Source organism: Triticum aestivum, chromosome 3A (assembly GCF_018294505.1).
Source record: "Triticum aestivum cultivar Chinese Spring chromosome 3A, IWGSC CS RefSeq v2.1, whole genome shotgun sequence".
NCBI classification, from domain to species: domain Eukaryota; kingdom Viridiplantae; phylum Streptophyta; class Magnoliopsida; order Poales; family Poaceae; genus Triticum; species Triticum aestivum.
Genome location: NC_057800.1, coordinates 523,609,493 through 523,681,257, shown reverse-complemented (window position 1 = coordinate 523,681,257; position 71,765 = coordinate 523,609,493). Strand labels below are relative to the sequence as shown.

General features: G+C 48.1%; 3 protein-coding genes, 1 long non-coding RNA gene and 1 pseudogene across 7 annotated transcripts; 3 read left to right on the top strand and 2 right to left on the bottom strand.

Moving 5' to 3' along the window:
• Window positions 1-25,548: 25,548 nt before the first annotated feature.
• LOC123058548 (uncharacterized) lies at window positions 25,549-29,608 on the bottom strand. Of its 3 annotated transcripts, none has more exons than XR_006427231.1 (5): window positions 29,361-29,608; window positions 27,454-27,512; window positions 26,499-26,802; window positions 26,200-26,396; window positions 25,549-26,007 (listed from the first exon to the last, which is right to left on the bottom strand). It is a non-coding gene; the product is annotated as an uncharacterized lncRNA (long non-coding RNA). The 3 variants fall into 3 exon arrangements; XR_006427229.1 differs by having other exon boundaries at window positions 25,598-26,007; window positions 26,204-26,396; XR_006427230.1 differs by having other exon boundaries at window positions 25,598-26,007; window positions 26,204-26,396; window positions 27,454-27,583; window positions 29,361-29,593.
• Window positions 29,609-30,604: 996 nt separating this feature from the next.
• LOC123062014 (uncharacterized) lies at window positions 30,605-36,483 on the top strand. Its single transcript, XM_044485315.1, has 5 exons — window positions 30,605-30,840; window positions 31,048-31,142; window positions 31,309-31,406; window positions 31,570-31,731; window positions 31,832-36,483. Exon 5 carries the CDS (start codon window positions 34,346-34,348, stop codon window positions 36,248-36,250), a length of 1,905 nt encoding a protein of 634 aa, XP_044341250.1. The 5' UTR covers window positions 30,605-30,840; window positions 31,048-31,142; window positions 31,309-31,406; window positions 31,570-31,731; window positions 31,832-34,345; the 3' UTR covers window positions 36,251-36,483.
• A 2,251-nt stretch (window positions 36,484-38,734) lies between these two features.
• LOC123056973 (subtilisin-like protease SBT5.6) lies at window positions 38,735-45,311 on the top strand (annotated as a pseudogene).
• A 3,236-nt stretch (window positions 45,312-48,547) lies between these two features.
• On the top strand, window positions 48,548-52,548 carry LOC123062011 (probable complex I intermediate-associated protein 30). Of its 2 annotated transcripts, XM_044485313.1 has the most exons (8): window positions 48,548-48,730; window positions 48,834-48,961; window positions 49,659-49,772; window positions 50,663-50,725; window positions 51,241-51,332; window positions 51,581-51,661; window positions 51,734-51,832; window positions 52,065-52,548. In XM_044485313.1, the coding sequence occupies exons 2-8, from the start codon at window positions 48,910-48,912 to the stop codon at window positions 52,251-52,253; spliced, it is 690 nt and encodes a 229-aa protein (XP_044341248.1). In that variant the 5' UTR covers window positions 48,548-48,730; window positions 48,834-48,909; the 3' UTR covers window positions 52,254-52,548. The 2 variants fall into 2 exon arrangements, with proteins under 2 accessions (XP_044341248.1, XP_044341246.1); XM_044485311.1 differs by having other exon boundaries at window positions 48,583-48,961.
• Window positions 52,549-52,863: 315 nt separating this feature from the next.
• On the bottom strand, window positions 52,864-53,645 carry LOC123062013 (uncharacterized). The gene has a single exon (XM_044485314.1). The coding sequence runs from the start codon at window positions 53,538-53,540 to the stop codon at window positions 53,169-53,171; it is 372 nt and encodes a 123-aa protein (XP_044341249.1). The 5' UTR covers window positions 53,541-53,645; the 3' UTR covers window positions 52,864-53,168.
• Window positions 53,646-71,765: the final 18,120 nt, after the last annotated feature.

The window sequence follows — 71,765 nt, the reverse complement described above, 5'->3', positions numbered from 1 at the left end:
TGGCCCGAAGGGCGGCACTAGCGTCGTAGGTAGCCTGACTGCTCTCGTGCACTATCTTCACTCGCTCCATCATCATATCAGCCTGTCGGATCGCTTCCGCGGCCACTTCTGACTGGTTGTCCGGGATGGGGTAGCTGGTGAAAAAATGTGCAGACGACCCAGGTGCGGCTGCTTGAGGCTCCATGGTGTGGAGTTGGATAGTTGAAGGAACCACAGGCGCGGTCGACCACGTGGGATGCCCACTCGGCAAGGGTGCAGCGAACGTCATAGTGGCCCTGCACGCGTCTTCAGCTTGACGGATGGGAGGCGTTGCAGTTGGTTCTTGCCAAGCCACCCTGCCAGCTGTTGCCTTCTTGCTCTTCCTAGGCTTAGGAGCCACATCTTCGTTGTTGTTCGGAAGATCAATGATGTTGGGTGGAGCTGCAAGATAGAACATTCGACCCCAAGTGAACCACTCGACCCTAAAAGGATCAAGAATCGAAATCGCAAGAGTTCATACCTGGGTTAGAGGTTACTGCATCCTCCATTTCCTCGTCTCGGTACTGGTATGACGAGGTCCCTGACGTAGCAGCACTGCAAATGCCCGTATGCAATCGGTTACACCCAGTTAATTGAATCCACACAACGGACAAGTCAGATGGTTACCCGAAGATATTAGGAATGGTCACTTTGATCCGGGGCAAAGCTTTGGGAGGTTTGGAAGAGATGGCTTTCGGCACTTTCGGCGCTGGAAGTGGCGCGACCTTGGATTGCTTTGGACGCTTCTCAGTCGGCGTCGGGGAAGATGTCCTGGGGCACTTCGAGGATTGCCCAATCGGCGCAGCCACCAAGTCTGGAGCGCGTGCCGGGTCATGAGTGTGCTTGGACCTCCTCTCCCTGCGAGGAGGCGAGTCGACTTCTTCCTCATCGGTCGATTCATCGCTCTCCTCGTCCTCCTCGGCTTCCGAATGCTCCTCGCCGCTCTCGCCCCTGCTCCCTTCTTCTTCAGCGCCTGGGTCCTGCACTCCGTTGGGCATCGAGTACATTTCAATGAGGGCCTAAAAGGATAACAATCAAAAAACATTCAGTCGACCACAAATGGGACATCACGTGGTGAATCGGAAAGATACTTGATAAAACATCAATATACCTGCTCCGGCTGGTGCGAGTTGTCGAATGGAATCACCCTCCTGGATCCCCGAGGGTTGTCTTTGTTGCCAGTGATTCCCCTCAACTAGTTCTCCAAGATATCCTCGCTAACCTCCTCCGGGTGGATCCGAGTGGTATCCTCGAGCCCAGAGTACATCCACATCAGATGATCGCGCGCCTGAAGAGGTTGGATGCATCGACCGAGAAAGACCTCTAGCAGATCCATCCCAGTCACTCCGTCGCGACCTGCGCCTTCTCTTCTGGAACTACCTTCAGGGGAGCAGGCTTCTCCACTTGAGCCAAGGAAAAAGGAGGAAGTCCAGTCGACTGGGCAGGGGTTGGCTGATCCTTCCAGTAAAACCAAGTCGATTGGCAGCCCCGGACCGAGTCAGGAAGGATCATGGCTGGGAAAGTACTCTTGCTCCTTATCTGGATCCCCAGACCACCGCACATCTAGATCACCCGCGTCCTCTCGTCACTCGACTTGGCCTTTTTGTCCGACTGGGAACGGCAAGTGAAGATGTGTTTGAAAAGCCCCCAGTGCGGTCGACAGCCCAAGAAGTTTTTGCACATGGACACGAAAGCGGCCAGATAGACTATGGTGTTCGGAGTGAAATGGTGGAGCTGAGCCCCAAAGAAGTTCAAAAAACCCTGGAAGAAAGGGTGGGGAGGCAGTGAGAATCTGCGATCTATGTGGGTTGCGAGGAGGACACACTCACCCTCTCTAGGCTGCGGCTCGGTTTCGTCTCCCGGGAGCCGAGCCGACTTGTGAGGGATCAATGCCCCCTCCACCAGGTCGTCGAGGTCGTCCTGCGTGATTGCCAAGCGGATCCAGTCGCCCTGGATCCAGCTCGCCGGCAGGCCGGACCTCGACGAGGATCCGCCCCGGATGGTCCGCTTGCCCTTCGCCTTCGCGGTCACCTTCTTCGCGCGTTCTAGCGCTGCCGTCTTATCCTTCCCCATGGTGGAAAATCGAGCTCAAGCGGAGGTCCGGCGATGAGGCGGAAGCGAGAGTGGCGGAGGGATCGGGAGAAAGAGAAGAGAGAATGGGAGCGTGCGGAGCAAAGGCCTGGCCCGAGACCTTTTATAAGGCCTTCCACCGAGTGGCTGACTAGTGGACCCAAGCGATCTAAACAAATCCCGCAACAGTCGCGCGCGCAGTACGTGGCGAAAAAAGTGGCGCGGGGATCGAGGAGACTTGCCTAATATGTCTCAATAACCTCGGTTCCTCCCATCTGGCGCACTTCCCAAAATTTGAATCCCGCGAGATCCGTGGAGAGCAGAACAACCTGTCAGACTGAAGACAAACACCCTCTACATCATCATTCGGAATTCTACTATGAAAGTTCACTCGACAACAACCAAGAATGGACCAACGCGATTGAGAAAGGAGTTGACGTCATCTCCTCGACTCACTGTTTCAGGACAAGGCATATTCATAGCGCAAAGAGTGGGTCGGAAGTGTTCTCAACCCCTTCCTCACTCAAACCCTGATCCATTCGGGGGCTAATTATGAAGCTATGTACCTAGGGTAGGGTCATGGACCTGTCCAGCATACCCTCCCCAAGGACATCGTTACAAAGAATCAGAAGCAGTCGAAGAGAAATCATCATCCACTCGACCGCGGAGATGCGCTCACTCGACCACCTTGAAGACACTCGACCACCAGAAGATGAGGAACCCTCCACTCTGCAATGGTTAGGAATTAAACCATAGCATTATGAGCATTTATGACATTTTACTGTAGACGTTACCAGTAACGTGTTTCCTTTATGAGCATTGAACCCTGAGTAACGGAGGGGAGCTGGGGTCCTGGTGCACTCTATATAAGCCACCCCCTCCTCTGGGACAAGGGTTCGCACTTTTGTAAACTTACACACACATATAATCCAGTCGACCGCCTCAGGGCACCGAGACGTAGGGCTGTTACTTCCTCCGAGAAGGGCCTGAACTCGTAAAACTCATGTGTACAACTACTCCATAGCTAGGATTTTGCCTGCTCATACCTACCCCCCCATTCTACTGCCAGTCTTAGATCCACGACAGGTTCTTCAGTAAATAAAGAATTGAGATCATATGTTTCTTCAACAGGCGGTATATTAAGACCATGTATTTCTTCAATAGGAGGTAAATTCTTAACATCTTCAGCTTTAATGCCTTTTTCTTTCATAGATGTCTTTGCCTCTTGCATATCTTCGGGACTGAGGAATAGAACACCTCTCTTCTTCGGAGTTGGTTTAGGAATAGACTCAGAAATTGGAGAAGGAGCTGGCTCAGGAGGTGCCCAATTATTTTCATTTGTCAACATATTATTCAATAGAATTTTAGCTTCATCCGGTGTTCTTTCCCTGAAAAGAGAACCAGCACAACTATCCAGGTAATCTCTGGAAGCATCGGTTAGTACATTATAAAAGATATCAAGTATTTCAGGTTTCTTAAGAGGATGATCAGGCAAAGCATTAAGTAACTTGAGAAGCCTCCCCCAAGCTTGTGGGAGACTCTCTTCTTTAATTTGCATGAAGTTGTATATTTCCCTCAAAGCAGCTTGTTTCTTATGAGCAGGGAAATATTTAGCAGAGAAGTAATAAATCATATCCTGGGGACTATGCACACAACCAGGATCAAGAGAATTAAACCATATCTTAACATCACCCTTTAATGAGAATGGAAATATTTTGAGTATATAAAAGTAATGCGATCTCCCATCATTAGTAAATAGGGTGGCTATATCATTTAACTTAGTAAGATGTGACACAACAGTTTCAGATTCATAGCCATAAAAGGATCAGATTCAACCAAAGTAATTATATCAGGATCAACAGAGAATTCATAATCCTTATCAGGAACACATATAGGTGAAGTAGCAAAAGCAGGGTCGGGTTTCATTTTATCTCTAAGTGATTCTTTGTTCCATTTAACTAATAACTTCTTAAGCTCATATCTATCCCTGCAAGCTAAAATAGCTAAAGAAGATTCTTTATCAAAAACATAACCCTCAGGAATAACAGGCATATTTTCATCATCACTATCATCATCGTATTCAGATGCAATAATTTCTTTTTCTCTAGCCCTAGCAATTTGTTCATCAAGAAATTCACCAAGGGGCACAGTAGTATCAGGCATAGAAGCAGTTTCATCATAAGTATCATGCATAGCAGAAGTGGCATCATCAATAACATGCGACATATCGGAACGAATAGCAGAAGCAGGTTTAGGTGTCGCTAGCTTACTCATAACAGAAGGTGAATCAAGTGCAGAGCTAGATGGCAGTTCCTTAACTCCCCTCGTAGTTGAGGGATAAATTGTTGTCTTAGCGTCTTTCAAGTTCTTCATAGTGTCCAGCAGATATAAATCCCAAGTGACTCAAAGAATAGAGCCATGGTCCCCGGCAACGGCGCCAGAAATTAGTCTTGATAACCCACAAGTATAGGGGATCGCAACAGCTTTCGAGGGCAGATTATTCAACCCAAATTTATTGATTCGACACAAGGGGAGCCAAAGAATATTCTCAAGTATTAGCAGCTGAGTTGTCAATTCAACCACACCTGGAAACTTAGTATCTGCAGCAAAGTGTTTAGTAGCACAGTAATATGATAGTGGTGGTAGCAGCAACAAAAGTAAAGACAGCAAAAGTAATGTTTTTGGTATTTTGTAGTGATTGTAATAGTAGCAGCGGGAAAGTAAATAAGCGTAAACCAGTATATGGAAAACTCGTAGGCACCGGATCAGTGATGGATAATTATGCCGGATGCGGTTCATCATGTAACAGTCATAACATAGGGTGACACAGAACTAGCTCCAATTCATCAATGTAATGTAGGCATGTATTCCGTATATAGTCATACGTGCTTATGGAAAAGAACTTGCATGACATCTTTTGTCCTACCCTCCCGTGGCAGCGGGGTCCTATCGGAAACTAAGGGATATTAAGGCCTCCTTTTAATAGAGAACCGGAACAAAGCATTAGCACATAGTGAATACATGAACTCCTCAAACTATGGTCATCACCGGGAGTGGTCCCGATTATTGTCACTTCGGGGTTGCCGGATCATAACACATAGTAGGTGACTATAGACTTGCAAGATAGGATCAAGAACTCGCATATATTCATGAAAACATAATAGGTTCAGATCTGAAATGATGGCACTCGGGCCCTAGTGACAAGCATTAAGCATAGCAAAGTCATAGCAACATCAATCTCAGAACATAGTGGATACTAGGGATCAAACCCTAACAAAACTAACTCGATTACATGATAAATCTCATCCAACCCATCACCGTCCAGCAAGCCTACGATGGAATTACTCACGCATGGCGGTGAGCATCATGAAATTGGTGATGGAGGATGGTTGATGATGACGACGGCAATGAATCCCCCTCTCCGGAGCCCCGAACGGACTCCAGATCAGCCCTCCCGAGAGGTTTTAGGGCTTGGCGGCGGCTCCATATCGTAAAACGTGATGATTTCTTCTCTCTGATTTTTTTCTCTTCGAAAGCAAATATATAGAGTTGGAGTTGGCGTCGGAGGGCATCCAGGGGGCCCACGAGGTAGGGGGTGCGCCCTAGAGGGGGGGCGCGCCCCCACCCTCGTGGATAGGGTGTGGGCCCCCTGGTCTTCATCTTTGGCGAGGATTTTTTATTATTTTTTCTAAGATGTTCCGTGGAGTTTCAGGTCATTCCGAGAATATTTGTTTTCTGCACATAAAACAACATCATGGCAATTCTGCTGAAAACAGCGTCAGTCCGGGTTAGTTCCATTCAAATCATACAAGTTAGAGTCCAAAACAAGGGCAAAAGTGTTTGGAAAAGTAGATACGACGGAGACGTATCAAAGCCCTGCGTACGCGTCAACTTAGTAGGCCCACAAGTCAGTCTCCCAACCGGTGCACCCCAGATGTCAGTGGGAGGAATCATTTTTTTTGCGTAATAAGGAGGCAGTTGATTGCGTGCGGCCAGGCCAGCGGAGGGAGTAGGGTGGGCGGGTGAAACCTGCGCGGCATCACAGAGGGCCACAAGAGGTGGGAGCATGCAGTCCCGTCGGCGCTAGTTTAGGCGGCTAGAGCAGGAAGATCAGAGATTGAAGAAGCACGTCAGTCGTTGGATGGACATCCAATAGTCATTGCTGCTAGAATCGTGTGTTGACTGACAAAGCCTTGCGTAAACAAGTCAGCCTCAAATTTTGTGTCATGTACAAGCCATTTGCTATTATTTTTATAATTTTTACTCATTTTCTAATTCATATGGAATTTATTGCAGCCCATTTTTGATTTTTAGAATTGCTGCCCATTTTCTGGTCAGTACCAGGGTTAAAAAATTGAACTAAATATGTGCGAAATTTTGAAAATTCACAAATTTTTGTTGGGGAACAAAATATTCTTAATCCAAAAATTAGTAGCCATACTAAAACAAATTTAAAACTAAATTAGTACTATGTCATGTTAAATCCAATGAAATATAAAATATCAGTGAAGAAAAAAACAAAAAAAGAAACTAATTTCCCATTTGCTTTTTTTTTAATTTTCAACCCCTTTGATATTACTTTTAACAAACACTAACCATAATCTTTGGCCAGGCCGGAATGCATCCCTCCTCGTCTTGAAAGATTTGCAACCCAGTAAGTCGGAGAAAACAAATAGGCCTAGCTTGGGTATTCTTCAAAAAGAAATATTGGGCTACCTATTTTCCCAAAGAAAAAACTGATGGGCTGGTTATGTTATTAGACAGGCCGCGAAGACCGCACAACCTAGTTTATAGTCTGCTGAGGGAGTCCTGGACTAAGGGGTCCTCGGGCGTCCGGCCTATTGGACATGGGCCGGACTGATGGGCTACGAAGATACAAGACCGAAGATTCTCACCCGTGTCCGGATGGGACTCTCCTTGGCGTGGATGGCAAGCTTGGCGTTTGGATATGTAGATTCCTTTCTCTGTAACCGACTTTGTATAACCATAGTCCCCTCCGATGTCTATATAAACCGGATGGCTTAGTCCGTAGGGACAATCATAATCAGTTAGGCTAGACTTCTAAGGTTTTAGCCATTACGATCTCGTGGTAGATCAACTCTTGTAACCCCCATACACATCAATATTAATCTAGTAGGACGTAGGGTTTTACCTCCATCGAGAGGGCCCGAACCTGGGTAAACATTGTGTTCCCTATCTCCTATTCCCATCAACCTCAAACGCACAGTCCGAGACCCCCTACCCGAGATCCATCGGTTTTGACACTGATATTGGTGCTTTCATTGAGAGTTCCGTTGTGTCGTCATCAAGAGGTTCGATGGCCCCGTCAATCATCTACAACAATGTTGTCCAGGGAGAAACCTTCCTCCCCGGATAGATCTTCATATTTGGTGGCTTCGCATTGTGGGCCAACTCGCGTGGCCATCTAGAGCAGATCGATAGCTACGCCCCTGGCCGTCAGGTCAGATTTGGAAGCTTGAACTATGTTGCGGATATCCGCGGAGACTTGATCTTCGACGGATTTGATACGACGGCAGCCGCTCCCTGTCGCCCCGATGAACATGACTTAAATCTGTGATCAGACCATGCCCAGGGGATAGCGCCTGTAACTGCTCCGACCCTAGATCCGAAGCAGATTGCGCCATCCGAGGATGGAAGGCTCAACCCCGCCATGGAAACCGTAGACCCAGCAGCGTCAGAGCCGCACACCGACCCAACCTCGAGTGGGATCCGTATCACCGGAACCTTGGGCCCGTTTTTGACTACAAGTTCTGAACCATGTGCGTCCGCGCACGGCGAGCTTGATCAGGCATCGATCGTCGAATTCAGCTCCGTGAACATCTTTCGGCACTCGCCTTTAGGCGACGTGCTAAAATCATTAAAGACACTCTCCTTAGCGGGGAACTCTCAGCCGAATTATATCCGGTTTGAAATAGAGGCTGACGACGGAGAATTTCGCTTCCCACCCCCACCCACTTAATAGCCACTATCGAAGACTTAACCAACATGCTCGATTACGGCTCCAAAGACATCGACGGTATGGACGATGACGCTGGAGAGGAGCAGGCTGAAGACCCACCGTTCACCGGATGATGGACGACCACCTCCTCATATGATGTATACATGGTAGATGCACCAAAAGAGAATAGTGGCGTTGACAAAGAAGATCCAGTTGAGGACAAACCTCCTGAGATACAAACAAAACGCCGGCATCAGCAGCGCTGCTCTAAATCACGCCGCAGCAAAGACAGCAACACCGACATAGGAGAAGATAACACTCTGGATGGTGCCAAAGACAATGAAGACCCCATTGAGACAACTTCCGAACAAGATGAACGGGAAGATAGGCGAGTCAGCCCTGATGGATAGGTCGCGCACGAAGACTCGGAGGACAGCAATTATCTTCCACTCTCCAAGGATGAGGTGAGCCTCGGCAATGAGGATTTTATCGTGCCTGAGGAACCTCTCAAGCAGGAGCGCTTCAAGCGCCGGCTAATAGCCACTGCGAGTCGCCTGAAAAAAGAAGCAGCAACAGCTTCAAGCTAATCAAGATCTACTCAATGACAAATGGACTAACGTCCTGGAAGCCGAGGAGTACGGCCTCAAGCGACCACTCAAAAGTTACCCGAAACGCAAATTACTACCTCAATTCGATGACGAGGCGCTGGAGCCCGTGCCATCAGTGCACAATGCGGTTGATCGACCACCATGTGGTCGGGACAAAGCGGCAACCCAAGCCGAACACTAGCCCGTACCACCTCACCGTAAAGACAGAGACAAAACTGCTCAGGGATACACATATGATCTCCGGCAGGGCCTAAAGAATAAGGCAGGTCCGGCCAGATCGATCTATGGATCACGGGGGCATGCCCCAACGCGTGACGACGGCTATCGAGCCGAACATGGCAAGCACGGTTATGTCCGAGCTGAAAATCGCAGATGGACTCCATCCGAAATATGTCACAACCTGGCCCGATATAGAGGCGCCGCACACCCCCTCTGCTTCACTTATGAAGTAATGGAACATGAATTCCCAGAAGGGTTGAAACCCATGAATATCGAATCATATGATGGAACCACAGATCCCGCGGTATGGATTGAAGACTTTGTCCTCCATATTCACATGGCACGCGACGATGATCTTCATGCCATCAAATACCTCCCCCTAAAACTCAAGGGGCCAGCCCGACTGAGGGAGTCCTAGATTAGGGGGTGTTCGGGTAGCTGGACTATACCTTCAGCCGGACTCCTGGACTATGAAGATACAAGATTGAAGACTTCGTCCCGTGTCCGGATGGGACTTTCCTTGGCGTGGAAGGCAAGCTTGGCAATGCGGATATTCAAGATCTCCTACCATTGTAACCGACTCTATGTAACCCTAACCCTATCCGGTGTCTATATAAACCAAAGGGTTGTAGTCCGAAGGCAATCAACTCCATATACAACAATCATACCATAGGCTAGCTTCTAGGGTTTAGCCTCCTTGATCTCGTGGTAGATCTACTCTTGTACTACCCATATCATCAATATTAATCAAGCAGGACGTAGGGTTTTACCTCCACCAAGAGGGCCCGAACCTGGGTAAAACATCGTGTTCCCTGCCTCCTGTTACCATCCGGCCTAGACACACAGTTCGGGACCCCCTACCCGAGATCCGCCGGTTTTGACACCGACATTGGTGCTTTCATTGAGAGTTCCTCTGTGTCGTCGCCATTAGGCCCGATGGCTCCTTTGATCATCAACAACGATGTCGTCCAGGGTAAGACTTTTCTCCCCGGACATATCTTCGTCTTCGGCGGCTTCGCTCTGTGGGCCAATTCGCTCGGCCACCTGGAGCAGATCGAAAGCTACGCCCCTGGCCATCAAGTCAGGTTTGGAAGCTTAAACTACATGGCTGACATCCGCGGAGACTTGATCTTCGACGGGCACGAGCCACGGCCAAGCGTGCCGCACTATCTCGAGGGGCATGATCTAGCTCTGCCCCCGGACAGTGTCCTGGAGGCCGCACACGCATCGGTTCCGACCCCTAACTCGGAGCCTATTACGCCAATCGAGGATGAGCGGTTGGACGTCACCTCAGGGGCTGTGATCCCAAAAGCGATCAAGCCGAACGCTAGCCCCGCACTCTGCACGACCCGTGACTCCGAGGATCCAGACTTCTTCCCGGACTCCGAACCCCCTGCGCCCCTACCAATCGAATCCGATTGGGCACCGATAATGGAGTTCACCGCCGCAGACATCTTTCAGCATTCGCCTTTTGGCGACATCCTGAATTCTCTTAAGTCTCTCTCTTTATCAGGAGAGCCCTGGCCAGACTACGGTCAGCGAGGGTGGGATACTGACGATGAGGAAATTCAAAACCCACCCACCACCCACTTTGTAGCCACTGTCGACGATCTAACCGACATGCTTGACTTCGGCTCCGAAGACATCGACGGCATGGACGACGATGTAGGAGACGAACAGGAACCAGCACCTGTAGGGCGCTGGAAGGCCACCTCGTCATATGACATATATATGGTGGATACTCCAAAAGATGGAGATGGCAATGGAATAGTGGGGGATGACGCCCCCAAGAAACAGCCAAAGCGCTGGCGTCAGCGGCGCCGCTCTAAATCCCGCCAAAGCAAAAACGGTGATTCCGGCACGGGAGATAATACTACCCCGGATAGCGCCAAAGAACACCCACCTCAGCAAGATTCGACATAGGAAGATGGAGAAGCCAGCCCTCATGAGAGAGCGGCAGACCGAGAGGTCGAGGATGATAACTATACGCCTCCCTCCGAAGACGAGGCAAGCCTCGATGACGACGAATTCGTCATACCATCAGACCCCGCCGAACAAGAGCATTTTAAACGCAGGCTTTTAGCCACGGCAAGCAGCCTCAAGAAAAAGCAGCAACAGCTTAGAGCTGCCCAAGATTTGCTAGCTGACAGATGGACTGAAGTCCTTGCGGCCGAAGAGATGAACTCGAACGCCCCTCCAAGAGTTACCCGAAGCGCAGGCCGCTACCCCGATCAGAGGAGGAAGCACCTACATCACCAGCGCATGACATGGCAGACCGGCCACCTCGCGGCCGCGACAGAGAGGCCTCTCGGCCCTCCACCCAAGCCATGCCCCGACGCTGCTCAACTAAGGCACGGGAAAATGCGCCCGACCTGCGAGACATACTGGAGGATAAGGCAAGACAAACAAGATCGATCTACGGATCGCGCAGGCGCCCTACAGCATGTTACAATGATCTTCACTCCGGATACAACAAATCCGGCCGGGCCGAACACAATAGACATAGCTCTTCCGAGCTGCATCGTGATATAGCCCAGTACAGAGGCGCCGCACGCCTGCTATGCTTCACGAATGAAGTAATGGATCATAAAGTCCCAGAGGGTTTCAAACCCGTAAACATCGAATCATACGATGCCACAACAGATTCGGCGGTATGGATCGAGGATTATCTCCTTCACATCCACATGGCACGCGGCGATGATCTACACGCCATCAAATACCTCCCGCTCAAACTTAAAGGACCGGCTCGGCATTGGCTTAACAGCTTGCCAGCAGACTCAATTGGTTCTTGGGAGGACCTGGAAGCCGCATTCCTCGACAACTTCCAGGGCACTTACGTGCGACCACCGGATGCCGACGACTTAAGCCACATAATTCAGCAGCCAGAGGAATCGGCCAGACAATTCTGGACACGGTTCCTAACAAAGAAAAACCAGATAGTCGACTGTCCGGATGCAGAGGCCCTAGCAGCCTTCAAGCATAACATCCGCGACGAGTGGCTTGCCCGGCACCTGGGACAGGAAAAGCCGAAATCCATGGCAGCCCTCACGATACTCATGACCCGCTTTTGCGCGGGAGAAGACAGCTGGCTAGCTCGTAGTAACAACTTATCAAAGAACCCTGGTAATTCGGATACCAAGGACAAAAGTGGCAGGACACGTCGGAATAAGCAAAAACGCCGCGTTAGCAGCGACAGCAATGAAGACACGGCAGTCAATGCCGGATTCAAAGGCTATAAATCCAGTCAGCGGAAAAAGCCATTCAAAAAGAATACTCAGGGCCCGTCCAGTTTGGACCGAATACTCGATCGCTTGTGCCAGATACATGGCACCCCCGAAAGGCCAGCCAATCACACTAACAGGGATTGTTGGGTGTTCAAGCAGGCAGGCAAGTTAAGGGCCGAAAACAGAGACAAGGGGCTGCACAGCGACGACGAGGAGCCCAAGCCGCCGAACAACAATGGACAGAAGGGCTTTCCCCCACAAGTGCGGACGGTGAACATGATATACGCAACCCACATTCCCAAGCGGGAGCGGAAGCGTGCGCTACGGGACGTATACGCGATGGAGCCAGTCGCCCCAAAGTTCAACCCATGGTCCTCCTACCCGATCACCTTTGATCGAAGGGACCATCCCACTAGCATCCGTCATGGCGGCTTCGCCGCATTGGTTCTCGACCCAATCATCGACGGATTTCATCTCACAAGAGTCCTCATGGACGGCGGCAGTAGCCTGAACCTGCTTTATCAGGATACAGTGCGGAAAATGGGCATAGATCCCTCAAGGATCAAGCCCACAGGAACGACCTTTAAAGGCGTTATACCAGGTGTAGAAGCCAACTGTACAGGCTCAGTAACACTTGACGTGGTCTTTGGATCCCCAGACAATTTCCGAAGCGAAGAGTTAATCTTTGATATAGTCCCATTTCGCAGTGGCTATCACGCCCTGCTCGGACGAACCGCATTCACAAAGTTCAATACGGTGCCGCACTACGCATATCTCAAGCTCAAGATGCCAGGCCCTTGAGGAGTAATTACGGTCAACGGGAAAACCGAACGCTCCCTTCGCACGGAGGAGCATATGGCGGCTCTCGCAGCGGAGGTACAAAGTAGCCTTCTCAGGCAACTCTCCAGTCCGGCCATTAAAAAGCCAGACACTGCCAAGCGCGCCCGGAGTAACCAACAGCAGGACCGCCTGGCACACTCTGAGCAAGCGTAGCAATGCGGCCCCAACCCCAGCTTTCGCGACATAGCGAAACCAGTACCTCGCGTACATAACTACGCCCTTGAAATACCATGGGCACAGGGGAAGGGGCACAATAACGGCACGCCCAAAATACGGCTTAAAACGTACCAGGGGCTGCCGGATTCTTTTTTTAATTTTTTCTTACTTTCAGGACTCCATACTTCGGACGACCTGTTCGGCAATTCGACTGCCGCACAAACGATGCAAGATCCAGGGAGGCAGACAAGCCATGCCGCATTATGGAACTCCCAGGTGGTCTCTGTTACGAGCGGTATACCTGTTTTAAATACAATTCCGCGGCCTGCCCCTGGTCAGGACATACTGAATAGTCCAATATCTTTTGCTTACCGCACTATTTGTATCGTTCGGCTTTGATAAATAGCCTCTCTATAAACAATGCTTAGCTTCTTGTCTATTTTTTGCATTATCTTCTTTTCACATTTATGTTTATTAAATGACATGATTGCACCCATACACCATGGTACGGCAAACACGCCAGGGGCTTCAGTACCCCTCATAATGGTGTGAGAAGTCCGTACACTTTCACAAGTGCGGCACCCCGAACTTATAGCACTATATGCATCGGCTCCGAATCATGATTTGGGTCAATAGTTGGGTTTGCCCGGCTCCTATGTTTTGGTGCCTTACGTTCCGCTCTATCGGCTAAGGTAGCACTAGGAGAACCACTGCGATTGTGCCCCGGTTCAGCTGGGTTAAGCACCTCAGTGGAGAAAGCTAAAACTGACTGTCATGATGTGGCGAGAGACCGGTCGCTGTTCGAGAGGTTTTTCGAGTCCCTAAAGGCTTATGCCGCTTCGAGCGAGGAGCTGGCTTTGTCCGGCCAAGGCGTGGATAGCGCCCCGAACTCGGTCTTCCGAACTAGGGGCTTCGCCGAAATTTAAAATTATAGAGTTCTATGGCTAAGTGAGAGTGTTCAAGCATTATAGTCCGATTGCCTGGTTCGTTGTGCTGAGCTACCTCCCTCGACAGGACCCAATCATGGGAAAAAGAGCGCTCAGGTTTATCCCGAACACCCCAGCACTAGTGGCATGGGGGCAGAAGCCGACGACTGGCCATCTCTCAATTTTTGATAAACGGCCGCACAGAAAGTAATATTTTAAATTCAAAGCATTGCTTAGCGCATATGAACAAGTTTTCAGCGCACAGGATAACACGAGCGAGTTCATTCAAAAATCACATCCTTGGTACATTCATCCGCCACAAGGCGGGCACCTGCAAGAACATCCTTGTAGTAGTTCTCGGGCTTGCGATGCTCCTTCCCCGGCGGTGGCCCGTCCTTCACAAGCTTCTCACCGTCCAGCTTACCCCAGTGCACCTTTGCACGGGCAAGGGCCCGACGGGCACCTTCGATGCAGACGGAGCGCTTGATGACCTCAAGCCTCGGACAGGCCTCCACCAGCCGCCGCACCAGCCCGAAATAGCTCCCAGGCAGGGCCTCTCCGGGCCACAACCGAACTATGAAGCCCTTCATGGCCTGCTCGGCCGCCTTGTGGAGCTCGACCAGCTGTTTCAGCTGGTCGCTCAAGGGCACAGGGTGTCCGGCCTCAGAATACTGAGACCAGAACACCTTCTCCGTCGAGCTGCCCTCTTCAGCTCGGTAGAATGCGGCGGCATCGGATACGCTGCGGGGAAGATCTGCGAATGCCCCTGGAGAGCTCCGGATTCGGGTAAGTAACAGGTAGTTCACTTTTATATTTCTGCTTTGCATAAAGAATGCCTTACCCGCCGCTATCTTCCTCATATCCTCCAACTCTTGGAGGGCCTTTTGGGCTTCGGCCTTGGCAGACTTGGCAGCCTCTAGGGCCATTGCAAGCTCGGATGCTTGCGCCTTCGACTCCAGCTCCAAACTCTCATGTTTTTTCATGAGAGCCTGCAGCTCTTGCTGCACCTCGCCGACCTAAGCCCCAAGTCTGTCTCGCTCGGTGCGCTCCACGGCCGTTTTCTTTTCGGCCTCAGACAGCGCCTGCTTAAGGGTCGCCACCTTAGTCGTGGCCCCTACAATAAGCAGTACAATCCTGTTACTCTTTTTGCAATCAAGCCTTTTTATAGGCACTTTTTCTATAAGGTATTTCTTACCTTCTTCCTCTTCGAGCCGCTGCTTGGCAAAGCCGAGCTCTTGCTCGGTCCGCTCGAGGTCCTGCTTCAGGACACCCACCTCCGCAGTCAGTGCGGCGGTGGATAGCAGCGAAGCCTGCATACGCATATTGACTCTTTTTTAGACTCCTGCGAAATTTAATAGATCCTCTATTCGGCTTTCCTTTCCGAACGCCAAACAGAGCATCAGGGGCTACTGTCTATACGGTAATATTTTTACATATTATTACTTACCTCGAAGCCTGTTAGAAGGCTAGCACAAGCTTCAGTCAGTCCGCTTTTGGCGGACCGAACCTTCTGGACCACCGTACTCATGATGGCACGGTGCTCCTCGTTGATGGAGGCGCCCTTAAGCTCCTCCAGCAGATTGTCCGGCGCCTCCGGTTGGATGGAGGACGCCTGCTCAGTAGGCTTGCTCCTCTTGGCAAGAGTTCACCTACCGCGGTCCGGAACCATTGATGATTCCGGCGCAGTGTCCGGCTTAAAGCCGGACTTGGAGCCCAGGAGGGTCTTGTCCCCTTCACTCCTAGAGTCCGGGAGGTTGCCTTGCGGCTCCTCCGGGACCACCTCCTCCTGCCCCGGAGCTTGTCGCGACGCCACTTCGGCGTCGTCTGCAGTGCGGGGGGAGACAGCGGGCGAAACTGAGTTCACGTCCGATGAGTCCAGGGAGCCGCCCGACGATTCGTCGAATTCGGCCCGGGGCGGACTGCATAATTACATTCGACATTAGGGAAAGTTGTGCAACAAAGGAACATCATGAGTTACTCTGATATCCGAACTTACAATTTCGCCGGACGCTTGGCCCTATTTGGCCACTCCTCTTTGCCATCTTCGGCGTTGGGGGCGTAGTCCGGCGGAGGGGTCTTCCTTTTCCTAGACCCCTCAGCCTCCCCCGTTGGGGCGGCCTTCCTCTTCTCTCCTCCCTCCGCTAGGGGGGAGAGTTTTCTTCTTCCTCCTCCTTGTTTTCGTGGGAGGAGGGCGTCTCGGACTCGTCAGATGACGAGTCCGACACCACCACATTGCGGGTACTCTTTCGAGTCCCTGTGGTCATCTTCTTCTTGGCCTTCTTCTCCGGCACCACATAAGGCGCCGGAACCAGCAGCTTCACTAGTAGAGCTGGGGCTGGGTCTTCGGGCAGCGGAGCCGGACAGTTAATCGGTCCGGATATCGCTCGCCAAGCCTGTTAAAGGTAAGGGAGTTTAGATCCCGCATAGAATCAAACTATGCAAAAAGCTTAACATCCTGTAAAAGGTGTGGATGGCTTACCTCGCTAGCGTGACGCTGCGAGCTGTATCTGCGGTCCTCAGAAGTGGATGCGGGAGCCTCGGCACCCTTGAATAGCATCTTCCAGGCGTCTTCGTACGTCGTGTTGAAGAGCCTGCTGAGGGTTTGATGCTGCACCGGGTCGAACTCCCACAGATTAAAATCCCGTTGTTGGCACGGGAGGATCCGGCGGACGAGCATAACCTAGATTATATTAACGAGCCGGACTGGCTTGTTCACCAGGAACTGGATGCATGTTTGCAATCCGGTCACCTCTTTTTCGTCACCCCACGATAGGCCCGACTCTTTCCAGGACATAAGCCGCGTGGGGGGTCCGGATCGGAACTCGGGGGCTGCGGTCCATTCCAGATCGCGCGGCTCGGTGATATAAAACCACCCGAATTGCCATCCCTTTAGGGTCTCCACGAAAGAACCCTCGAACCATAGGACATTGGCCATCTTGCCCGCCATGGCGCCTCCGCACTCCGCCTGGCTGCCGCGCACCACCTTGGGCTTGACGTTGAAGGTCTTGAGCCAAAGGCCGAAATGGGGGCGGACGCGGAGAAAGGCCTCGCACACGATGATAAACGCCGAGATGTTGAGGATGAAGTTCGGAGCCAGATCGTGGAAATCCAGGCCGTAGTAGAACATGAGCCCCCGGACAAATGGGTGGAGTGGAAAACCCAGTCCGCGGAGGAAGTGGGGGAGAAATACTACCCTCTCATGGGGCCTTGGGGTGGGGAGAAGCTGCCCCTCTTCGGGAAGCCGGTGTGCGATGTCCTTGGACAGGTATCCGGCCTTCCTTAGCTTCTTGACTTTACCCTCCGTGACGGAGGAGACCATCCACTTGCCTCCCGCTCCGGACATTGCTGGAGAAGGTTGAGGTGAGAAGTGCGGGCTTGGGCACTGGAGCTCGGGTGCGCAGGAGATGGATTGGCAAGGGAGGAAGAAGGTGTAGGTAAAAAGGTGGATCCTTGTCCCCTTATATGGGCGGATGCAGTTGTGCGTCCCCACCTGCCTAGTAAAACTCACTTGCCTCCCAAGCACCGTGATAAGTGGCGCGGTTGGGTTACCCACGTCCGTATTGATGAGAATCCCATAAAAGGGGGGTACACGATCTCTGCTTTGACAAGACATGCCAAGGAAACGGCCTCACAAAACACGCTGAGGTGGAAAAGTGAAAACGATTCGAGTGAAGGACTTGGCTGTAGTGTGTTGACGCACTACGGAATACGTCAGCAGATTTGATTTGTGTTAATATTATTCTCTCTATGGCAATATGTGGAAGCTTATTTTGCAGAGCCGGACACTACTCTTGGTGTTTACAATCTTCTATGAAGGACTTGGAGGAGGAACCCACCTTGCAATGCCGAAGACAATTTGCGCGCCGGACTCGTCGTCATTGAAGCCTGGTTCAGGGGCTACTAAGGGAGTCCTGGATTAGGGGGTGTTCGGGTAGCCAGACTATACCTTCAGCCGGACTCCTGGACTATGAAGATACAAGATTGAAGACTTCGTCCCGTGTCCGGATGGGACTTTCCTTGGCGTGGAAGGCAAGCTTGGCGATGCGGATATTCAAGATCTCCTACCATTGTAACCGACTCTATGTAACCCTAACCCTATCCGGTGTCTATATAAACCGGAGGGTTGTAGTCCATAGGCAATCAACTCCATATACAACAATCATACCATAGGCTAGCTTCTAGGGTTTAGCCTCCTTGATCTCATGGTAGATCTACTCTTGTACTACCCATATCATCAATATTAATCAAGCAGGACGTAGGGTTTTACCTCCATCAAGAGGGCCCAAACCTGGGTAAAACATCGTGTTCCCTGCCTCCTGTTACCATCCGGCCTAGACGCACAGTTCGGAACCCCCTACCCGAGATCCGCCGGTTTTGACACCGACACCGACACTGCCTAAACATCCTTCCTGAAAACTCCATTGGCAGCTGGGAGGACTTGGAAGAAGCCTTCCTTGACAACTTCCAAGGTACATATGTTCGACCTCTGGATGTTGATGACTTAAGTCACATAATCCAACAGCCCGGAGAGTCAGCCAGGAAATTCGGGACCAGATTCTTAACCAAAAAGAACCAGATCGTCGACTCTCTAGACGCCGAAGCCCTAGCGGCATTTAAACATAGCATCCGGGACAAATGGCTCGCCCGACACCTCGGCCAAGAAAAGCTGAAGTCCATGGCAGCCCTCACGGCACTCATGACCCGCTTTTGCGCGGGCGAAGATAGTTGTCTAGCCCGTAGTAATAACAATACAAGCAAACCTGGCACTTCGGAAGCCAAAAATAGCAATGGCAAGCCCCGACGCAACAGACATAAGCGTTGAAGCAACGGTGATAATACCGATGACACAGCGGTCAATGCCGGATTCAGTGACTCCAAGTCTGGTCAGCGGAAGAAGCCATATAAAAGAAATAATCAGGGCCCTTCCAGCCTGGACCGCATACTCGATCGCCCATCTCAGATCCATGGCACCCGTGATAAACCATCCAATCATACCCACAGGAGTTGTTGGGTCTTCAAACAGGCCGACAAATTAAATGCCGAAGACAAGGAGAAGGGGTCGCAATGCGAGAACAACGACGAGGAGCCCCGTCCACCGAACATAGGGGGACAAAAGAAGTTTCCTCCTCAAATCAAAATGGTGAACATGATATATGCCACCCATATCCCCAAGAGGGAGCGCAAACACGCGCTCAGGGACGTCTATGCGATAGAGCCAGCCGCCCCAAAATTCAACTGGTCGTCATGCCCGATCACTTTCGATCGTAGGGATCACCCGACCAGTATCCATCATGGTGGGTTAGCCGCACTGGTCCTTGACCCAATAATTGATGGATTTCACCTCACACGAGTCCTCATGGACGGCGGCAGTAGCCTCAACCTGCTTTACCAAGATATAGTGCACAAAATGAGCATCGATCCATCAAGGATCAAGCCCACCAAAACTACCTTTAAAGGAGTTATACCAGGCGTAGAGGCCCGCTACTCGGGCTCAATCACATTGGAGGTTATCTTCGGATCTCCGGAAAACTTCCGAAGTGAGGAGTTAATCTTTGATATCGTCCCCTTCCACAGTGGCTATCACGCACTGCTCAGATGAACTGTGTTTGCCTGATTCAATGCGGTGCTGCACTATGCTTATCTCAAGCTCAAGATGCCCGGACCACGTAGTGTCATAACAGTCAATGGAAACACGGAGTGCTCCCTCCATACTGAGGAGCATACCGCTGCCTTGGCAGCAGAGGTACAGCGCGGCCTTCACAAGTAGAACCTTAATTCGGCGGCCATGCTCCCAGACATTGTCAAACGAGTCCGGACTACTCTGTGGCAGGACAGTCCAGCTCTTCAGGAGCTCGATTAGCAATTCGACCTCCATCTCAGCCCCGACCAAGTGGCGGCATACGTTCCACGCGTACATAACTACGCACTAAAAATACCATGGGCAGAGACGGAGGCATAACCATACTGTGATCCACAATACGGCTCGACCTTCCCGGAGCACAACTACGCTTACTTTTCCTTTTATCCCTTCTTCTCTTTTTGAGGTTCCTTTTCACAGGCCCCTCCTGATGGCCGGATAAATTGGTCCTTTCGAAGGACAGACACACCAAGGCGACAAGTAGCACACACGTATGGGGGAATCTCCAGACATCCTTATTGGCGATCATTCTACCTGTTTTCAGGACCCGTGCGCAGCTCCTCCTTGGTCTTGGCATGTTAAATAGCCACTGTTGCTTATCGCACTACTTGTACAAAATACGCCTTGACGTATTAATCAAACTATAATCGAAACAGTTTGCAGCCCAACTTCTGTGGCACTAGTTTGTTCTTTGGATAATCTTATCAAATCGCACCCATACACTTTGGTTCGCTTTATTCCGCCAGGGGCTTCATTGTGCCCCATAACACGGCAACAAAGTCCGAACACTTTTTACAGTATAGTTCGGCACCTTGGATTTAGCATTATATGCATGGCTCTGAATCATGTCTTTGGTCAATAGTTGGGTTGCCCAGCTCCTGTGCTTACTACCTTACGTTCTGCTATATCGGCTAGGGTAGTAAAGGGAGAACTACTGCGATTGTGACCTGGTTTATCCGGATGAGCACCTCAGTAGAGAAAGCCGAAAACTGACTGTCATGATCTTTAGTGATTTTTCCGCATTATGCGATGAATCGGTTCTTATCTGATCATGTTTTTACATCACCCTAGTTCGGATACTAGGGGATGCGCCTAAATTTTTATTGTCAAACTCCTATGGCTAAGTGAGGGTGGTAAAGCCACATAGTCTGATTGCCTGGTTCGTTGCGCCAAACACCTCCTTTAAGGACCAAATGTTGGGATAAAGAGTGTTTACATTCATCCCGAACACCCCCGTACTACCTACGTGGGGGCTGAAGCCGACGACTAGCCAACCCTCAGATTTAATAAAAACGGTCGCACAGGAGGTAAAAACTTCAACAAATAAACAAGCATTATTACATAACGGCTATATTCAATACTACAGGAGGGGATAACATGAGTATATTCATTCAAAAATAATGTCCTTAGCACATTGCTCTACTACAATGCAGGATCCCTCCAGGACATCGTCGAAATATCGTGCGGGCGTGCGGTGCTCCTTTCCCTTGGGCGGTCCTTTGGTCGCGAGCTTGACGGCATTCATCTTCGCCCATTGCATCTCGACACGGGCGAAGGCCATCCGCGCACCTTCTATACAAACCGACCGCTTGACGGCGTCAACCTGAGGGCAGGCATGGACCAGCCGCTTCACGAGTCCGAAGTTGCTGCCGGGCGTAGCTTCTGCAGGCCATAGCCGGACTATTAAGTGTTCGGCCACCCTATGCAGCTCGGCCAGCTGTTTTAGCTGGTCGCTAAAAGCCACCGGATGTTTTGGCGCAAGGTATTGCGACCAGAACAGCTTCTCCGTTGCGCTCGCTTCTTCAGCTCGGAAGAATGCCGCAGCGTCAGAAACGCTGTGTGGCAAATCCGCAAACGCCCCTGGAAAACTCCAAATCCGGGTTAGTAAGAGATATCTTGTCTTCACATACTTGCTTTGCATAATAAAAGCCTTACCCACCGCAATCTTCTTGGCCTCTTGGATTTCCTGGAGGGCGCTTTGGGCTTCGGCCCGGTCCTCTTGTGCACTTTGGTGGACCCTCACGAGTTCGGACTCTTGGCCCTCATTCTGGCGCTCCAAGGATTCGTATTTTATCACGGCATCTTAGAGCTCCTGCTGGACCTCCCCAATCTTGGCCTCATGCATTTCTCGGGTGGTCCGTTCCTTCGCCGCCCTCTCCTTGGCCTCGGCCAGCGCCTTCTTGAGGGCCTCTACCTCGGTCGCCACCCCTAAGAAAATATCGCGGCACTGTGGTTAGCGCATAAACATTCATCCCTCCTGGATATACACAAAAACATTGAATACCTTGATTGTCCTCCAGCTGCTTTTTCGCACGACCGAGCTCTTCCTCGGTCTGCTCCAGTCCGGAGACATCGGCAGCATGAGAAGTCACGGCCAACAGCGACGCCTGCTTATTCACATAGACATATCTGGTTAGTCTCCTGCGAAAAACTCTTTCTGGAGTGTTATCTTCTCCTGTGTCGGTGTTGCTGTGTTTACTGCGGCGGGACTTAGAGCGGCGCCGCTGACGCCGGCGTTTGGACTGTATTTCGGAAGGCTTATCCTCAGCAGGATCTTCCTTGTCATCCTCGGAGTCGTAATCAAGTTCATCGATTAAATCCTCGACCATGGCTATGAAGTGGGTGGCGGGTGGGAAGCAAAATTCTTCACCGTCAACCCCTAGTTCAAGCTGGATATAGTTCGGTTGTGAGTCCTTCGCCAAGGACAGGTTCTTTAATGAGTTTAGCACATCACCCAAAGGCGAGTGCTGAAAGATGTCTGCGGTGCTGAATTCGAAGATTGATAAACGATCAAGTTCGGTATCCGCAGGCTCACGTGGTTCAGAACTTACGGCTGGAGACGAGTCCGGGGTTCTGGTGACAAAGACATCGTGAGAGGTTAAGTCTATGTGCGGCTCCAACGTCATGGAATCTGTGGCCTCCGTGGGGGGTTGATCCACCCGTCCTTGGATGGCGCAACTTGCTCCGGATCTAAGGACAGAGCGGTTACAGGAGCAATCTCCTGGATGGGGCCTGATGACAGATTTAGGTCATGATCATCAGGGTGACCAGGAGCGACTACTGCGGTATCGAATCCGGCGAAGTTCAAGTCCCCACAAATGTCCGCAACGTAGTCCAAGCTTCCGAATCTGACCTGATGGCCAGGGGCGTAGCTTTCAATCTGCTCCGGATGGCCAAACGAGTTGGCCCGTAGTGCGAAGCCGCCAAACACGAGGATCTGTCCGGGGAGGAAAGTTTCTCCTTGGAAAGTGTCATTATTGACGATTGAAGGGGTCATCAAACCTTTTAGCGACAGCACAGTGGAACTCTCAATGAAAGCACCAATGTCGGTGTCAAAACCGACGGATCTCGGGTAGGGGATCCTGAACTATGCGTCTAAGATCGATGGTAACAAGAGACAGGGGACATGATATTTACCCAGGTTCGGGCCCTCTCTATGGAGGTAATACCCTACTTCCTGCTTGATTGATCTTGATGAATATGAGTATTACAAGAGTTGATCTACCACGAGATCATAATGGCTAAAACCCTAGAAGTCTAGCCTGTATGAGTACGGTAATGAGTATCCTATTCGGACTAAGTCCTCCGGTTTATATAAACACCAGGAGACACGATATTTACCCAGGTTCAGGCCCTCTCTATGGAGGTAATACCCTACTTCCTGCTTGATTGATCTTGATGAATATGAGTATTACAAGAGTTAATCTACCACGAGATCATAATGGCTAAAACTCTAGAAGTCTAGCCTGTATGACTACGGTAATGAGTATCCTATCCGGACTAAGTCCTCCGGTTTATATAAACACCAGGAGGATCTAGGGTTACACAAGGTCGGTTACAAAGAAGGGAATCTACATATTCCGTTGCCAAGATTTCCTTCCATGCCAAGAAGAGTCCTATCCGGACACGGGTACAGTCTTCGGTCTTCGTATCTTCACAGCCCATCAGTCCGGCCCATAGCTAACAGGCCGGACGCCCGAGGACCCCTTAGTCCAGGACTCCCTCATGGAGTACGAGGGATGACTGGTCGGCTACGGTGTGAGCTGACATCGCCGGAAAATAACAGAAGGTGCGGGTGTGTAAAGGGATGGCCTGGCGACAGCACAGCCGGCCATGGGAGGAGGGAGCAGGCAGTCCCGCCGGCGCTGGATTTGGCGGCTGGAGCAGGAAGATCAGAGATTGAAGAACCACGGTGGCCGTTGGATGGACATCCAACAATCAGTGCTCTGTGTTGACTAAGTTGACAAAGCCTTGCGTACGCGTCAAATTTTTTTAGGGCAGCATCATCGTCAACCTAGTAGGCCTAGAAGTCAACCTCCAAATATGTGGAAATCAGCATACAACTCATTTGCCATTATTTTCAATAATTTACAGCACATTTGCTAATTCTTAAATATATTTTGAAGCCCATATTCCTTTTATTAGCATTACAGACCATATACAAAATTTTGCATATTTCGATGGGGTCCGAACTCTTTTAATCACTAAATTTTGAGTCACATTAAAATAATTTTTAAAAAATTATATCAAAATAAAATACAAAAAGAATCTACGCAAAAAATGAATGAAATTTAAAATATTGAAATCCAGAAAAAACGAAATTCGAATGTAATTGTCGGTTGGCTTTGGTTTAAAATTTTACAGCCCATTTCTTACTACTTATAACCCATTTTCTGGAGAAGCCGGATACATCCCTCAATTTTACATACCATTCACTGCCAAAAGAATTTTTTTTCTTCCAAAGTATAGAGTGCATGAAAATTGAGTCATTTTAAGTATAGATGGACAACATACATTATAGTTCAAAGTATAGAGTGCATGAAAATTGAGTCATTTTAAGTATTCAAGCGATTGGGTAGGAATTATTAGTAATATGGAGGCTATAAACTAGGTTGTTGGACCAATATTAAGTGATAAGTGTAAGATTTTTTCCATTTAAGCATTGTCGGGATTGATTTATCTATTTAAGTTTCTTTTTTCTTAAATCTTAGTCGCATTTTTATAATGACATTTCACCAAAATGTCAAACCTATAAAGGACCAAGCAAAGTGGATCACCTTTTTCTAGGACTTTTTCACCTCTCTCGGCTTCTGATTGAGAATCAGTGGCCACATAGAAACAATACCCATGTTAATGAATGTCTACAGTAACCATGCTACAATGTCAATCCACGAAGTGCTTGCTACAACCATTCATTTGGGAAGTCCATTTTCGATCCAAGAAAAGTTACATCGTGGATCTTTGTCCGAGTTTGAAATAGGTATGTTAACCAGTCAAGTTCCACCAAGTTAGGACACATAAGGCCTCAATTGTTAATCGTGCGTACTTTAACTCATCATCGGAAACTTCAGTATAATGTAGAAATATACACTACATATAGTTGCACAAATGCTTGGACTAGCCTTCATGCTACTCAAGGCAACGTAAAGTTATGTTGAGACAAAGCAAAAGTGAAATGTTGCAGCAATTGTGATGGTCATATACGCCTTAGATGGAAAGCGAATACAAAGTTTAAGTAGGATTATTCAATATAAGACAAAAAATATTACCAAAAACATAAAATCCTTGATAAATGTTTTGGACAAAGTATAGTTATGTAGTGGTGAATTAACTGGGTATGAGTAGCAAGCCACACGGGGCAGGAAAAATAGCACAAACACTCTAATATAGGAATACACTACAAGGTTTTTTTGTTGTTGCTAGAAATCATTATTTTTAAAATTAAGTTGAATAGCGGCAAATGTGTGGGCAACAAATTGTTTGAGAAAACAACAAAATTCCATAAGTAATTTGGTTATTAAGTTTTCTATAATTGAAATTATCTATCTAATAGCACAATAACATATTAAAGTCTATATCACAAACAAGAATAATAATTAATAAATCTAGCCGCGCAAATGTGTGGGTCACCTTGCTAGTTCATACACAACTAAGCATCTGAACATAATTCCAAAGGGAGTCCATACATAATTGCATATAACTAACATAGTTTGCCCCCAAAAGATCAAGCTCGGAACCACCAACTGTCATTCCCCTACAACTATCACTTGCATCAAGGTCAGAAGAATAGCATTTGCACGTAGATGATCTGTTGCAACACAATGGACACTGATCTGTAAATGGGTTCTTTGAATGTGATGAGAACAACATTGCCTTCAATAAGAGAAGCGGCTGAGAAGAACTCATTGAAAGTGTTGTTCTAAATCACCATCCCCCCATCTTGCTTGCTAATAGAAAATGACGAAGGAGTGATTACATGCACACCCTCATCCATAGCTACCAGAGTGACAAACGCATTCGGCACATCAACAAATCTCTTCAAGCTTCAAACAACGGTCTTGGGGATTTTCTAAAAATAAACAAAAAATAAAAGAATATAAGGTTAAATTGATCTCTAAAGATTCATAAAATAATTAAATAGCAAGATGAACACTGAAAAATATAGACTAACCAGGCACTCATGCTCAACTAGAAAATCAAAAAGTTCAACTAATCAGATAACCTTCAAAAACTAACAACAAAATCATTCACAACAACTTACCCACCATGATATGCCGGTTGATGTTGGTGTGATGTTGGTGACAGTCATGAGATGCACAAATGGGCGGCAACGCAGGAAATTGTCTTGAAAGAGACACCAAAGAAAGAAGCGGGTCTCATGATAGTTAAACGCTATTTGCTGAGAGAAGACAGCATAGCCAACATACTGGTAATTATCATTATACAAATTTTCAAAAGCTGCAAAACAAAACCAAAAAAAGTTATACACATATTACAGATAATATTAAGCATGAAAATTTTAAACCCCACTAAATTAATTTGAAAAATTCAAAAACTTACCAACACAAAGAATAGGAAGCAACCTTTCTGCACCCCGATAAGTGTCCACTTTCAGATCAAAGGTCATATGGTCCAGAGAGAACACTATCCGGTCTCCAGCACGAAGACCATAGTCATAGTTAACTCAACCAAGCATTGCCATAAAACTTGCTAAATTGGGTCAATGCTTAAACAAAGGAGGGTAAGACCTTCCTTCATAAGTAAGAAGAGCAGGCTCAACCTTCTTGTACTGTAACATCATAGCAGCATCCCTCTGCTCATCAATGTAATAAGCTACAAAAGCTCTAAAATTGTAGGGAATGTACTGCAATATAAAATAAATATAAAAATATAATAAGATACTCAATTACCTAAAAATGCAAAACAATACTAAAGAAATTGCACAATAACAAATTCAGCAAGCCATAAATTGAAATGAAGCAAATAATTACCAATATCAATCTCGTATTAAACTTCTAATTGGAGAACTAATTATCTTATAAGATGAATAAAAATTCAACTAACAATGATGTCACCTATAAGATTGAATTTACCTAAAGAATGCAAAACATTACTGGATAAATTGCACAAAACCGAAATAGAGCAAGCTCTAAAAAAGGGAAATGAAGCAAAGAATTAATGATAACAACCTCATATTAAACTTCTAACTGAATAGCTAATTAATTTATAAGTTGAATACCAACTGAACTCACAATGACATCACCTATAAGATACTAAAATACCTAAAACATGCAAAACATTACTTCACAAATTGCACAATACCAAATTCAGCAAGCTATAAGCAGAAATGAAGCAAAAAATAGTAATATCAACCTCGTATTAAAATTCTAACTAGAGAACTAATTAATTTATTAGTTGAATTTCATATTAATTACACTCACAATTACATCACCATAACATACTAAAATAGTAAGAAATTGAAAAGATGTTACACTTATCAATAAAATCAACTCACCATGTGCCTAAAGCAACTTTCATTGAGGACAACGTCAAACTCGTGGAGAACTAGATCACCTGGCTCACAGGGTCCATCCGGATTATGGCAGATAGGGAAAACCATGCCCGCATAAAATAAGAAAAGAAGCCTTAATATAAAAAGGGAACTCATCAAAGGGAAAACCACAAAATAGGTTAAAAGGGTAGCATCTAGGTAAATTTATAGCAACAACAACAATAAAAACTACCTAAAACTAAACAACATCACAAAGCTCATAGAAAAAATAGCAAGCAATAATCAATGCAACTAGCTCTCACCAACTACGGCAACTATCTCACAATAATAGAATTAACTATCACTAGTCAAACTATCAAACTATTAGAAACTTGGAACTATCAAACCATTCAACTGCACAAGAAGGATTAGGAACTTGCACAACATCATTATCAGGAACAACATCTACAGACTAGAGCAAAGCATATTCTAAAGAAATAGAGCAATAGATTAGTAGGAGTATTGGCCGAGAACCATTGTTGGTGCAATTGCAGACATTTGGAATACCATAGAAAAAATATTTTGCATATCATGGGATCCAACCATTGCTACCACGGAGTATAAGATATATACTAGCAACAAAGGTAAGTATATTCTAATTTACAACAGTTAAAACGCTACCACATCAAGCATACAAAAATATGCACACACAAAAGCAGACCTAAGCATACATTCCTACTCTATGTTGCTCTCCTTCTTTGGGTGCAAAAACACCCACCCCTACTATAGGTTGCACCTATTGTAACTAAAATATTCATAAAGTACTAATTGAACATGGTATTCCCAATGTCTACAATATTCGGAAAGTACTATCTGTCTTTAGTTGCACATGAAGGGTTCACAAAATACACAACACTGACAAGCTGCGGCAAAGCATATTCTAAAAACACAAAGAGAAAACAATGTGGTAGGTGTCTTGGCTGAGAGCCATTCTTGGAGCAATTTGCAGACGTTGGGAATACCATATCATATATTTTGAATATCATGGGATCCAACAATTGCTACTATGACTTACTGCTATGTCATGATACTAATTATTGTAGATTTACACATGCGGGCTACACAATTTGCACACAAATAAAATCAGCAAGAACAAAATCAACATGGAGTAAAAGGTATATTAGCAACAAAGGTAAGTACATTCTAATTTACAACAGTTGAAAACTGCGAGAAGAATACATATTTTTCATGCACAAAAATAAAATTCAATAAATAAATATACATGACTAGTAATTCACTTAGGATTACTGTAAGTACATGGATACTCGAAAGATTATAAATCTCCTACAAAACACTCTGAATAAAGAATTTGATGAGCAAGCTAAGCCTACGAAGTTGAATATAGTAATGTTAAGCCTATGAGCATTTAGAAACACAAATTAAAGGGGATTAAGTTTAAAAAAAGAGGACCTTTAACAAAACTCTCAACAGAAGGTCCGGAAAAAAGCTCATTGTAAGAACCACAAAGACCTAGATTTAACATTAGATTAACCTTACACACATTAGATTTAACAGTTCAAGACGTAGAAACTCACTTCCTATTCTTCAATCACACCAAATCAACAAAATATCCAGAAATCTAATAAATCTATAGCACAAGCCTACCCAAGCCATAAAAAACCAAACCCAAAAAATCAAACTACCGCACATCTATTCCACCAGATATCATAGCAACTTGTTCTAAAAGAAAAAAGGGAAGAGAAGACACAAATCCTAACCAAAAGAGCAAGATTGAAGGGGAAAAAAGGAAGATTACGAAAACCCTAACCAAAGCATGCTAAACAAGAACCCTAACCATACATCTCATTCTACCACGAAACATTACAAAAGACATAGAAAGACAAGAAAAAAAGATTGAGCAGGTAAAATACCTGAACAAGCAGATGGAGCACAAAGATCCCTAACCCAAGAAATCCCCGAGAGCAAATCCTGCATATAGAACAACAAAAGGTACAAAACTAACAGCTAAATAACCACAAAAGTAGAGTAGATCAGACGAGAAAGTGAGAGGGGGGACACAAAGGAGAGGAAAACTCGATGAACCCTATCTCTGGATCGGAAGAGGAGACGAAGAGGAGAGCAACTGAGAGTAGGGGAAGTAACTGACAGGCAAACTGGGGAACGCACCGAAGAGATAAGGCGAAGGCAACAAGGCGACGCAGGCTGGGCTCAGCCTGGTAACGGGCGGCGGGAGCCAAAATGGCGCAACCAAAGTAGAGAACGAGCCCAATAAGCAATTCGACTGACCGAAAAAAGGGGTCAATCGATTCCACACAACCCAACTCACCACTGAAAGGACACGGAGAAAAACCAAATAGCACAAATCTCAAAGCAGAATCGGATGGCCACAAATCGACTAATCCAAAAAGAATTTTCAGCTGACTCACATGTAGCTAAAGTGCTAGTGGATTATTCTTCGAAATAAGACACTAGTGGATGCGATATGAGTGCCAGACTAGCTTTTTTGTTGTTGGTGAAAATGCCAAGAGTGAAGAGTACTCCCTCCGTCCGCGAATAGGTGTACATTTAGCTTTTGTTCTAAGTCAAAGTTTTAAAATTTTGACCAATTTTCTAAAAAATAGTAGTAACATATATGACATCAAATTGATATATTATCATAGTACATTTCATGATGAATTTAGTGATACTAATTTGAAGTCATCAATGCTTTTATTTTTTCCTAGAAAGGTGGTCAAAGTTTTAAATCTTTGACTTAAAACAAAAACTAGAAGTACACTTATTCGCGGACGAAGGAAATATATGTATCGAATCCAGACCAAAATATCCAAGTTAATTAACTCATCACAGCTTCAAGTTGAAGCTAGGGAAGATTCTTCCGCCAAAAGGAAAAAGGAATACAGGGAAGAGAGCGGGAAATTACAAATAATAAAATATCAGTTTTGCTAAAACTCATCTAGATGAGATTTAATTTGGTCTCATTCATCTTTTATAGCCATTGGATGTGGTGCTATAAGATGCGTGTGTGCTGACGTGGGTTAGATCCGTTCTTATTTTCCAGGTGAATGAGACTAAATTACATCTTATCTAGATGAGTTCTAGGTACTCCCATAAAATACAAGCAAAAGATAGTATCGTCTCAAGCGGGCTAGAGAGAGTCAAACTATTCCGCCGATGTCCCTTTTGCCCTCTCCATCGCCTCGCCACAGAACCTGTGTCTGTATAGTGGACATATAAACAGCCTCCAAGCCGTCGAAGCACAGAGCGAGCTACGGCGTGCCGATGAAGACGACAGGAGGGGGCAGCGGACAACCAGCCATGTCCGGACTTGTGTTCTTCCTCTTCCTCTTTTCCCTCTTCACTGCCGCTGCCTCGACGACCAAGCAAAGCCAGGTCATCCTCTGGATCAATCCATTTTTCGTTGTTGATCAACATATTTCTCACGGGTTTAGTTTGATTAGATCATGGCCGGCTCCGTCCTGCCGTTCATGATGCTATTGTATCGTTTAATAACTCCCCTTATTTATGTTTAATTTTGTGTGAGCTGCATGCTATGCGGAAGGGACGGATACTGAACTTTCGTACCGCCGTTGTGGGCAGGTCTATATAGTGTATCTGGGCGAGCACGCCGGAGCCAAGTCGAAGGGAACCATCCTTGATGATCACCATGCCCTCCTCCTCTCCGTCAAGGGCAGGTACACACACATCCATTAATGAAGGAACGTATGCATACATACCATGATCGTACATGGCGGCGCGCACGTCCTCTACATTTGCCGGGTGATTCTTGCTGATAATGGACACTAGCGAGTCCGGCTTCGTGCAGCTAGTCATTCACACGCTCTCTCTGTGGTTCACCAGCGAGGAGGAGGCACGGGCGTCGCTGCTGTACAGCTACAAGCACAGCCTGAATGGCTTCGCGGCCCTTCTCTCGGACGACCAAGCCACAAAGCTTTCAGGTAGTGTCCTACCGGCAGGACTGAGGCAGTGTCTGTCTACGGTGACACTAGGGTTTTCTCCAAAATCCATACACGATAAATAATAATACTGTGATTAATCCACCACCGTTGCCTGTATGTCTTTGTGCGTGCGTTTGGCTGATGCATGTGCCGTGTCCGGCAGAGAGGACTGAGGTAGTGTCTGCCTTCCGGAGCGACGGGAGGTGGTCCCCGCACACCACGAGGTCTTGGGAGTTTGTGGGTTTGGAGGAAGGGCTCAGCAAGGGCTGGCTGCCGTCCGGCGCTCACGCCGGCGAGAATGTCATCGTAGGCATGCTGGACTCCGGTGAGAAGGCTCTCTACTGACTTGCGTGCTTCCGGCCAATCAACTAAAGCCTTCACGTGTCGACGTTTCATTTGACAAGAGCCGCTGTTTGAAACTGCAGGGATCTGGCCGGAGTGGAGGAGCTTCAGCGACGAGGGGCTAGGGCCAGTGCCCGCGCGGTGGAAGGGAGTGTGTCAAGGAGGAGATTCCTTCAATTCCTCCTCTTGCAACAGGTGTGTATTATCACATACAAATACTTACATACGTAGTACTATGTACTTCTGCGCACTGCATCGTGCATTCGTGGCTTTGTTATCGTTGGAAGATTGGTTGGTCGGTCTATTCAGGCTAGTATATTCTTGCTGGAAACAGGGGACATACACACGGCCTCTTGCTATCCGTCTTCCATCTTGTGACCATATCGATCGATCACTTCGTCTAACTAAAAATCATAACAATATCGAACTAAGGCAACTTACAAAACAAAAGGCAGACATACATGCAGTGCATCTACCTATGATTGAGATGACTAGACAGTGACGACTGACGACCAAACGAGAACCAAACAGTGACATACACGGTAAAATGGACAAAACTGATCTCAAGGCACAACTATTTCACAAACTTTCGCAGTGGACGAAACAAATTCACCAGCTAATCTTTTTGTGTAGCGCTTGATAGGCCGGCACTGCACTACACTAAGTAGCGCATGACGCTCCTGGCCAGCGTGGCACCCAGGGCCAGACCGGGCCGCACCCCTGGTTGTGCAGCGCCTAGATGAAAGAAGCTGCACAATCAGCATACTGTTAATGTTCTTATTCTTGTCTTAGATGCAAAGGTACTACCTTTGTCCTGGTTTATTAGCCCCTTTTATTCTGTGGCAAATTTTGACTTTAAATTGTACTAACAAAATGTTAATGCATGTCATAAAAGTAATTAAATTGAAAACTATGTTCAAATACAAATCAACGATATAACTTTTGATGACATGCATTAATATCTTGTTAGTTAAATCTCTAGTCAAAATTTGGCATAAAATACAAAAAGGACTTATAAACCAGGATGAAGGTAATAGTTATCATGTTCCAACAACTTTTGACTATTTTGCCCACTCTTTGTTTAACACATCGGCATATTACGCTTTATGTAAAGTGACCCCCATTATTCAAACTGATGGGCACACAAAGTGGACGGGTAACGGAGGGCCGGAGGGACCAGGATGGTATAACAAAAAAGCAAGAACAAAATATCCATAATTGCATATTTGGTCCAGTATATGAACACATGTTAAAATGGTATGCTAATTGCTAAAACTGAAGCAAATAATCAGTCAGGTTCAGTATAAATTTTTTAACAGACTAAGATTCTGACATGAGCCAAGAAATAAATGTTTAAACTTTTGGACTGAAAAAGCTAGCACGTCAGCTAAATGAGAAGTGGTACTTTGTTGTACCTCGAACATATTGCCCACAACTGGCTATAACCAAGAATTATCTGAATGCTTGACCACACTATCAACGCACCTTGTGTCGCTCTCATTGTCTGAAGGAACCTCTGCAGATAGAACAAAAGATAAACTGAAATGCATAACATGAATATTTGCACCAGTGAGATAGCTTATTCGAGTTGCCATTATTCTTGTTATAAGATAGAAAATGTGGAAGAATAATTTGAAACTTATAGTATGGCCATCCGCTATTTGTGCAAGCGATCGTTCATGGATTATGGAGAGGACTGGAACAACATATGCATATGAGCCGCCAATGACAGTGGGAAGGCGAGTGCCAAATAGTGTCTGCCTGTCTGGAGCAGTGTCTTTTATCCCATTCACAAATAGCAGTGTCTGAACCACTTTTGCCTTGTCATGCTTTGGTAAACACACAAACAAGCACCATTTTTTCAGTACAAATAACAATATGTTGTGCCAAATTAACCAAGGAATGTAGCAAACATAAAAAAAAGTTTACAGAAGGGTTTCAGCAGGCTGGAACTGGCTGGAAAATGCTAAGTGGCAGTGTAGCACCTGAGTGCTAGGCGCTACACTGTCTGGTGTAGTGACTGGCGCTACACTGTCTGGTGTAGTGCCTGGGCGTTAGGCACTACACTCTTTTAATCTGCAGAAACTACAAATACAGTATGTAATATGTGTGTGAATCAATTTTTTCGGTAAGACTTAAACAAATGCATAAGTGATTGTGCAGCTTCTTTCACCTAGGCGTTGCTTCAAGTCTCCTGCAGAGTCTCCCGCGCCTTCAAGCCCGCGCGACGTGGGTATGGCTGGCGCTGCGGGGCTCGAGGCCGAGGTGACGGCGGGATGGGAGACGGTGAGGTCGCGTCGGCCGCGCCGGCCGGCTTTGCAGCAGGAAGAATTCAAGGCGCGCGCCCCTCCCCCGGACTGGCTTTTCAACCTCTGCTTCCATTGCCTTCATCCAAGGCATAAGGCCGCTACTTGCCGCAATCCAGTCACCTGCAGGCGCTGCTTCCGCTCCGGCCATCGCGCGCGTGGCTGCACCACCCGCCGGCTCCACATCTACGTCCGCGGGCGCCTCCTCGCCGGCAGGCGCTGCCTGCACGCCAGCGCCCCGCGCCTCCCCTGCCTCGGGCTCGCTCCCCACCTCCCGCCCCCGCAAGGGCCATGGTTGCGCCTGTTGCTGTGGCCTGGGCGGGTGACCACACGGCCCGCCCTGCTGAGGTCTTCACGGTGGTGCACTCCAGCCCCGCCATGGTCCAGGAGGCAGCTCTGCTCGAGTCAAACGCCGTGGTGGCATGGCTGGAGCGCGAGATGAGGGCCTCCTCTGAAGAGATCGCTTCTGCGGTGGTGAGAGAGATCGGCTGTCTACGCCCCGATGTCAACGTCGTCCGCCACTTCCCGGAGGCCTTCCTCATCAGGTTCTTCCACCGCCATCACTGCTCTGAGGCGATCTCGCGCCCGGCGCTGCCGTTCCGGGGCACCCGCATCCAGCTCCGGCCATGGCGGATCGAGTCCCACGCGGAGCACGTCGACATGCCGCACCATGTGCGCCTTTGCCTTGAGGGGCTGCCGCTGCAGGCATGGGACGCCCAGGCTGTGGCCTCTGCGATCGGCACCAACTGCTCAATAGACTACATCAAGCCGGTGTCTTGCCTGAAGACGGACACAGAGGCGCTTTGCCTGTGGGCGTGGGCGACGTGCCCCAGCAAGATTCCGAGGGTCAACTGGATCACCCTACCGGCGCGCGAAGGCGGCGAGCCGGTGTATGGTCGGCGTGGTCTGCAGCACAGGGTCCTGCTTCACCTCTCTATCCTTGAGCGGAAGGTGGGCGGGCGCACTGTTTCAGAGGGCTTCACCTGGCGTCGCAACATCGTCGATGGCGAGACGGTGCCCAGGGACCGTAGGGAGCGCATCTCCCGCCCAGCGCCACGTCACGACAGGCGCGACAGTGACGATGACGAAGACCGTCGCCGTGGTGGAGATCGGCGCGGCCGTGACACCGCCGCCGGCACGAGCAGCTTGGGCGCGCGCATAAGGCGCAGCCTCTCCCGCAATCACCGCGAAGAGCCGCGGAACCAAGACAGAGGCCGGGGCGACCGCGACAGGAGGGAGGACCGCGACAACCGTCGCCGTGATGTCATGGGCGTGCCGGCCGTGGTCCTGCAGGGCTCAGGCTCCGCCTCCTCGGCTGCGGCCCACAGCCTCGAGGACGACCCTACGGTGCCCGCACAGCAGCAGCTCCTTCTTGGCTCCACCCCGACGGTGGTGGACGGTCCGGTGCAGCCGGTGCTGGCTGTGCGGAGAGGGCGCAGCCCGGCCCGGGCACGCTCGCCTGGCATGATCCGGCGTCGCTCCCAGGACAACTGGACGCCGCCTTCATCACCACCTCTATCACCAACGTTCGTGCTCCCGCCGGTACCACGTTCAAAGCGGGATGAGGCCAGGCGCTCCGCGTCCATCGGCTTCATTCCGTCCCACGCAACTCTGGAGCTTTGCTCCCCTTCCGTGCTGCTGCTGCCTTTGGCTTCGCCAGGAAGGCCGCCGGGGTTCGAGAGCTCGCCTACGCCGCCGCTCGTCCCCGCCGGGCCGGTGCGCCGCACACCTTCTCCCCCGCGCAGGAGGGTTTTGGTGGTGGCCGATGCCGACCTCGAGCCGCTCTTCAAGGAGAGGCTGGAGGCCCTCCTCCGAACGCCTGCTCCTAGGCCTACAACAGCGCGCCGCAAAACGATGGCTGGGGTGACTATCAGCCGCGCCGGTGGGTTCATGCTGCAGAGGACAACCGCCAGGCTGCGAGTTGCTGGGCAGGCCAAGGTCACTTCGGTCGTAAAGGCGGCGGAGGCCATGGTTTGTCGCGGTCTCGGCATCACCAAGAACGGCCAAGATGTCACGGTGGAGATGCTCAACACTTTCACAGACCGTTTCAAGGAGCAACTTCCACCGGAGGTGATCATGGCCATGAGAGACATGTTTAAGCTGGACGATGTCGGAGCGACTGCTGTTGAGGATGCTCTTCTGCAGCACGGAGGTGCAGGAGCGCTGGATGTGGACAATGGCCAGGACGCCATTTGAGCAGTCCCTGGATGGCTGTAGGGTAGCTAGTTTAAGATGATAGTGCAACCACTATTATGTAATGCGGGGGTGTGGCGGAGTCTACCCATGGCTAGCCGCTGGCCATGTATCAGGTTGTTATGCTTGAACTATTTGTGTTCCATGGGCTGGTGTAGAACCAGTCTGATTGCTACAAGGTTGTCTGTTCTCTCCTGGGAAAATTATAGGGTTATGCATGTTTCCAAATGACTGAACAAGCCATCAACACACTAAGCTGGAACGTCCGCGGCCTCAACTGTCCAAACCGTAGGGCCACTGTGAGCGCAACGATCGCGTCTTCGTCGTGCCACATCGTTTGTCTCCAGGAGACGAAGTTGACCATCGTCGACCAATTCACGGCCGCATTTCTTGGGGGCAACAGACTTCGTAGTTTCGGCAGCGACCGGCAAAGGGGACCAGAGGTGGCATCCTTATTTTATGGGATGATCACCTAGTTGAGCTGACGAATATCACCTACACCAGCTACTGTATTTCGGCAATGGTGCGGATTAGAGAAACAGAGTTGATTTTCAAGCTCACATCGGTGTATGGCCCCACTGATTATGCACGCAAAGACGCTTTCTTTGATGAGCTTGCTAGTCAAAAGCCGCCAGCAGGAGTGGCATGGCTCGCTTCTGGCGATTTCAACCAAATATATCGGGCAAGGGACAAAAACAACAGAAACATCAATAGAAGTCGTATCACCCGCTTCCGGAATGCCCTACAAGCTTGCGAACTCAAAGAAATTCATCTGCAGAATCGGAGATTCACTTGGAGCAATGAGAGAGCGAGCCCTACTCTCTGCAAACTTGATTCGTTCTTCTGCAACGCGGACTGGGACACAACCTTCAACAACCACGTCTTGCATGCTCTCTCATCATCATTGTCCGACCACTGTCGGCTCTTGCTTGCCGATGCGAGGGGGCCTCGCAGGCCTAGAACCTTCAGATTTGAGAACTTCTGGGCTGCCATGCCTGGATTCAATGATGTTGTCATCAAAGCTTGGAATGAGCATTGTGAGCACTCGGAACCGTATCAGCTGTTGTTCCATAAACTAAAGAAGACGGCCACCCGTCTCACCGAATGGAGCAGGAGGCTTTTCTCCAAGGCAAAGATCCACCTTCATGCGGCCCTCCTGGTCATTCTACAGCTTGACATGGCTCAAGAAAATCGGCCATTATCCCTTGAGGAGCTAGACTTGCGTGCTAGACTGAAGAAACGAGTTGTAAGCCTGGCAGTTCTTGAGAGGGCCCGAAAGAAGCAATGTGCCAGAGTGGCCAACCTGAGGGAGGGAGACGCAAACACCAAGTTTTTTCACCGTCGCATAAATTCGCGAAGACGAAAGAACCACATCCATCGGATAAAGCACGAGCATGGTTGGGTGACCGAGCACGAGGCGAAGGAGAAAATCCTTCATGAGCACTTCTCTGAGGTCATGGGAAGGGGAGACACAAGCACCAAGGACTTCAATTGGGACGAGCTTAACATTGTGTCGCATGATCTGCACGAGTTGGGGGCGGCCATAACAGAGGAGGAGGTCAGAAATGCCATTAATGAGATGCCTAGTGACAAGGCACCTGGGCCGGATGGATTCACAAGCATGTTTTTCAAGAAGTGTTGGGACATCATAAAAGGGGACATCATGAGGGTCATTCATCTATTTGACTCCCTCCACACATCAAACCTTCACTGGCTCAACTCCGCCAACGTGATCCTATTACCCAAGAAGGAGGGTGCGGAGGGCGTCTCCGACTACCGACCCATTAGCCTCATCCATGCAATTGCTAAGATTATTGCGAAGGTGCTCTCCATTCGGCTAAGTCCGCACATGAATGTCCTTGTTTCCAACGCCCAGAGTGCCTTTATCAAGAGGAGAAGTATTCATGATAATTTCATGTACGTCCGGAATTTTGCGAGACGACTGCACAGGTGCAAAACTCCCGCACTCCTATTCAAGTTGGACATCCGGAAGGCCTTCGATTCGGTCAAGTGGGAGTTTATTCTCGAGCTTCTCCAGAAAAAGGGGTTCCCAAGCAAGGTCCGGAATTGGATCGCCGCACTTCTCTGCACTTCCTCTTCACGGATCCTTTTGAATGGGGTGGCTGGGCCGACGATTGTACATGGCCAGGGCCTCCGCCAAGGCGACCCGCTTTCGCCTCTCCTTTTTGTGATTGCAATCGACCTCCTGCAACAGATCCTGGAACTCGCAACACGAAAGGGCCTCTTCCACAAGATTCGTGGTAGGAGGGCCATGGCGAGAACATCCCTCTACGCGGACGATGCAGCCGTGTTCATGGCCCCTATCAAGAGCAATGTCGACAACCTGGCGGCAATTCTAAAGGGATTCGGGGAGGTGACTGGTCTTTGCACCAACTTCCAGAAAAGCTCAGTTGTACCCATCCGCTGCTCCCATGTCCGATTGGCCATGTCCTACAGAGTTTGCCTGCAACTAGGACCTCCTTCCCGATGAGATACCTGGGCCTCCCGCTCTCGATCTGGCAACTCAAGAAGGTGGACCTACAATTCCTAGAGGACAAGGTTGCCAACAAACTGGTTACTTGGGAGGGTCAAAACATCACTACCATTGGCCGCACGGCCCTTGTCAGGTCTGTGACCACCTCCCAGGTGATATACTTTATCACACCGCTTGTCGTCCCTCCGGGCACACTGCACAATGTCAACAAGCTGGAGCGGGCATTTCTATGGTCGGGTTCAGACAAGACCACCAGGGCTAAGTGTAAGGTCAACTGGGAGGTGGTTTGCCGTCCAATCCAGTATGGAGGACTAGGGGTGCTGAACACTGACAAATTTGCTCGGGCTCTGAGATTGCGCTGGCCTTGGTTTGAATGGAAGGAACCAAGCAAGATGTGGGTGGGCACAGAAAACCCATGCGACGAGGCCGACCTTGACTTCTTCTACGCTTCCACCACCATCATTTTGGGGAATGGTGCTAAAACGCCATTCTGGGACTCCCCATGGTTGCTAGGGCGCAAGCCTAAGGAGATTGCACCGCTCATTTACGAGGCCTCCTCAAGAAAAAACTGGAAGGTGCGGGAAGCTATTAAGGACAATGCTTGGATTTTAAAGATAAGGTCAGACACTGTGGTATCCGTTGACCACATAAGGGAATTTTTTACCCTTTGGATGCTTTTACTTGACGTCATTCTTGACGAGCACTCCGAAGACGACATCGTCTGGAAGCACGCAACTAACGGGCAATACTCGGCCGCCCCCGCTTATAAAGCACAATTCTTGGGCATGGTTAATTCTCCCATGGAGCAAATGGTGTGGAAGGCTTGGGCACCGCCAAAAGTCAAGTTTTTTGCTTGGCTTGCTTTACAAGACCGGATTTGGACGGCGGATAGATTGGACAAGCGTGGGTGGCAAAACTGTGGTCATTGCCCTCTTTGTGGGAGGGAGCAAGAAACAGGGGCTCACCTTTTCTTCAAGTGCCGCTTCACCAATAGGTTGTGGAGGCTGGTCATCGACAAGCTAAGTCTGGACCATATGGACCCTTCCAGTTGGCACCTTGAAGCCTCCGTCAAGGAATGGTGGGCGAACATGACCGGCATGGGTATTCCCAATAGGAAGGCCATGGCCTCCCTCATAATGCTTGTTTCATGGACCGTCTGAAACGAGAGGAACACACGCATCTTCCGTCACAAGAGCGCGCCGCCGCCGATCCTAGTCAACAACATTCTTACCGACGCTAGACTATGGGTGACGGCAGGAGCTAAAAAACTAGGGGACATTCTAGTACGTGAGTAGTTGCCATGTGGCGTGTTATCGTGGGTTGTAAACAATCAAACTCTATTCTCCTCTTAATTAAATGATGAGGCAAATCTTTTGTCTCCGTTTCGAAAAAAAAAAACCTAGGCGTTGCACAAGGTAGTACAGCTCCTTTCACCTAGGCGCTGCACAACCAGGGATGAGGCCCAGTCTGGCCCCAGGGTGCCACACTGGCCAGGAGTGTAGCGGCTGTCAGTTAGGCACTACTCAATAGGTCAGCGCTACATAAAAGGGTTAGTTAGGTGAATTTGTTTCGCCTACGGTTTAGTTTGTGAAATAGTTGCGCCTCGAGGTCAGTTTTGTCCATCCCACACACACACAGCCGGTCTACGATGTCGATGTATCCAAACAGAATCTCCGGCGTGGATGCTTGCACGTTTTAACCGGGACCAGACAGTGCACGCCAGAACAAAAACCTAAGATGGCAGGCCAGCTCGGGCGCAAGACTCCAGCTTGGCGACTTCTCGACTCACTGCAGTGCACAACTTGTTTTGTAATCTCTGCCTGCATGGCTTAGCACTGTTAGCAGTAGCAGACGTACAAACACAAACAGTCTGCCATAGAGTAGTTTTCTCTATGCAGCAGATTAGGGGCCAGTTCTTTTCGTTCGATTATGAAGAATCACTGTCCAAGGAATCAAAATCGCAAAAGCATACACTTTATGATATTTGCTAATATAGTAAAAAAATTGTATTTTGCTAGTTGACTTAGTATGAATATGGATGTTGTAATTAAAAAGTGTATATACACTTTATGATATTTGCAACTCGCTTTCATGTTCATATGGGACATGAATCTAAAATAACCTAGTGTTAGCAATACAATACTCAGTTTCAATTTAGAGGCGTTACAGACATTTCAACATACAACTCATACAAGAATCTCCCCGCAAAAGAAAAACTCATACAACAATCTCAGGCTGGAATCACAAAAAAGAACTAAACGACTGATTATGTGGACAGGTGACTAAAGAACTGGCCCAAGGTAGAACCCCCCTGACGCCTTTTCCTCGCACTCCATGCAAAACAAGATCCCTGTCAGCCTGACAGCGTGAGATTTTACTCCCTCGATAGTTGCAGAAAATTGATGTGATATTATGCAAATTTGCTTACTCAACTGTTGTAAGCATAGGCCAAATCAGATGATCGTTAACGGGATATAAATATTTTAATATGTTAGCTTGTGATTTATCTGTCAATAATAATATGAATGTGTAAATAGATGTTAGAGCTTGTCTAGGGCACATGTAGATGTGCCTTAGTTATTACACATCTAAGTGACACAAGCAAGTGCGGAAAAAAAAGAAAAAAAAGAAAATACTCACACGAATCTTCGCATAAGATCAATGATATATGACTTAGATGTGCAATACTTATGGCACATCTAGATGTGCTTTAGCAAAACTGTAAATGTTAATCAAATTCTGACCGTGAATTATCTTATATTTCAATTAGAAGTTTGGTAAGTAAATTAAATTGCAATTGGTTTAGAAGATAAGTAAATTAAGATGATTGATTATCATATACATGAAAGGTTTGACAAAAGAATGATGAGAATAAATGTGAAATGAAAAGCTTAGTTCTTTTTAAGTAGTAGAGAAGTAGTGAAGATTGCAGTTCATACGTACACCAGCACGCAGGAAGGTCATCGGCGCGCGGTACTACCTCAAGGCCTACGAGGCCCAGCACGGCAGGCTGAACACCACGAACGAGTGCCGCTCGCCGCGCGACCACGACGGCCACGGCACCCACACCGCGTCCACCGTCGCGGGCCGCGCCGTGCCGGGCGTGGCGGCGCTCGGGGGGTTCGCTGCCGGCACGGCCTCGGGCGGGGCGCCGCTCGCCCGCCTCGCCATCTACAAGGTGTGCTGGCCCATACCGGGGCCCAACCCCAGCATCGAGAACACATGCTTCGACGCCGACATGCTCGCGGCCATGGACGACGCGGTCGGCGACGGCGTCGACGTGATGAGCGTCTCCATCGTGTCCTCCGGAAAGCAGCCACGGCTACCGGACGACGGCATCGCCGTCGGCGCGCTGCACGCCGCCAGGCGCGGCGTGGTTGTCGTGTGCAGCGGTGGGAACTCTGGCCCCGCGCCGGCCACTGTGTCGAACCTTGCGCCGTGGATACTCACGGTCGGCGCCAGCAGCATCGACCGCTCTTTCAACTCGCCCATCAGGCTTGGTAATGGCATGGTGATCATGGTAAACGCCTAAGAAAATTCGTGTCATTTAACGTATGTTATTCTTGTTTTTTCTTTTAATTAAAATGGACTGACGTGTGATTTACCGTACTTCCATATCAGGGACAAACGGTAACACCATACCAACTGCCGGCGAACAGGACGTATCGAATGGTTTATGCAGCACACGCCGTGGTTCCTGGCACTCCCGCCAACGTTACCAAGTAATAAACGAACCAACGAGAACTAGGCTGTAGCCTAGTGGCAAGAGAGCGCAGTGGCGTCTCCAGCAATCAGGGTTCGAGCCACGTCGGGGACGAATTTCTGATTTCTCACAAGGGATGCTTCTTCTATATCAATAAACTATGAGTGCTAGTGCCCATGAGTTTCATCTTTTTAATAAACGAACCAACTGTACTGAAATCTAAAAAAAATATACGTACAACACAGGTACGTCACACTTGCTAATCGAACAAGGTTCAAATTTTGCACTGTCGCCAAAGAAGGTGCGAGGCAAAATCGTGGTGTGCTTGAGGGGGAGCGGTCTGAGGGTGGGCAAAGGCCTGGAGGTGAAGCGGGCGGGCGGCGCGGCGATCGTGCTCGGCAACCCGCCGATGTACGGCAGCGAGGTGCCCGTCGACGCGCACGTGCTCCCCGGAACGGCAGTCTCCATGGCCGACGTCGACACCATACTCAGCTACATTAATTCCAGCACGAACCCAGCCGCTTACCTGGAGCGCTCGAGGACAGTCGTGGACGTCAAGCCGTCGCCGGTGATGGCGCAGTTCTCGTCGCGTGGACCCAACGTCCTCGAGCCCAGCATCCTCAAGGTACGAGCACAAACGGCATCCATTTGCATTTGCATCTTCTCAAGATGACTCTTGTCGATTATCTGTGCTAACTGCATCTGCATGCAATGTGTGCGTGCAGCCTGACGTGACGGCGCCAGGCCTGAACATCCTGGCGGCGTGGAGCGAGTCGTCGTCGCCCACAAAGCTCGACGGCGACAATCGCGTGGTGAAGTACAACATCATCTCCGGGACATCGATGTCGTGCCCGCACGTCTCCGCCACCGCCGTCCTCCTCAAGTCTGCCCACCCCGACTGGAGCGCCGCCGCAATCCGGTCAGCCATCATGACCACCGGTAATTTCTCTGCTCCGGCAACGCGATTTGCATGCCATAGGGCCAAGTTTTGCTTTTCTTTACATTGATTGAGAATGGTGGCGGAAGTGGGCCCACGTGATCTCTTTGTGTATGGTTTTGACAGCAACGACTAACAACGCGGAAGGCGGCCCAATAACGAACGCTGACGGAACCGTGGCGGGGCCCATGGACTACGGCTCGGGCCACATCAGGCCCAAGCACGCGATGGACCCGGGCCTGGTTTACGACGCGTCCTTCCAGGACTACCTCCTCTACGCCTGCGCGAGCGGCGGCGCGCAGCTGGACCGCTCGTTCCCGTGCCCGGCGAGCCCGCCGCGTCCGCACGAGCTCAACTACCCTTCCGTCGCCATCCACGGCCTCAACGGGTCCACCACCGTGCACCGGACGGTGACCAACGTCGGCGAGCCTGGGGCGCATTACAGCGTCGCTGTGGTCGAGCCCATGGGCTTCTCCGTGAAGGTCTCGCCGACGAGCCTCGCCTTCGCACGCACCGGAGAGAAGAAGACCTTCACGATAAAGATCGCAGCGACCGGGAAGAGAAGTCGGCGTATGAAGAGGAAATATCTTGCAGGCTCGTACACGTGGAGCGACGAAGTCCACGCTGTGAGGAGCCCCGTCGTTGTTCTCGTCGCGTGATCATTCGTTCTTGCCATTACTGGCCAATTTGAAGAATAGATGAACACGTACAAAACTACTCCCTCGTTGTGCATGTGCTATACGCCAAATGGATCGTGGGTTCGTGTCCCGTTCTGGAGGCTCGGGATGGCTGTGCGCATCCGCATCCTTATCCACACCGTGCGTGCACCACCGTCAGTCTTCACCGGCGCCCGTGGCCGGCAGGCCAACCAACCACACCCATTGTCCAAACCCGGCGGCGTTACAGGTGTATGACCGGCAGCGGTGGTTCACGCCAACACGACACAGTCCGCGTGCTTTCGTGCATGCTGCCACAGTAGAAAGACGTCGACGCGGGAGTCCTCGCTAGAGTCCAGGATCGCAGGATATACCACGACCCACGAGCCCACGCATGTATGGAGCGCTGGTAGCCTGTCTTTTTCCACTCCAACGCTGAAAACCCAGGGGCTGCCCGGATATTCTCTATATCGACACAAAGTTCACGAAAACGATGGCAAGCGTGATGCTCCACTTTGTATTCACTTGCACAAGAATTTTACCAACCAAGTTTATATACCTACTAGCATTGCACAAGAATTTTACCAACCAAGCTTATATGCTCCGGCCAAGTCAATCCCTTAAAAGATGGACGTCAATAACGCACGAACGTTCGTTCGTAGTGGAGGGGGGATCGATCCGAACTTATTCGTTCGGGAGGAGAGCCCCCCAGGCCCGAACGCCCCTCCCTGTCGACCCTACAGCCTGGTAGCGAAAAAAGCCCAACTGTTTCTATGTTGGGCCAGATTAAAGCCCAGATTTTGCAGTGCTACGAAAAAAAAGGCATCAACGTTAAAGCACAAAAAATGCCATGGGTAAAACGAAATTGTTTCTTTCAATGACCCAAAAGGAAAATAGTCATGGCAATTTTCATCATACAAACAAAACAAAACGCCATGCAAGATTCATAGTAAAAAATGCCATGATATTTTTAATTAAATTGTATGCACAATTTGAAGACAAAATTGTGTGTGAGGAATTTTCCATGGTGTGGTAGTATAAATTGCCATGTTAAAAAAATACAATTGCCATGACACTAAAGAATAAAATTTCCATCATGAAAATTAAGGAAAAAGAAGGGAATTTGCTATGGCCCATGATTTCAAAACATAAAATTACCATGGATTAAAAACTAAATAAAATTATTGCACTACCTATAATGAAATGTTTACACATGGCAAATTTAGTAAGTTTTTCTTCAAAAATAGATGGCAAATTTAGGAGTTTTTTTTCACTAAAACACAAGGCAACTTTTTGAGCAAATGTAACTGGTAAATGGATTTTATTGAAAAAATATGGCAAAAAAACACTCATGATAAATAAGGAAATCCAGACTACATGACCAAAAAGTTGCCATGCTATATAGTGAATGAAAAAAAAATGCCATGGAAAAAATGTTTAATTTGCCATGGCAATAAATTCAAATATTTGTCATGGCGACATATGGAAATATGCCATGTCAAAAATAAAAAGTAAAAACTGTCATGGCAATAAAAGTTAAGAGTTTCCATGGCAAAAAAAGGTTAATTTTCCATGGCAATAAAATTTAAATATTTGCCATGGCAGTATAGGTAAATTTTCCATGTAAATTAAGGTAAAATTGTCGTGTCAAAAATAAAAAATAAAAATTGCCATGGTAATAAAAGTTAAGAGTTGCCATGGCAATTAAGGTAAATTTGACATGTCAATTAAGGTAATTTTTCCATACGGCAAAAATAAAAAAGTTAATTTTATTGCGATGATATTTTACTATATACATGAAGACACAAAAAAATGTGGATTGAAAAATGCCATGGCAAATAAAAAGTAAAATTTGACATGGATGTTAAAGTTATTTGCCATGGCAAGTAAAGAAGTAAATTTGCCATGAGCAAAGAGTAAAAGTAAAAACAGTTGCCATTTATGTAAAAAGTGTAAATTGCCATGTATGTAAATGTTAAGTTGCCATGACAAAACAGAAAAAGGTTAATTTAGCATGGCACTTTAAAAAAGGCAAATTTGCATTGGCAAGAGAAAAGGTAAAATTGCCATGGCAAAAACATGGTAAATTTGTCGTGTTGCAAAAAAGAAATAATTTCGCCATGATATTGTTACAAAAATTTGACATGGTCCATGCACTAGAAAATGCAACATTGTGCTCCATGAGCAGGAAACTGGACAAAAAAAGGCACCGTTCTCTGACTAAAAATAACAACTAGGTATTTTGTGGTATCTAAGTGCAGAACTCAAAACTACGACACATTCGTACCACAGAGGCTGGAGCTCCCCGCTTCAGGAGCGCATGCCAGCGACGAAAAAGCAACAGATGCGTTGTGCTTCTCCATGCGCTTCCGTCGGTGTGTCTCGGTGAGCTGCCATTGGATGCTGTGATCAGCCGACTCACCATGGCCACCGTGCGCCGCGAGCAACAGGCTCAACCTGGCCACCCCGCGGGCGCCAAGTATCGTGCCGCCGCAACCGCGCCTGCGAGCCACTGCTCAGCACCACGTGCCCGCCAGCCCAGGTGCCATTCTCGCCTCCTCCACCGCCATTCTCCTCCCTGGTCACCTGCGGCAAGCCCTCAACACCGCAACCACCGACGGCGGCTGGTCTCCTCTGTACGGACAAAGACGTCAAAACGGATCTGGTCGAGAGAGAGAGAGAGAACTCGTTGCCGGCCGCGGCGGCGCAGGGAGCAAGCGGCGCACGCGCACAAACGATGCGCGGAGGCCCCCCGAACAGCTCCATTGGCCGAGCCACGCGCTGACTGCCGCAACATCATCCCGCTGCTATCCGAGCTCGCCACCGTGGTCCTCGCCATCACGCACCGGCCACCCGTAGCTCGCCGGAGAAATGCGTAGCTGGACTCCATAGACCAACATGGAAATCGCCTCTCTCGGGCGGAGCTCTAGAAGCGAGGGGAGGATAGAGCAGGGGAGAAAGGGGAGAAATGGGGAATGGTGGAGTGGGTGGAGCGTTCGTTGTGGGCGTCGTTATCCCCAAACGCTACCCCTCATCCGACATGGCACTCTGACATGCTTTAAAATTAGTGCAGAAAAATGGACGATGATTAGAGCGTTCGGGGCGAGAAGCAAAAACACTGGTCGTTCGGGAGTTATCGATTCCGTAAAAGATAAAGTAAACCGTCGAGTAAAGCTTAGTGGACTATTTTTTTGCTCACTAAATTTTGGCCGGACCAAGCAGCCCATCAGTAATTCTTTTTCAAATTTATTTCATTATTGGCCATTGAAATAAATTTCATTGCTTTTTTCATTTTATTGAACGACATCTTGATACATCAGAGTAAATAATTCACTAATTCTTCGCAAAGAGAATCGATCCAAAGAAAACAAGAAGCACAAATAAGATAATAATTTAATAGAAAACCAACTTCCATAACTGCATTATCTTGCATGAAGATGTCGTCCATGCTAGCTTAATCATAGGTCATCGGCATGAATAGCGATCGACGATCTTGGCTTTGGGTCTTCTCGGGATCGCAGGCACCCGCGGTGTCACCGCTAGCAGAGGCAGCGGCCGCCGCACCACCTTCGAAGATGATATTCTCGATGATGAAACGGTTGGCCATTTCATCGTCGCTGGCCACCGACATTCTGTCGAACAGGTTGCGGTCGCCGGGGAGCATGTTGGCTGGCATCTCACGCGGGCGTTTCCTCACCCCTCTGGAGGAGGATGCACCAGCCACCGACGTGGCGTTGAGGTCGATGGCCACGGGAGTGGGCGCGGGTATGGATGACGCCACCACGCCCACCTCCCGCGAGCATTCCCTGGAGAAGCGGGAGGCTTGCAGATAGACGTGGAAGCCGGGAATCGGCAACATGACAGATGTGTGCGGCGAATCTGGCAGCATCATCCGAGGAAATGCCGACGAGCCCGTGCTGGTCGCGGCCACGGCGGCGTGGGCAAGCCCTTGCTGTCTAGGGTTTAACCCTAGGTAGATCCGGCCTCCCTTGTTGACGCGGCGACTCGAGCATTGGTGGATCAGAAGATGAGGGCGGCGACGGCCGCCGCTTCGTCCCTTGCATCATGTGTGTCCCTTCGGCCCTTCCTCTTGGCCGATTGGAAGGCCCGCTCCTCGGGCGTCAGCTGCTGCTTCTTCTTGGGTGGCGCTGCTGTCTCGCGGGGCGCGTGTGGCTTGCCTTTGGCGGAGGCGACAGAGGTGAGGCCCGCGGCGGCGTCAAGGGTCGGCGTGTCGTCCATGGCGAGCGGTCGGAAGCGCTAGCGGCCGGGAGGGTTTTGGGCAAATGGAGGGAAATGATGGTCGTTGTGCCATCGACTGGCGGATCAGAAGAGGAGTAGGTGCGCGTCGTGAATGTTCGTTTCTTGTCCGGGTCGACGCAAACGATACTCAAATTTGGTTCAGAAACGAGTTGACAGACGGACAAAAAGCTGACGTGCGTTCGTTTAGATCGGCGCGTTAACTTCGCGACGATCCAAACAAACATGCGTGGATGAAATAGGTCGGCAAGTAGGAGTTGCTCTTAAGGAACTCTTACAGCGGCCACGCCACTTCTCACCGTGTGATCTGAATCCTTTAACCCATCTGGCCCTCGACAGGCCCTCCGTCCCCCTTCCGCTGGCGCCGACCCGCCGCCGCCCCCTTCCGCAACGCCAGTGGCGCTCCCCCACAAGTTGGTCCTCGCCGCCGGACGAGGTTGTACGCCTCCGGCCATCCTCGTGCTGCTCCTCCGGCGAGAGCGGCTCCATTCACAACCGTCGGGCCGCGCTCCACCGCTGACCCGTCTGCTCCTATCCAGGTCACCGTCTGCTGGCCGCTCCCTTCGGATCCTAGGCTCGCCCTCTCCGGATCAAAGGTACTAGTGAGCTTTCGCCATGTCGAGGCTGCGGGCGCTCTGGCAAGCTTCCGTGAACGCTACCAAGCGAGGTAGGTCCCTATCACACACCCCAATCTCGTTGATACACTGTGCCTATTCGGTCCATTTCCTCAACGAAACCCATAGTCGTGTTGCCTATGATAGTCTTGAACCGTTGTTGTGTGCGAAATGCCGAAATGTTAACTGGAAGAGGTCATTGTAGGAATCATGCCTACTCTCTCAAGTCCTGAGTGTGACGAACTTAGCTTGCTCGCTGCGAGTGGAGCCTGACGATTAGTGCGATGCAGTGCATATAAGGTTATTTCGTACTGACGAATTGGGATAGGAATTACCGTGGATATCAGTCCAATACTAACAGATCACTAACCAGAGTATATATTCACTATTTCGATTTCATTCCGAACATAAACTGATATATAAACCTTTAGTTGTTGCCTATGGCACCGTAAGCTGATTTTTAAGAAGTTACTACTCATGCATTTCGCTAACTGTATGGTATGGTAAATAAATTTATCATGTTTCTATATAAAGGGAAAATTGTGCCGAATATTTTTCTCCTCTAATTGGCAGCATGTATCCAGTGAATTTTCACACCTTCCCCTAAGTCATCTGACAACTCTTTTGGCATATCTAACCCCTTATCTCTGTTGGCATTACGTCCGGATTTTGTAACAGTAGTACATCACAATATACACATTATTTTGGGCCTATGCATTAATCTTGTACCCATATATACCAAATTGGCAGCTGTTGTATGGAATTCAGAAGATTTATTTCCACCAAGTGAAAGATACATCTTCAATTTCAATTCAAAAGATGAGGTGAAGAAGTGGCACTTGTACTCGGATTCAGAGTATGGAGGTAATGCATCAAGTTGATGATTTCTTCTTTAAATATAGTTGTCACAGTTTCTCTGAATAACTGATATGGTAGAGACATAGAGTAAAGCACGTTTGTACTTCTTTTATTGTCAGATACTCATGAAAGATTTGAATTCCCAACATTTCTGCCTGGCACCAAAATTGTAATTTTCTATTATTCTCGGAATATGCAAAGAAGGTGACATGTTGAGTCGCTGAAGAATGTTGTCTTTAGATGAATATGTTACTGATTTAGGCGTCCATGGTACTTCCTTGTTTTGAGTAGTGTAGTCCTTCCTAAGATTATGTGCTGCAGTAGAGCATTACTGTCTGTTTCCTTTGTGCTCCCGCGGAGTATTATATCTAATACCACTGTATCTTCCTTGTTTCGAGCAAAAATAAATAAAGTCAAGAAAAGCTCTCTTCTTCCGGAGAACAACATAAATGATTTGCTATTGAGTTGTGGTACTTAGAATCTTCCTGATGTATGGTTTAAGTCCTTCCTAAGGATATGTGCTACAGTAGAGCATTACTGTCCATTTCCTTTGTGCATACTGTTGAGCATTATACCTGATACCGATGAATTATACGTACTAGTTTACTTTCTTTATAGATGAGTAAAGCATCAAGACTGTGTAGTGCCTCATGGCTTACAATAATTTTCATGGGATTGCTTCTTATGTCTGACGGAAATTTGATAACCTGTTTCTCCACCACAGATGATTACGTCTGACGGAAATTTGATAACCTGTTTTCTCCACCACAGATGATTATCTCTCTGACATCTGTATCAAATTTATATGCTGTCTGCACCTTTTTGTAAAACGGAACTACTATCAAACTTGTATTTGCATCTATGAGATAATATGATTGAACAGTGTTGTTCTCCAGGTTTATCATCCGCATCACTGGAGATAACTGATAGTGTTTCTGGTGGAGATACTTCATCAACAGGTACTATGTCTTTGACATGCTTAATTTTCCAGCTGGCCCAATCTTTTGAAGTATAGCTCGCATTATTTTCCAGTTCGTATGTGGTGTGTAACTGCAGTCATGTAGAACCTATGAGAAGAAATAAGCTTAATCGCTGTCTAAAAAAGGGAATGCCTTGTAGTGGTTCATTGTCATTTGTCTGTACTAGTTTAGTTTAGCAGGGAATATCAGCTGCTACCTTTTCTATGTACTGGTTAATAGCAGTTGAATATTATTATATGAAACATGAAATGCTGTCTAAAAAAGGGAATGACTTGTGGTACTGTTCATTGTCATTTGTCTGTACTAGTCTAGTTTAGCAGGGAGTATCAGCTGCCGTCTTTTCTATGTACTGATTAATAACAGCTGAATATAATTATATGAAACATGAGATCCATTTATTCATGATTTCCATGGACCGTATTCCTTACTAGCTCATATTAATTTTAAGCTTCACAGTTTTTTCAACGATTTAACCAACATTTGCACTCGTGAAGGTGTCTTTTCTGGCAACCTCTCCTTGGATATGTCCGAGGGATCACCATGGAGGATCAGGCGGAGTGGTTTCTGCGGAATGCGATCAAAGAAGGTATAGCGTTCTTTCTGCACTGAGGGATATAGCTGGTGAAGGGTGTCTATGGACTAGCTAATCACAGTACTAGTAAAATGATGCTGTTACATTGAAAATGATTGTCTGTTACTTAAAAAAAGTAGAAAGTATACATATCTTTAAATAGGCACCATAATGCTGTCCACGAAATAACAATGATTTCTAATTTTGAGCATTCTCAGTATGTAGATTCTGTTCTGCTGACTTCATGTGATTCCTTGTTTCAGTTTGATGGTTACATCGATCTTGATTCGTATGATACAATAGCAATGAAGCTCAGAGGGGATGGAAGAACCTACATATCTACTGTACGTATACGACTGGCAAAAATAATGAATAATTGATGTCCAGTCAATATAATGCTCCATATTTGTATACAGATATACACAGAGAACTGGGTGAATTCACCTGGACAAGAGGAAGATAACTCGTGGCAGGCTTTCGTGTACGTACCTCAGGGTAGCTGGCGGATCTTGAAGGTAATTTCTCTAGTCACAACTGCAATTACTCCCTCCGTTTCTAAATATGAGCCCTTTTAGAGATTTCAATACGGACTACATACAGAGCAAAATGAGTGAATGTACACTCTAAAATATGTCTATATACATCCGAATGTAGTCCGTATTGAAATCTGTAAAAAGGCTTATATTTAGAAATGGAGGGAGTATATGTTTGTTCATGATTAAAACACCACTCTGTTTTTCCATCCAGATCCCTCTCGATAGCTATTTACCTACATGGAAAGGAAACGTGATCGAAGCGAACATGGAAATGAATCCTTCTCGCGTCGTGGGAATGTCTCTCTCGTTAAATGCAGAAGGCGGCGTTCCTGGTGCTAAGACTGGGCCAGGCGATTTTAGATTAGACGTTGATTGGATCAAGGCGATGAGGTCCCTGTGATTCCCGCAGTTTGTTCTTCCGGCTTTCACAAGATAGAGGCCTAAAATTCCAACGAGCATTTTCCTTCCAGTTTGATTGCTGAGCTCCTTAACAAAAGAGAATCTCATTCTCTATGCAGCTTCTTTGTCCTACGGCGATAGATGAGTGTCATCAATAACAACGGTAAAACCGTCATACCACAGATTGACAAATCCAGCATCCATTGTAGATGCATGAAATGTTTCACTTTGTATCAGAGCAGTAACCTTGGAAATAGTTATCTTTTCAGGGCCATTGAATAAAGATTTTTTCTTCAGGCCATGGAATTTTTTGGTGCTACGTTCTGCATAAACTGTTGCCAGTTTCTGTGAAGCCTAGTTGATGTTTTTTTTAGCATTTTTGAATGGGACCTTTTGAATTGTCCACCTGCTAAATCGCACGTTTTTTGCTCGCTACTTCAACGTATCAGGCTTGCCCTGTTTGGTCAAATGTTGAAAAGCCCGTGCCGACATGCCACAGCAACAGAAACTTCTCCGGACTAAGGATGAAAAAATGGACGCGGTTCAATCTGAAGAATCTCATACTCCCTTTGTCTGGAAATACTTTTCATTAAAATGAATAAAAGAGGATGTATCTAAATGTATTTTAGTTCTAAATACATCGTTTTTTGTTCATTTTGATAACAAGTATTTTCGGACGGAGGGAGTAGTACAGTCGTAGATTATTCAGAAAAATGTATACTATTCCATTCCAAAAAAAAAATCCTAACTCACTACTGGCCGATTTGCATCAACCAACGGATGCAAATTAATTAATTTGATTGGCAACCACGGGGAAGATGAGCCGAACAAAATTGACCGGCCAACACCGTCGGGAAGACGCGTGGTGACTGACTTTTCTCGCACATATGCACAGATGACGGGTCCGCCTCGTCCGTCACCCTTCGATGAAGCCGGTCATCCGCAGCACGGAGTTGCGCAGGTGGTTGAGGTCCCGGTGCGCGCGCCCGGGCCCGGACCGCAGCGAGAAGGCCGCCGCCGCCTTCCCCTCCGACCACCTGCGCGACACCATCAGGTGCGGCGGCACCATGGCGCCGTCCTCCTCCTCCTCCTCGTCGTCGTCCAGGCCAGCGCGCCCGCCGGACAGGTGCGCGGCCCTGGGAATGTCCACCGGCGCAGAGCACTGCCGGCGGGCCCTGGAGGCCCTGGGAGCCGCCGTCGATGGCCCCCACGCGCTCCCCGGAGCGCCGTGGCGCGTCTCCGGCCACAGCACCTCGCACTCGGACAGCTCCTCCTCCACCGTCGACATGTCTGTGCGGTTTTGTACTCGCGCACGTATTGCACCGGTGATGAGTGAAGACCTGGATTGGAAGCTCGATGATCTTTCTTTTCTGCTTTAGCGTCCTATCCTGTGACGGGGAAGCGCGTATATATAGGCGGTGTGGCACCATGCCGTGTGTGTAGGTGTAGCTTCCCACGTACGGCGGCAGCCGCGTGGAGGATGAGGCCGGAGCCGGATCGCGGGCCTACCGGGCCAGGTCAAATAAAGGCTGATCCAATCCACCGGCTCACACACATAGAAATAAAGTTGGTCGACATGAAGCTGCAATCTGTTTTTTCAGATATTTTTTTAAAAAGTTGCAATCGTATATACAAGCGCGAGCGATCAGTTGCTCCCACTATTTTCTTTCTTCCATTTTGGTACTACTTCCTCCGTTTGGAATTACTTATCATAAAAATGGATGTATCTATAATTAAAATACATAAATACATTCATTTTTCAACCGAGTAATTTCGAACGGATGGAGTACTTATTAATGTACTAGTAGTACTAATCATGAATCCGATCATTGGTGGCAGGTGACGAAGCGTCACATACACCTACAAACAAGGTGGTAAAATCCTTTGAAAGTTACTCCCTCCGGTCCTTTTTAGTTCGCATATAAGATTTGTCTGAAGTCAAACCTCGTAAACTTTGATCAAGTTTATAGAAAAAAATACAATCATTTAGAATGTGAAATCAACAACATTAGATGTGCCATGACTTTATTTTTCTTATTTTATAAATTTAGCATTATAGATCCTCGACCGCAGCAGCAGCTCTGACGAGGCTCGCCGAATACACGAGCGCGAGATCCCATTTTTAAAGTGTGGCAAGATTACGCCAGGCTTGATCCAGATTAATCAATCCTCGACCGCGTCACACGCGTCCCCCGCGCCCCTGCGACGCTCTCACGGACCTACTCGTGTAGCCTTTGGTCCTTTCGCTGGGAAGCAAACGGAATCCACTGGCCTGCGCTTTGCAAATCATTTCGAGGACGCGTGTGTGCTGCTGCTGCTGCTCCATGGGACCGAGTGCGATCATTGGTTTCGTCATTGCCGTGTGCACTGCAGGCAAGGTAATGGATGGGAATCATCCACGCACGTTCCGCTCGACGCGTGGCTGTACAGGGAAAGAAAGGCAGAAACTGGGCACAACGCGTCGCATGAATGATTTGCTCGCGTAATAAGCCCGAATGCCCGATCCGTCCGTTATTATCGTTGGACGTTGGTATGTACTTCGTGTATGGTTTTGTAAGTCAATGACGACTTGCTACCAAATCTCTCCTCCCACACTGGCTAGGCCAACGTGTTAGAGCCTTGCGCGTTTTTTTTCTTTGCTTGCGAATAGGAGCCTTGCGGGTTCCAACGGGTATTTTCATACAGTAGGAATGCTGAGACTTTTGGCCTAGAACTCAACGCAAACTGTTCAAATACCGAAAGTGCTAGGTAGAATTTTCACATTTCAACCCGGTAGCAAAAGAAGTCGCATCTCCGGCGCCCCATACGGGGCATCAGTCCCGGCGACGCAACCACATCGTGGTGGACGTCGGCGGCTCGCCCCCGGACAGATACGGATGTTTACTGTCACCCAACGGGTTTCGGGCTTCAACGAGAAACAAGCATGGGAGACAACGACGCATTGAGTCTCGTGAGCCGGCTCATGTCCCATGCCTTACTTTACCTTGTCGGTGACCTAACCAACATTCTAAGGAGCGCAGCCGGCCACCGGACATGGCCATGGCGGAGTCGGACGAGCGGGGAGCGAACGAGCCCCGTTTAGATTATGTTTCATGTTGCATGTAATAATATAGATTTGAGGTATCTAGATGTGGAATGCATTTTTTTAGGCATGCTCAGTCACGGTCTGCGAACGTGCCCGGACGCATTCTCAGGTGTTTGAGGTGTTGAATTTGCCCGTAGACCCTCTTGCTCTCTCTCTCTTGCGTAATAAAAGCCGAATAGTAGTAGTACTGCCGGGATGACAAGTAGCGCAAAATCTGTCATTCTGCCACGCAAGCCAATGGGCGTGTCATCTTGGATAGGGGAATTAATTAGACGCTTCCGTAAGTCAATGATTGATTGCTGAGTTGTTTATACTGGCACGGTGGCTGTCGCACAAGAACACGAGGCTCTGAGAGTGAACAGGTGGGCTACAAACTGTGAGATTTTTATTTTTTTGAAACGGATCTGTGAGAAATATAAATGTCACGCAAGAAACCGGAGAAGAGTGCTCACATCTCCATTGGCCAGATCACCACAAGGTCAGCCACAGAATAGTGTCTTTCATCATTTCATGCAAGTGGCCACAGCTCGCAAGCCAGCTACCCAACAAAATCCAGAGAGGAACTCGTGCACTGCACCAGCAATGGCATGCAGACACCTGTACTGACGTGCACATCCGGGCGAGTAGGAGAGGTTGCTTGAGGGCATTTGCACACGTAATCAAGGCAGAGAGGAGGAAGAAGAAGATAAGGTTATATACGACGTGTCCAATTGTATGCTTCGGATCGGAGGAGATGAAATGATATATAGGGTTCGCCGTTGCTTGCGCCCATGTATATGCTTGCCCTCCAACAGCTGTAAATCCTGGGGAGAGGTTAGGTTTAATCGGAAATGTTCAACGCGCATATATATTCCTCCATTCTTGAAGGATAAGTTTGCACTCTACTACTTAATTGTTTCTCGCTGGGAGTGGGGGATTACTTTCCTTTTGCGTCCAAGCATGGTACTGCTCCTCCCCGGGGGCATGCACAAAGTTTTCCTTGTTCAGGAAGTAAGAGATACTGTGTTAAACTTGCGTGGATCAAGTTAATAACGTGTAGTATAATATTAACTTCTCATGAAGGTTAATCGGTTATTAAGGGTGGTATTATTGACTGTCTGACAGATGACGTGTTCAACAGAAAAAAAAAACAGATGACTACCATCTTCTTCTGCCCACACGCATGTCAAAATAAAATGCGTGCAAATAAACAGTGAACGGATAAGCGCCGGCAGGAGGCTACCCTTTCAAATAAACGTACGTGTTACCACGTATGCATGCATTTCTACACGTATTCGGATTACATGACTCGCTGTGCCATTTCGAGGTAAACAGTAGGAGGAGCTCGCTTTCACGTCAATTACACAAAAATGGCTCAAAATTATTTGAAATGAAGCGAACATTTTCGACGAAAACTTTCGGTAGGGTGGGAAAAAAAACTTTCGGTATTAGTCGAGCATCACCATCGCCCTCACTCTCCCGACCTTGGGCGCGTCGAGGAGCATCAGCATCGCCGTGTCCCTCTTGGCCCTCCGGTCGACGCTGACGTGCGGCGGCACGAAGACATGGCTGCCGATCACCAGGCTGCCGGCGCCGGCGCCCGCAAAGCTCGCGCCGAACTTGCTCAACCCGGCCTGATGAGCCGGCGCCTTTGCACCAGTAGCCTTACCGGTCTTCCCGGGGATGTCGATAGGGGAAGACGCTTTCCGCCGGTTTGGCGCCTTGGCCGGACGGGCGAAGCGGCGGTACTCGCCGGAGTGCTCGTCATGGCCTTCGTCGCCGTCGTCGTCAGAGTAGCCCGGATCCTGGGCTGCATCTGGCTCTGGCCACAGTATGTCTGCTTCATGGAATTCTTCCCCCTCCTGCTCTTCCCGTTGCATCGTCCTTTGCTTGACTTGATCCCCTAGCTAGCTTTGTTGGTGTGTATTTGGATAGGGTAAGTACGTATTAATAGTAGTATTATTAGATGGTGGATGCCTGGATGGGGTATATATCTAGGACTCTCTAAGCTGATTACCCAACTACCCATCCAGCCATTTTTGTCCTATGCTAGCACTAGTATTATCTTGCATGGGGATTTTCAGAAGTTACCCATGTATGTAATCCCACAGCTGATCCAGTAGTTGTTTGAATGAGTCCAGTGTCCACATAGATGCCGGTGCAGTGTGCGCGCGCGTCGCAGTTACTGAATCAGCAGCGAGTCAGCGATGTGTAGATGGAAAACCACATTGCATTTGCATTTTGACCATATGTACTTATTATTTTTTACATATGAAGTATATGTTTTTTTTTACATATGGAGTAGTATATGTCACACACACGCGCGCGCGTACAAACAGAATAAGTTTTACACCAACGGATTAAATTTCATCTCGCTCTTCCGATTCCAACCAATTCACAAATGAGACCGATTGAAGAAAATTCAGCGGCATCCGCCCTAGGCTCCGTAGCTATCTTATTTACTCTACTACACAAACTGGATCAACCCAAGAAGACCCTTGAGCCCGGCCGCGCGCCGCTGGCCACGAGCGAGACAGGCGGGCGCGCGCGCGCGCGGCAAGGAGGGGCTAGCTCTCGATGAAGCCGGTCATGCGGAGGACGGAGTCGCGCGTGCGCGTGAGGTCCCGGCCCTTGAGCGTCCGCCCCTGGCCGGAGCACACCGAGGAGGCCGCCCTGCGCCGCGCCATGAGCACGTGCGGCGGCTCCACCTCCCCGCCGTCCTCCTCCTCGCCGCGGCCCCTCCGCTCGTCCGGCGCGCCCGAGGCCGCCGGGATCTCGATCGGGTGCGTGAACGGCCGCCGCTCCTGCGCCCACGCCGCGCATTTCGCCGACACGGCCGCGCTCTGCGTCGTCGACGACATGACCGGCCGGCCGGCAGCACGAGCTCGTAGCTAAGTAGCTAGCTGTGAATGAGGCGAGCAATGACGAGAGCTTGTGCAACACGACGGACGGACAGACAGCTCGCCGAGATATCCCCTCCGCAGCTCGCCGCGGCGCGAGGGATTTATAGGGCCCGGCAGGCAGCGGCCTAGGTAGGCGAAGCTAAGCTAGGCACGTTCCGTGTGGAGCTGCACCGCCTTGCCCCTGTGTGACAGATAAGTATGCGGTTTTGAGCTTTGACGGGAAGGGAAAGGAATAATTCCGTAATCCCGTCCGCGATCCAGCTCCGGTGGCTGCCTGGCTTGGGCGGCTGGGCTTGGCTTGCTACGCAACAAAATTAAGGCACTTGATATTCCCCCGTACGTTCACGTAATCGCGTTGCTCAATTAGTAGGAGATCGATGTGGCCGGTTGGCTTTGCCTTTCAGGCTCGACCACTCCACCTAGCTCCTGATTTTGATTTTGATCTGATCGATCGTTTTGGTGCTTGATGAATGAACCCGGACGCGATTTGCGGCGATCGTGCGTTTTGTCGCAGCGCCAAGGAAAGCCAACCGGCCGGACCGTTTCTTGATTGGCTGTGTTGCTCGTCTGGCATACCCCACGTGTTGTTGATCTGTGTGTCTGCGTGCGGCGTGCAGGTGCACCTTTGTGGATAACACTGACGTCCGGGGAAGGATTTGCACGCGTGGCACGCCCCAGGATCTGTGGGTGGACGCGCCGGCAGAAACTCTGCTTCACTTGGCAGTGGCACATGCGGCATGCATGGTGTTCGATCGCTCAGAGCTCTGAGCGATGTGTCTAGCATAGCCAACATCAAAAGGGCCGCTTTATCGGACGATTGATCTTCACTCACTGCCATGCTTTGGTACGGTGGCATCAGTTAGGAGGACGATGCTCACATGCAACGGAAAACGGTTAGGAAGTGGACGTCCAGAGGGCTAGGTTCGATGAACTTGTGAACGGCTCGTCAAATGATATTTCGCATCAGCGTAATTTTGGCAACTTCAATGGGCCAACCCATTTTGTCCATGCGCGTTGGTTTTTGTTCATGCGGAAAATACTTATGGCCCAACGCGCTGATGCAAATGGCCCTTTGCCCGTTTCATGTCTGCTTCGATCCGTTTCCGGCTAAATTTTGGCTGGGTTTGCGTTGGTGTGGACACGCCGCGGATGCCTGCACCTTCCTTTCATGACTCGCCTCTCGGTCGCACACATGCCAACATGTAGCCCAACACCCTCCGAGCTCGACCTTCCGGCCTCTTCACCCTCGCAGCTACCACCTAGACTCCATCCGCTTTACCACCCCGGCGTCCCCAGCCAGGCCGAGCCACCACCAACACCCCACCACCGGCGTTGTTTTCACCTCTTTGCCGTCAACAGTGTAGCTCGCTTCCCGCACCCTACTCAGGGACCGCCGCCGCCCCTCGGCACGGCACCACCGAAGGCCGTGGAGTTCGACGGCCCTGCTCCTGGAACCGAAAAGGACAGGGCCGAGACTCGTCCATACTCGTGGCCATCGACGCCTACTAGGTGTTCGGCCATTTGCCCGGCCTGTTTGTAAGGTACGGATTCATCACTTCGAACGATCACGACGGATAACTCGATTAAGTTTTTCTTTAGAATAACATCATATGTTAATCATCGGCTGAAGAATCGTCCGACGATGAGAGTGATGTTGAGGGTTTGTGAGGCAATGTCATTGTTCAGGGGTCGATCGAGGGCCATGCACGTACGTTGAATCGAGAACGGGGCCATGTCCTACTCTTTAACGATTATTTCCATCGCACAAATTCACTATTCCCTACCAAGTTTTTTTTTCCGACGATGCTTCCGGATGGTGAGACCTTTGTTCAAACGTATTCGCCAGGGAGTGGTGAGTTATGATGATCACTTCAAATGCAAGTATGATGCCCTTGAAAAGGTTGGCTTCTCCTCTTATCAGAAATGTACTGTAGTTGTCTGGGTGCTTGCATACGGAGTTCCCGGTGATCTAGTTGATGAGTATGTACGCAGGAGTGAGTCCACAGGCCTTGAGTCATGGACTCATGATACATGTTCTGCAAAGTCATGGTTAATGTGTTTGGCATGGAGTACTTGAGAAAACTAAATGCTGATGATACAACCAGGTTGTTATCGATCAATGCTTCAAGTGGCTTTTCAGGGATGCTTGGAAGCATAGATTGTATGCATTGAGGGTGGAAGAACTATCCATTTACTTGGCAGAGGAAATAGAAGGGACATGTTGTGTTGGGGAACGTAGCCGAATTTACAATTTTCTACGCATCACCAAGATCAATCTATGGAGTTATCTAGCAACCAGGGAAAGGGGAGTGCATCTACATACCCTTGTAGATCGCGAGCGGAAGCGTTCAGGAGAACGGGGTTGATGGAGTCGTACTCGTCGTGATCCAAATCACCGATGACCGAGCGCCGAACGGACGGCACCTCCGCGTTCAACACACGTACGGTTGGGAAGACGTCTAATCCTTCTTGATCCAGCAAGGGGGAAGGAGAGGTTGATGAAGATCCAGCAGCACGACGGCGTGGTGGTGGAAACAGCGGTGATCTCGACAGAGCTTCGCCAAGCTCAGCGAGAGGGAGAGGTGTCACGGGAGGGAGAGGGAGGCGCCAGGGGCTAGGGTGCGGCTGCCCTCCCTCCCCCACTATATATAGGCCCCCTAGGGGGGGCGCCGGCCCTAGGAGATCCAATCTCCAAGGGGGGGCGGCGGCCAAGGGGGGTGGCTTGCCCCCCAAGCCAAGTGGGGCGCCCCCACCCCTAGGGTTTCCAACCCTAGGTGCAGGGGAAGGCCCAAGGGGCGCACCAACCCATCAGGGGCTGGTTCCCCTCCCACTTCAGCCCATGGGGCCCTCCGGGATAGGTGGCCCCACCCGGTGGACCCCCGGGACCCTTCCGGTGATCACGGTACAATACCGTGACCCCCGAAACTTTCCCGATAGCCGAAACTGGACTTCCTATATATAATTCTTCACCTACGGACCATTCCGGAATTCCTCGTGACGTCCGGGATCTCATCCGGGACTCCGAACAACTTTCGGGTTACCGCATACTAATATCTCAACAACCCTAGCGTCATCGAACCTTAAGTGTGTAGACCCTACGGGTTCGGGAGACACGCAGAAATGACCGAGACGACTCTCCGGTCAATAACCAACAGCGGGATCTGGATACCCATGTTGGCTCCCACATGCTCCTCGATGATCTCATCGGATGAACCACGATGTCGAGGATTCAATCAATCCCGTATATAATTCCCTTGTCAATCGGTATGTTACTCACCCGAGACTCGATCGTTGGTACCCCAATACCTCGTTCAATCTCGTTACCGGCAAGTCACTTTACTCGTACCGTAATGCATGATCCCGTGATCAACCACTTGGTCACATTGAGCTCATTATGATGATGCATTACCGAATGGGCCCAAGAGATACCTCTTCGTCATACGAAGTGACAAATCCCAATCTCGATTCGTGCCAACCCAACAGACACTTTCGGAGATGCCCATAGTGCACCTTTATAGTCACCCAGTTACGCTGTGACGTTTGGCACACCCAAAGCACTCCTACGGTATCCGGGAGTTGCACAATCTCATGGTCTAAGGAAATGATACTTGACATTCGGAAAAGCTCTAGCAAACGAACTACAGGATCTTTGAGCTATGCTTAGGATTGGGTCTTGTCCATCACATCATTCTCCTAATGATGTGATCCCGTTATCAATGACATATAATGTCCATAGTCAGGAAACAATGACTATCTTTTGATCAACGAGCTAGTCAACTAGAGGCTCACTAGGGACGTGTTGTGGTCTATGTATTCACATATGTATTACAATTTCCGGATAACACAATTATAGCATGAACAATAGACAATTATCATGAACAAGGAAATATAATAATAACCATTTTATTATTGCCTCTAGGGCATATTTCCAACAGTCTCGCACTTGCACTAGAGTTAATAATCTAGTTACATTGTGATGAATCGAACACCCATAGAGTCCTGGTGTTGATCATGTTTTGCTCTAGGGAGAGGTTTAGTCAATGGATCTGCCACATTCAGGTCCGTATGTACTTTACAAATACGTATTTCTCCATTTTGAACACTTTCACGAATGGAGTTGAAGCGACGCTTGATATGCCTGGTCTTCCTGTGAAACCTGGGCTCCTTGGGAAGGGCAATAGCTCCAGTGTTGTCACAGAAGAGAGTCATCGGGCCCGACGCATTGGGAATGACTCCTAGGTCGGTAATGAACTTCTTCACCCAGATTGCTTCTTGTGCTGCCTCCAAGGCTGCCATGTACTCCGCTTCATATGTAGATCCCGCCACAACGCTTTGCTTGCAACTGCACCAGCTTACTGCCTCACCATTCAAAATATACACGTATCCGGTTTGTGACTTAGAGTCATTCAGATCTGTGTCAAAGCTAGCATCGACGTAACCTTTACGACAAGCTCTTTGTCACCTCCATAAATGAGAAACATATCCTTAGTACTTTTCAGGTACTTCAGGATATTCTTGACCGCTGTCCAGTGTTCCATGCCGGGATTACTTTGGTACTTTCCTACCAAACTTACGACAAGGTGTACATCAGGTCTGGTACACAGCATAGCATACATGATAGACCCTACGGCCGAGGCATAGGGGACGACACTCATCTTTTCTCTATCTTCTGCCGTGGTCGGGCATTGAGCCGTGCTCAATCTCATGCCTTGCAACACAGGCAAGAACCCCTTCTTTGACTGATCCATATTAAACTTCTTCGATATCTTGTCAAGGTACGTACTCTGTGAAAGACCAATGAGGCGTCTCGATCTATCTCTATAGATCTTGATGCCTAATATGTAAGCAGCTTCTCCAAGATCCTTCATTGAAAAACACTTGTTCAAGTAGGCCTTTATGCTTTCCAAGAATTCTATATCATTTCCCATCAACAGTATGTCATCCACATATAATATGAGAAATGCTAGAGAGCTCCCACTCACTTTCTTGTAAATGCAGGCTTCTCCATAAGTCTGCGTAAACCCAAACGCTTTGATCATCTCATCAAAACGAATGTTCCAACTCCGAAATGCTTGCACCAGCCCATAGATCGAGCGTTGGAGCTTGCACACTTTGTCAGCATTCTTAGGATCGACAAAACCTTCCGGCTGTATCATATACAATTCTTCCTTAAGGAAACCATTAAGGAATGTCGTTTTGACATCCATTTGCCATATCTCATAATCATAGAATGTGGCAATTGCTAACATGATTCGGACGGACTTCAGCTTCGCTACGGGTGAGAAAGTCTCATCGTAGTCAACCCCTTGAACTTGTCGATAACCCTTAGCGACAAGCCGAGCTTTATAGATGGTCACATTATCATCCGCGTCTGTCTTCTTCTTAAAGATCCATTTATTTTCTATGGCTCGCCGATCATCGGGCAAGTCAGTCAAAGTCCATACTTCATTTTCATACATGGATCCTATCTCGGATTTCATGGCTTTCAGCCATTTGTCGGAATCTGGGCCCGCCATCGCTTCTTCATAGTTCGAAGGTTCACCGTTGTCTAACAACATGATTTCCAAGACAGGGTGGCCGTACCACTCTGGTGCGGAACGTGTCCTTGTGGACCTACGAAGTTCAGTAGCAACTTGATCTGAAGTTTCATGATCATCATCATTAACTTCCTCTCTAGTCGGTGCAGGCACCTCAGGAACATTTTCTTGAGTTGCGCCACTTTCCGGTTCAAGAGGTAATACTTCATCAAGTTCTACTTTCCTCCCACTTACTTCTTTCGAGAGAAACTCTTTCTCTAGAAAGGATCCATTCTTGGCAACAAAGATCTTGCCTTCGGATCTGAGGTAGAAGGTATACCCAATAGTTTCTTTAGGGTATCCTATGAAGACGCATTTTTCCGACTTGGGTTCGAGCTTTTCAGGTTGAAGTTTCTTGACATAAGCATCGCATCCCCAAACTTTTAGAAACGATAGCTTAGGTTTCTTCCCAAACCATAATTCATACGGTGTCGTCTCAACGGATTTCGACGGAGCCCTATTTAAAGTGAATGTGGCAGTCTCTAAAGCATAGCCCCAAAATGACAGCGGTAGATCGGTAAGAGACATCATAGATCGCACCATATCCAATAGAGTGCGATTACGACGTTCGGACACACCATTGCGCTGAGGTGTTCCAGGCGGCGTGAGTTGTGAAACTATTCCACATTTCCTTAAGTGCGTGCCAAATTCGTGACTCAAGTATTCTTCCCCACGATCTGATCGCAAGAACTTGATTTTCCTGTCATGTTGATTCTCAACCTCACTCTGAAATTCCTTGAACTTTTCAAAGGTCTCAGACTTGTGTTTCATTAAGTAGACATACCCATATCTACTCAAGTCATCAGTGAGAGTGAGAACATAACGATAGCCACCGCGAGCCTCAACACTCATTGGATCGCACACATCAGTATGTATGATTTCCAATAAGTTGGTTACTCGCTCCATTATTCCTGAGAACGGAGTCTTGGTCATTTTACCCATGAGGCATGGTTCGCACGTGTCAAATGATTCGTAATCAAGAGACTCCAAAAGTCCATCTGCATGGAGCTTCTTCATGTGTTTGACACCTATGTGACCAAGGCGGCAGTGCCACAAGTATGTGGGACTATCATTATCAACCTTACATCTTTTGGTATTCACACTATGAATATGTGTAACATTACACTCGAGATTCATTAAGAATAAACCATTCACCAGCGGGGCATGACCATAAAATATATCTCTCATATAAATAGAACAACCATTATTCTTGGATTTAAATGAGTAGCCATCTTGAATTAAACGAGATCCTGATACAATGTTCATGCTCAAAGCTGTCACTAAATAACAATTATTGAGGTTTAAAACTAATCCCGTAGGTAAATGTAGAGGTAGCGTGCCGACGGCGATCACATCGACCTTGGAACCATTCTCGACGCGCATCGTCACCTCGTCCTTCGCCAGTCTCCGCTTATTCCGCAGCTCCTGCTTTGAGTTACAAATGTGAGCAACGGCACCGGTATCAAATACCCAGGAGCTACTACGAGTACTGGTAAGGTACACATAAATTACATGTATATCACATATACCTTTAGTGTTGCCGGCCTTCTTGTCCGCTAAGTATTTGGGGCAGTTCCGCTTCCAGTGACCACTTCCCTTGCAATAAAAACACTCAGTCTCGGGCTTGGGTCCATTCTTTGGCTTCTTCCCGGCAGCTTGCTTACCGGGCGCGGCAACCCCCTTACCGTCCTTCTTGAAGTTCTTCTTACGCTTACCTTTCTTAAACTTAGTGGTTTTATTAACCATCAACACTTGATGTTCCTTTTTGATCTCCACCTCCGCTGATTTCAGCATTGAATATACCTCAGGAATGGTCTTTTCCATCCCCTGCATATTGAAGTTCATCACAAAGCTCTTATAACTCGGTGGAAGCGACTGAAGGATTCTGTCAATGACCGCGTCATCCGGGAGATTAACTCCCAGCTAAGTCAAGCGGTTATGCAACCCAGACATTTTGAGTATGTGCTCACAGATAGAACTATTTTCCTCCATCTTACAACTGAAGACCTTGTCGGAGACTTCATATCTCTCGACCTGGGCATGAGCTTGGAAAACCATTTTCAGCTCTTCGAACATCTCATATGCTCCGTGTTGCTCAAAACGCTTTTGGAGCCCCGGTTCTAAGCTGTAAAGCATGCCGCACTGAACGAGGGAGTAATCATCAGCACGTGATTGCCAAGCGTTCATAACATCTTGGTTCTCTGGATGGGTGCGTCACCTAGCGGTGCTTCTAGGACATAATCTTTCTTGGCAGCTATGAGGATGATCCTCAGGTTCCGGACCCAGTCCGTATAGTTGCTGCCATCATCTTTCAGCTTGGTTTTCTCTAGGAACGCATTGAAGTTGAGGGCAATATTAGCGTGGGCCATTTGATCTACAAGACATAATGTAAAGATTTTAGACTAAGTTCATGATAATTAAGTTCATCTAATCAAATTATTCAATGAACTCCCACTCAGATAGACATCCCTCTAGTCATCTAAGTGAAACATGATCCGAGTTGAAGGAAATATGCCCTAGAGGCAATAATAAAGTTACTATTTATATCCTTATATCATGATAAATGTTTATTATTCATGCTAGAATTGTATTAACAGGAAAAATGATACATGTGTGAATACATAGACAAACAGAGTGTCACTAGTATGCCTCTACTTGACTAGCTCGTTAATCAAAGATGGTTATGTTTCCTAACCATGAACAAAGAGTTGTTATTTGATTAACGAGGTCACATCATTAGTTGAATGATCTGATTGACATGACCCATTCCATTAGCTTAGCACCCGATCGTTTAGTATGTTGCTATTGCTTTCTTCATGACTTATACATGTTCCTATGACTATGAGATTATGCAACTCCCATTTGCCGGAGGAACACTTTGGGTGCTACCAAACGTCACAATGTAACTGGGTGATTATAAAGGAGAATTACAGGTGTCTGCAAAGGTACATTTTGGGTTGGCGTATTTCGAGATTAGGATTTGTCACTCCGATTGTCGGAGAGGTATCTCTGGGCCCTCTCGGTAATGCACATCACATAAGCCTTGCAAGCATTACAACTAATATGTTAGTTGTGAGAAGATGTATTACGGAACGAGTAAAGAGACTTGCTGGTAACGAGATTGAACTAGGTATTGGATACCGACGACCGAATCTCAGGCAAGTAACATACCGATGACAAAAGGAACAACGTATGTTGTTATGCGGTCTGACCGATAAAGATCTTTGTAGAATATGTAGGAGCCAATATGGGCATCCAGGTCCCGCTATTGGTTATTGACCGAAGACGTGTCTCGATCATGTCTACATTGTTCTCGAACCATAGGGTCCGCACGCTTAAAGTTACGATGACAATTATTATGAGTTTATGCATTTTGATGTACCGAAGTTAGTTCGGAGTCCCGAATGTGATCACGGACATGACGAGGAGTCTCGGAATGGTCGAGACATAAAGATTGATATATTGGATGACTATATTCGGACACCGGAAGGGTTCCGGAGAAGTTTCGGATAAAACCGGAGTACCGGAGGGGTTACCGGAACCCCCCGGGGGGTTAATGGGCCTTACCTGCCTAATGTGGAGAAGAGGAAGGGGCTGCCAGGGCAGGCCGCACGCCCCCTCTCCCCCTAGTCTGAATTGGACAAGGAGGGAGGGGCGGCGCCCCCCCCCCTTTCCTATTCTCCCTCCACCTCTCCTAGTTGGACAAGGAACGGGGAGGGGAGTCCTACTCCCGGTAGGAGTAGGACTCCTCCTGCGCCCTCCTCTAGGCCGGCGCACCACCCCCCCTTGGATCCTTTATATACGGAGGCAGGGGGGACCCTAGAACACACAAGTTGATCCTCGTGATCGTTCCTCAACCGTGTGCGGTGCCCCCTGCCACCATATTCCACCTCGGTCATATCGTTGTAGTGCTTAGGCGAAGCCCTACGTCGGTAGAACATCATCATCTTCACCACGCCGTTGTGCTGACGGAACTCATCCCCGAAGCTTTGCTGGATCGGAGCCCGGGGAGCGTCATCGAGTTGTACGTGTGCTAAGAACTCGGAGGTGCCAGAGTAACGGTGCTTGGATCGGTCGGATCGGGAAGAAGACGTACGAGTGCTTCCTCTACGTTGTGTCAACGCTTCTATTGCGATCTACAAGGGTACGTAGATCATACTCTCCCCTCTCGTTGCTATACATCACCATGATCTTGCGTATGCGTAGGAAAATTTTGAAATTACTGCGTTCCCCAACAGTGGCATCCGAGCCTAGGTTTTATGGTTTTATGTTATATGCACGAGTAGAACACAAGTGAGTTGTGGGCGATATAAGTCATACTGCCTACCAGCATGTCATACTTTGGTTCGGCGGTATTGTTGGACGAGACGACCCGGACCGACATTACGCGTACGCTTACGCGAGACCGGTTCTCCCGACGTGCTTTGCACATAGGTGGCTTGCGGGCGACAGTCTCTCCAACTTTAGTTGAACCAAGTGTGGCTATGCCCGGTCCTTGCGAAGGTTAAAACGGAGTCAAATTGACAAACTATCGTTGTGGTTTTGATGCATAGGTGAGATTGGTTCTTACTTAAGCCCGTAGCAGCCACGTAAAACTTGCAACAACAAAGTAGAGGACGTCTAACTTGTTTTTGTAGGGCATGTTGTGATGTGATATGGCCAAGACATGATGCTAAATTTTATTGTATGAGATGATCATGTTTTGTAACCAAGTTATCGGCAACTGGCAGGAGCCATATGATTGTCGCTTTATTGTATGCAATGCAATCGCGATGTAATGCTTTACTTTATTACTAAGCGGTAGTGATAGTCGTGGAGGCATGAGATTGGCGAGACGACAACGATGCTACGATGGAGATCAAGGTGTCGCGCCGGTGACGATGGTGATCATGACGGTGCTTCGGAGATGGGGATCACAGGCACAAGATGATGATGGCCATATCATATCACTTATATTGATTGCATGTGATGTTTATCTTTTATGCATCTTATCTTGCTTTGATTGTCGGTAGCATTATACGATGATCTCTCACTAAATTATCAAGAAGTGTTCTCCCTGAGTATGCACCATTGCGAAAGTTCTTCGTGCTGAGACACCACGTGATGATCGGGTGTGATAGGCTCTACGTTCAAATACAACAGGTGCAAAACAGTTGCACACGCGGAATACTCAGGTTATACTTGACGAGCCAAGCATATACAGATATGGCCTCAGAACACGGAGACCGAAAGGTCGAGCGTGAATCATATAGTATATATGATCAACATAGTGATGTTCACCAATGAAACTACTCCATCTCACGTGATGATCGGACATGGTTTAGTTGATTTGGATCACGTGATCACTTAGAGGATTAGAGGGATGTCTATCTAAGTGGGAGTTCTTAAGTAATATGATTAATTGAACTTAAATTTATCATGAACTTAGTCCCTGATAGTATCTTGCTTGTTTATATTGATTGTAGATAGATGGCTCGTGCTGTTGTTCCGTTGAATTTTAATGCGTTCCTTGAGAAAGCAAAGTTGAAAGATGATGGTAGCAATTACACGGACTGGGTCCGTAACTTGAGGATTATCCTCATTGCTGCACAGAAGAATTACGTCCTGGAAGCACCGCTGGGTGCCAGGCCTGCTGCTGGAGCAACACCAGATGTTATGAACGTCTGGCAGAGCAAAGCTGATGACTACTCGATAGTTCAGTGTGCCATGCTTTACGGCTTAGAATCGGGACTTCAACGACGTTTTGAACGTCATGGAGCATATGAGATGTTCCAGGAGTTGAAGTTAATATTTCAAGCAAATGCCCGGACTGAGAGATATGAAGTCTCCAATAAGTTCTATAGCTACAAGATGGAGGAGAACAGTTCTGTCAGTGAGCATATACTCAAAATGTCTGGGTATAATAATCACTTGATTCAATTGGGAGTTAATCTTCCAGATGATTGCGTCATTGACAGAATTCTCCAATCACTGCCACCAAGCTACAAGAGCTTCGTGATGAACTATAATATGCAAGGGATGAACAAGACTATTCCCGAGCTCTTCGCAATGCTGAAAGCTGCGGAGGTAGAAATCAAGAAGGAGCATCAAGTGTTGATGGTCAATAAGACCACTAGTTTCAAGAAAAAGGGCAAAGGGAAGAAGAAGGGGAACTTCAAGAAGAACGGCAAGCAAGTTGCTGCTCAAGAGAAGAAACCCAAGTCTGGACCTAAGCCTGAAACTGAGTGCTTCTACTACAAACAGACTGGTCACTGGAAGCGGAACTGCCCCAAGTATTTGGCGGATAAGAAGGATGGCAAGGTGAACAAAGGTATATGTGATATACATGTTATTGATGTGTACCTTACCAATGCTCGCAGTAGCACCTGGGTATTTGATACTGGTTCTGTTGCTAATATTTGCAACTCGAAACAGGGACTACGGATTAAGCGAAGATTGGCTAAGGACGAGGTGACGATGCGCGTGGGAAATGGTTCCAAAGTCGATGTGATCGCGGTCGGCACGCTACCTCTACATCTACCTTCGGGATTAGTATTAGACCTAAATAATTGTTATTTGGTGCCAGCGTTGAGCATGAACATTATATCTGGATCTTGTTTAATACGAGACGGTTATTCATTTAAATCAGAGAATAATGGTTGTTCTATTTATATGAGTAATAACTTTTATGGTCATGCACCCTTGAAGAATGGTCTATTCTTATTGAATCTCGAGAGTAGTGATACACATATTCATAATGTTGAAGCCAAAAGATGCAGAGTTGATAATGATAGTGCAACTTATTTGTGGCACTGTCGTTTAGGTCATATCGGTGTAAAGCGCATGAAGAAACTCCATACTGATGGGCTTTTGGAACCACTTGATTATGAATCGCTTGGTACTTGCGAACCGTGCCTCATGGGCAAGATGACTAAAACACTGTTCTCCGGTACTATGGAGAGAGCAACAGATTTGTTGGAAATCATACATACAGATGTATGTGGTCCGATGAATATTGAAGCTCGTGGAGGATATCGTTATTTTCTCACCTTCATAGATGATTTAAGCAGATACGGGTGTATCTACTTAATGAAACATAAGTCTGAAACATTTGAAAAGTTCAAAGAATTTCAGAGTGAAGTGGAAAATCATCGTAACAAGAAAATAAAGTTTCTACGATCTGATCGTGGAGGAGAATATTTGAGTTACGAGTTTGGTGTACATTTGAAATAATGCGGAATAGTTTCGCAGCTCACGCCACCCGGAACACCACAGCGTAATGGTGTGTCCGAACGTCATAATCGTACTTTACTAGATATGGTGTGATCTATGATGTCTCTTACCGATTTACCGCTATCGTTTTGGGGATACGCTCTAGAGACGGCCGCATTCACGTTAAATAGGGCACCATCAAAATCCGTTGAGACGACGCCTTATGAACTGTGGTTTGGCAAGAAACCAAAGTTGTCGTTTCTGAAAGTTTGGGGCTGCGATGCTTATGTGAAAAAGCTTCAACCTGATAAGCTCGAACCCAAATCGGAGAAATGTGTCTTCATAGGATATCCAAAGGAAACTATTGGATACACCTTCTATCACAGATCCGAAGGCAAGACTTTTTGTTGCTAAATTCGGAAACTTTCTAGAGAAGGAGTTTCTTTCGAAAGAAGTGAGTGGGAGGAAAGTAGAACTTGACGAGGTAACTGTACCTACTCCCTTATTGGAAAGTAGTGCATCACAGAAAACTGTTTCAGTGACACCTACACCAATTAGAGAGGAAGCTAATGATGATGATCATGAAACTTTAGATCAAGATACTACTGAACCTCGTAGATCAACCAGAGTGAGATCCGCACCAGAGTGGTACGGTAATCCTGTTCTGGAAGTCATGCTACTAGATCATGATGAACCTACGAACTATGAAGAAGCGATGGTAAGCCCAGATTCCGCAAAATGGCTTGAAGCCATGAAATCTGAGATGGGATCCATGTATG

Coding starts and splice junctions, on each gene's coding strand:
- LOC123062014 (XM_044485315.1), top strand. CDS start 34,346: ATGGTTGCGCCTGTTGCTGTGGCCTGGGCGGGTGACCACACGGCCCGC.
- LOC123062011 (XM_044485313.1), top strand. CDS start 48,910: ATGTCGAGGCTGCGGGCGCTCTGGCAAGCTTCCGTGAACGCTACCAAG. Junction 48,962..49,658: donor CGTGAACGCTACCAAGCGAG/GTAGGTCCCTAT, acceptor CCAAATTGGCAG/CTGTTGTATGGAATTCAGAA. Junction 50,726..51,240: donor TGGAGATACTTCATCAACAG/GTACTATGTCTT, acceptor GCACTCGTGAAG/GTGTCTTTTCTGGCAACCTC.
- LOC123062013 (XM_044485314.1), bottom strand. CDS start 53,540: ATGTCGACGGTGGAGGAGGAGCTGTCCGAGTGCGAGGTGCTGTGGCCG.